Raw genomic sequence first — 72,089 nt, forward strand, 5'->3', positions numbered from 1 at the left:
CTCCTTGCTTCGGAACGGATAGAGCGCGGTGTAGAGAGCGTTTGACTTATTTGTGTGTTTTTTATGGTGTAGGCTAGTGTGTAGAATGGATGGAGATGGAAAGGATTAGGGTTTAAGGGGTATTTATACTCCCTAAGCCCATGGACCTTAGCCCCATCTTCCTCTAAGTCCATGATTTAATTCCATCTATTTTAACCCACCATCCTTTTACCATTGTTATTATATTATTATTATTTTTCTAATAACTTTAATTAATTCTTCCAACGTAAATAATATTTTAATATTATTCCTAGAAATTCAAGATGTTACAGTAGTTAACTTATGTGCCTTGTTACACAGTCAGCCGTGCACAACTAAGGAATGGTATCACGGCTAACTCTGAAAGGAACCGAATTCGGGTGAGTTTCTAACCCCTTTTCTCTATTATATTTTTGGGGTTGTGTGCATACTCTTATGTGTTAATTAATATACTTACCTAAGTGGTAAGTAAATCCCGTATGAATGTTAAATGTATGTGAACGATAAAGAAAAGACAGGTATAAGTATGTATTTATGTAATTGTATTAATGTATGGTCGTATGGTGGTATGGAAAAGTATGACAGGTTGCAGACCCTAATAATGTCTATGAGGGTTAAAGGGTCGCGGACCATAATAATATCTGCGAATGTTAAAGGGTTGCAGACCATAATAATATATGTGAATGTTAAAGGGTTGCAGACCTTAATAATATATGCGGAGGTTACAAGGTTGCAGACCCTAATAATATATGCGAAGGATAAAGGGTTGCAGACCCCAACAATATCTGCGTAGGGAGAAATGCTTTTTAAAACATATGGATAGCTATGTATGTAATGCGCAGGTTAAAAGAATTAAAGTATGAAAGAAAGAATGAATGTATGTATGAAAGAATTGTAACCAGGTTAAGTATGTAATATGTATCTCCAGATACGTGTATATGTAAGTATGTAAATGTAATGTATGTTGTCTGATTAACTAGAAATCACTTAGCGTAGCTGACTTTTAGTATGCACGCGGGCAAATAGAATGAGGTAGCTGGCTTGAGGAGCGCACATGGTTGAAGAATAAAGAAGCTGGCATCTAAAGATTTTAAGTTATATGTTTTGTGATGTTTGAACTTTAAAGACATGTTTAAGTTTTAAATATTTATGTATGAATGATTGACGTTTTAATTATTCCACGAAAAGTTTTAATTCACTTTGATATTTAGAACTGTGTATGAGTAAAACCAACGTCCAATTAGGGAACCGAAATAGGGGCCTTACATCAATATTAAAAAATCTTCACACAAAAGCTTACAAAGTTTTGGATAATAACAATGAAAAAATAACTGCCGACTGAAACCGTCTGTGGCTACGACAAGTTGGTAAAGATGTTAACAAGTTCCACGTTATCCGATGAATTGCTTGAGTGCCTGACACAGACACTAAGACAAGAAAAATCATTTACCTATTCTCTTTTCTCCGCTCACAATCACATTAAAAAAATTATAAGATGGATAGAAACAATTTTTTTAAATATACAAAAAAACCCACTATATTTTTTCTGTCATCCACTTAACACCCTAAACTATTTCCTACACTATAAAACCCTACTCAAAAAATATGGTGAATAGGATGTCAATACTCTAAGACCCCACCTGGTTGCAGAACTTGCCGCTCGAACTGCTTGTCTTGTGGCACTAAGGCAACTATTTTCAAATTGTGACAATGTATATACAATATACTTATTTTAAAACTCGAGTTGTACTAGGGTTGTAAACGAACCGAGTCGATTCGAGCAAGGGTGTGCACAAGCTCGAACTTAATAGAGTTGGCTCGAGCTCGGTCGTTTTATTTATCGAGCTGAAAAATTGAGCCCGAGCTCGGCTCCTTTAAATCTCGAGCCGAGCTCAAGCTCGTCGAGCCTGGCTCCTCTAATTTTTCTTTTTATTTATTATTTTATATTTTATATTTTACAAATTTTGATATATAAAAGACAAAAATTATAATTTTGACATACATATTATATAAAATTTATAAACTAAAGAATTTATAACATTATGTGTTTTATTTTAATTATTCTTTTATAAGGTTTTAGTTATCGAGTGGCATAATATATGTATAACTTTTATGTATTTATTTCTTGGTATGCTATTATTATATATAGATATAAAAATTTATGTTTTAATCTAAACGAGCCGAGATGACGAGTCGAGCCAAGATCGAGCCATGATCCGAACTGACCCTGGCTTGAGCTCGACTCATTCAGAAATCGAGTCGAGTCGAGGCGAGCTCATTTAGAATCGAGTGTTTCGAGCCGAGCTTTTTTCAAGCGAACCACGGGCTTTTTAAACAGCCTGGATGATACATGGAAATGAAAATGGAGGGGGTGCTCGTGCGCCCGCAGACAATTACCCACTTCCACCCCACCACCCTTGACGATAGCATAGTTTAGTATTCTTAATAGTAATAATGTAAAACAGAATAATTATAATTAGATTTCTATGTTTAGAACAAAATTTTGATTTAAATCCAAAACAACTAGACGTAAGGCTTCGTATGCCTTTCCATTTTGACTTTTAAGACGAGCCATGTGACGCCACATCCCAAGGTGACATCATGCTAAAGCCACGTCAATAACCTACCACGTGTCATTATCCCATTTCAAGACTTTATTTTTTTAATCATTAAGACTTGAAAAGGTATGTAGTTCTTTTGTCCGCTTTAACTTCATTTTGAACACCAAACCGAACCTTGGTTTTGCATAGCATCAAATTAAATACTAGCATATGATGGATGTGTTTCCAATTCTTCCGGTAAATTACCGGTTCCGTCCAAACGACGAAGAGCTCATCAACCACTACCTCCGGTTAGAAATCAATGGTAACCATAACCAAGTTAGTTGTATTCATGAAATTGACGTTTGCAAGAAAGAGCCATGGGACATACCCGGTATGTATGTATGCATTCATGTGATTTCTTTTTTCTAATGTAAATTGTTCACGAGAATAGTTAAAAGTTTTTCCATCCTCGTATGGACGAAAACCGCAATTTACTCTTTATAGAATATTAGAAAAGTCTTTATGCATTTGAACTTAATTATTTGATGAATGATGCATGTGTTTGAGCTTAGATTTGTCGGTGATTTAGTCCATTGATAATGAGTGGTTTTACTTCTGCCCAAAAGACTGAAAGAATCAAAACGGTGATCGGCTGAACCGTGCAACTATAGCCGGGTATTGGAAGGAAGGGAATAGAGTGATAGGGAGGAAGAAGACGTTTGTGTTCTACATGGGTCGGGCTCCTAAAGGTGGGAGGACTAATTGGGTGATTCATGAGTACTCGACTACTGAAAAAGAATTAGATGGTACCCATCCTGTACAGGTATATATTGCGGGTTTTAAGTTTGCGAATATTTTCAACTTCCTTTTTAATGAGGATGTGCTTTGTAAGCGCTTAAAGTTTGGTACTTTTAGTTGGGAAGTTTTGAAGTATCATACTAGTAAATAGTTATGTGGTGGCAATTGAGTACTAGGTAGTTTATAGTGGTGTCTATATGCTGGTTTCGGTCGGTTTTTAGTTTAAACTAAATCATCGGTTTTTGAGTTTCTAGAAATCTTTTGGTTTCGGTTTTATTTTGTTTTGCCTTTTAGGTTTGGTTTAGGTTTAACCTTTTTAAGTATGAAATTTTTAGGCCGAAAATAATATTTGCTCAAAATTTGGGCTTAAATTTTGTTGATTTATGATTATTTAATTGTTTATTATACATTTGGGAGTAAGGTATATGGGTTACACTATTTGTTAAAATCTTATAGATTCAATAACCTTTCCCTCTAGATGTAGATGGAGAAGTTTTTGATTTGTATATGCCTTTCTCAAAAGACTAAAATTGCTTTACAATTGCATTATAAGGTAGTTGTAAATCACTAGATATTTATGTAATTTTAAATCACTTCTAATACTGATGACACCCTTTGGGCTTTTCTAATCCATCATCTTTCTAGGTTACTTTGTTAGTTACCATCGAGTATAAAATATGTAATATAAATCAAGGCATTTTTTTAAATGCCATACAAGAATTTGTAATGTGCGCATAAGTAATTTTACGTGACAAAAATCACCTAAGCCGAATACTGGGGTTAATAATTAGAAATGTGGTAATAATTAAGCAAAATGTTTTTAGGGATGATGAAAATTACTTGGGAAATTATGAAAAAAATGATTCCTGTGTGTTGGCTTTCTGTCTATGATTTTGACATTGTGTCACAAGATCTGGAAATGGTATATTTTATAGGTGCGGGTAGGTCATTGTGGTTAATAATTATAAATGTGGTAATGATCAAGCAAAATGTTTTTAGGGATGATGAAAATTACTTGGGAAATTATGAATAAGTAAATGATTCCTGTGTGTTGGCTTTCTGTCTATGATTTTGACAATGTGTCACAAGATCTGGAAATGATTTATTTTATAGGTTCGAGTAGGTCTTGGTCATTTTGTCAAGAGGAGGGGAAAATTGATTGAGTAAATAGAATACGAGAGGGTGTAAAGTTTGGTCATTTTGTCAAGAGAGGCCGAGAGGGTGTAAAGTTTGGTCATTTTGTCATGAGAAGCCGAGAGGGTGTAAAGTTCGATCATTTTTCCACCTGCCTCTTAATGTATTAGAGTATCTATGATAGGAATGATCAACAAGTTTGGTTAAAATCCTACCATTTCGGCCTTACTTAAAACATCTCTTTTCTTTCTTTTGGTTCCAGAGCCCGTTTGTACTTTGTCGTGTATTCAAGAAATATGCCGACAAGGATAAGAATTGTTGTAGTTCATATCCTCCTTCACAGCCTGTTACTCCAGTGTGGATCAATCATTCTTTAAGCAGCAACGCTTGCACGATTGATGATGTCCCAACAGATTTGCATGAAGCTTACCAGTCAAAACATCATATGGTGAGCATTAATCTACACCTTACATCTTGAATTTATTATAAGGACGTTATGTTTCTAATATCTTCTTTTATTATTTTTCATTTTCCGAAGCAAGATATTGATCCTATAGCTGTATCCCGAAATTTCAAGAAAAAATATTTAATATGTTATTTACGTCGGAAGGATTAATTATGACAAACTGAAAAATTTTTCTTACTTTTTTAGACACTCGTCACGACTTGACTCAAATTTTCGGGACGAAAATTCTTTAACGTGGGAATGATGTGACAATCGTCAATTTCAGGTTAACTCCGTTAACTCAACTCCGTCAATTCAAACTTAAGATCATTGAATCTATAACGCACACTTCATTACGTTTAGACTAAACTAGGGTTTAAATGACGCTTAACACTTACTACATGTGTAGTCTTTCGGGAATTGCACCGAAACGCAAACAAGTTGACACAAACGATTGGTGAATAAACGAAAAACGTCAAAACAGTAATTATGTGATAATTATGTGTTAGACTTGTGTGTTATGTGATAACATCGTTATAAACACTAACTCAAGATGTAAACAAGTTAGTTTAAGCTAGATAAGTAATACTTAGAAGTGGAGGGGCCAAAGTGTAACATAGTATTATTATAAATAATAATAATAATAAACCCTAACTTGTTATTTCTCTCCCTACACAAACCGATCAGCCCCTCCCCCCTTGGCTCCTTGGCTGCCGTCGACATACACACACATACATACAACAAATTTCAAGCTTTTGATTCAAGATTAAGGTGCTAGGAAGGTATAATCAACTATCCTATGCATCCTTTATACTTAATCTTGACTTTTATTGTGTTAATTACAAACCCTAGATGCCGATTTTTATATGTTAGTGTGTTCATATGATTTTGTTTGATTTGATGATGTATTGATGATGATTTGATAACTAGAATTGATATTGTTACATGTTAATTGTTGTGTCATTGATTTGAGTTCAAACAAAAACCCTAATCATGTATGTAATGTGTAATTGATGTGCATGGATAGTGTTTATGGAGTCTAGAGTGTTATATGAATGCATGATGGTCCATAGATAGTTAATATGTTGAGTTTGGATGCAAACAGTTTCTGGACAGATTGTGTTATTGATGTTTAAGTGACTGTAACGAAGTGTAAATGTGAAAATTGGTTGAGATTATTGATACTACAGTAAACTAGGTTGAGTCTAGTTTCTAAAGAATATAAATTTGCAATTTTTGGACGTGGAAAAGTTAACTTTTATGATTTTACAAAAACGTTGTGCAAAGCTGAGCTGTTAGACCTGCTGTTAGGTTGTTTTGTAAATGTTATATCTCATGAACTACGAGACCAATTAGGTTGGTTCCACTTCTGGAAGTTGACTCATTGAGTTAGGAACCTAACCCAAGTGGTCTTGCATTTATTGGATTTTTCGTTTAACGGGAATTTCAAATAAAATTCTGTTGCGCATGAATTTGACTGTTATGAGTTTGCTGTAATGATTTGATGATTGTGAGAAACCTATGTGGAATAAAAATATAATAAAATATGTTCTGGAAACCTAAGACATATATGCTTTTGTGATGATTTTTGGTAAATTAATTGAGATGCTATGATCGGTGGAATAGTACAATCTTTCAAGTAGGATTTCTGTCTCGGTGGAACTAGCTGCTGAGTTTTGTGAAAATGCATGAAACATGATACTTGTTATATAGTTGTTATGTTTTGACCAAATTGCCCTTGCGGGGAATAATTGCTAATTGATTGTCATGAGTTGACCAAATTGCCCTCATGGGGAATAATGGCTAGTTAATTGTTATGTGTTGACCAAATTGCCCTTACGGGGAGTAATTGCTAGTGATGTACTTTATGAATACATGACACGTAAATAATTGTTTACACATGTAACGTATCACAAATACATTTGTTAAAGTCACACAATTCACAAACGAAACACGAAACATGTTATGTGCATAGGTATTATGTGCCGGGTCTAGAGACTCGATAATATTCCGACACTTAGAAAAATCTCTTTGTTGTTTTAGAACGCTAGAGAGAGTTTTTCTGTGACGCGCATCTTGGTGAATTATTTTGGGAATACTTTGCAAACAGTGAGTTTCACTTTCCCCTTTTAAACTTTTTAAACGCTTTTCACTTGGGGGAGATAACATACTCCGAAACGCATTTAAGATTTTGTTAATATAGATTATATATCACTTGTAAAGACTAAGTGGCAAACGCAATAACTAAAGTCCTTCATTCACATCGAACCGTTTAATATTGGATAATAGCGAGTCATTGTTGAGTAGTACTACTGGGTTTGACAAACCCCACCCAACGCTAAACTCGACTGGAGGTCGAGTTGGTGTAATCTTGGCTAAACACATACCATGGTCTGGATGACCTGGTGGCAAGGCAAATGATAAACAGTCAGCTTCGGTGTCGAACACTTAGTGATACTTGTTTTATAGGCTAGCTACCTATATAATTGACATAACACTATCTGGTAACGCAAAACGCTTAACGCAAAACGCTGTAACGCAAAACGCTGTAACGCTTACGCAAAACGCTGTAACGCTTTATTTTATATAAACTTGTGAACTCACCAACCTTGTGTTGACACTTTTAGTATGTTATTCTCAAGTAGCCGAGGCGGGCGCGCGGTTTAGGAACATGCATTGCTTGAAACACTTTTAACTATGCAAACTTATTTTTAACTGTTATCATTGGGTTTTAAGTCGTCCTGCGTGACGTAACATTGTTTGCTATGGTTTTACGCTTCCGCATTTAATTACTCGTAAACGTTTTCATGGTTTTGAAACTTTGTTTTATGGTTTGATTATAACTAATGATTCCGATCCTGTTAGTTCACACCCTCTGACGGTAAAACTCCGTTAGTGGATTTTGAGGGTGTGACAGATTGGTATCAGAGCCATTGGTTATAGCGAACTAGAAGCTGCATGCATACTAGACTATAACCGCGACGACCCATTAGTTATAATGATACGCACTGCATAGATTAGTGTAGTCTTTGTTATCTTATCTCTTTACCTCTTTCACTCATACGCGCGCACATACTCGGCTTACCTGTAGGAATGTCGACACCGCCACCCTCATCCTCATCTGATCCGATGACTCATGCTCACGGGAAGGAACCGCAGTTACCTACCGCATCGCCGCCCCGAATAGTCCCGGAACTCGAAGCTCCCGCACCGAAGAGGTATCGCTTATCCGGAGGCATGTACGAAAATGAAGTTAGCTGGGATTGGTACCCTAATATGATCAGACATATGGTCTATCGTGAACAAGTTCCCCCATTACCCCACCCGAACCATCCTGCTTACCCCAACACCCTACCACCCATAACCGAACCTGTAGAGCGTGTGCTCGCAGCTGTTGTTTCTTGTTTGGAGCGTGACGTGGGTTACATGCGCTATACGAGAGCGAACGTTTCTTCGGACTATTAAAAGACGGAACCGAGACTAAGGAGGAGATTGCCCGCATGGCAGCGGCAATGAAGGAAATGCAAGAGGCTAGTGATCAACAGATGAAAATTATGAGAAAGATGCAAGCCGAGATGATAGACTTGCAAGAGCAACTCCAAGTAGCAAGGACCCGAACCGAGATGGCTTTAGAGCGTTGCGATGTGTTACAAATGCAAATTGCTCAGAACGCAGCCGAACCTGAGGCAAAGCCTGAGGCCGAGCCTGAGGCAGAGCCTGAAGAGGAACCTGAAGAAGATCCCGAGGAAGATCCCGAGGAGGAACCCGAAGAAGAACCGGAGGAAGAACCGGCTGAGGAGGAGGCACACTCAGAGGTGTCTTCAGATGATGACATCTAGTGATGATGACACCTAGATGGAGGGGTTGTCTCCATCCGAACTATTATTTTCTATGATTTTAAGGATTGATTGGAAATACTTTGTAACGAATACAATGGTTTTAATCATGAATTTTTATTTAGATTAATATATGGTTGTGATGTGATGTCGTTTCTTATGTCTTTCTTACCTATCTTTTTATTGCATGTATGGTGTGTTGTATATGAAAGAAAAATTCATGTTTAACATTTTATACTGTGATTCTAGGAAATGGCTGGAAGAAACGCTGGACACGGACGTGGTAACATCAACTTGACTGCAGCTGAACTCCAAACTCTGCTGAACGACCATGCAGCGGCCGCTCTAGCCGCACACGTTCAGAATCAAGCTGGAGGTCCAAGTGGAACGTGTACTTTCAAGAATTACCTTGACTGCAAGCCCAGTTCGTTTAAGGGCACTAAGGGAGCTATAGGCTTCCTACGTTGGGCTGAGAAGGCCGAGTCTGCATTTGAGATGTGTAATTGTCCCCCTGCCAGTAGGGTCAAATTCGCTGCTGGAACACTGGAGGATTCTGCCCTCACTTGGTGGAATTCGAACGTGCAGATCCTTGGATTGGAACTGGCTAACGCTATGAACTGGGAGGAGTTCAAGAACATGATGCGAGAGGAGTACTGTCCGAGAGAAGAGATTTCAAAGTTGGAGTCAAAATTTTGGTCGCTGAAGATGGTGGGCTCAGAAATCGAAGCCTACACTACTCGTTCTCACGAGTTAGCGGTGATGTGTCCGCGGATGGTAGATCCGCCGAGTAAGAGGATTGAAATGTATATTGATGGGTTAGCACCGCAAATTCAGGGCATGGTGACGTCTTCCAGACTAGCCACGATTCAACAAGCGATCCGTTTAGCTCACAAACTGACGGATCAAGCTGTGACCCAAGGTGCGTTACCACATAGGGGTTCAACAGCGAAAGCCCGTGACAACCCGAGTAATGACAACAACAGCAACAGCAACCCGAGCAGCGGAAAGAGAAAGTTTGACAACACCAGATCCTCGTCCTCGAACCTCCCACAGCAACAACGCTACCGTAAGCCCGAATTCACTCGGAGCTTTAACAATCAGAGTCACAACAACAACAACAACGGTAGCGGGCAGGGTTCGAGTGGATATGCTGGGAAATATCCAAAGTGCAATAGGTGCAACTATCATCATGTTGGCCCGTGTGACCGTGTCAAGTGTCAGAGATGCGGAAAGATGGGTCACCAGGCGAAGGAATGTAGAGGAGACCTTGCGGCAAAGGGTGCTCCTAAACCACCTATGACGACGAAGGGATGTTTCGAATGTGGGCAGGAAGGTCATTTCAGGAAAGATTGTCCCAAGCTGAAACAGAACGACAACAACGGAAGTAACGGAAGTGGCAGTAGTGGTGGAAGCAATGGCAAAGGAAGAGCTTTTGTAATTGGGTCGGGTCAAGCCCGCAATGATCCGTACGTGGTGACTGGTAAGTTCCCTGTGAACGATTGTTTTGCTTCTGTATTGTTTGACACTGGAGCTGATAGGAGTTTTGTGTCGAAAGCCTTTAGCCAACTCTTAGACTTAACTCCAACTCCATTAGATGCTAAGTTTCCTGTTGAATTAGCTGACGGTAAGACTATAGTAACGACGCATGTACTTGCGGGATGTAAGTTAAAACTGTCAGGTCATGTCTTTGATATCGACCTTATTCCTTTTACGCTTAGTAGTTTCGATGTCGTTGTCGGCATGGACTGGTTATCCGAGAACCGAGCGGAGATTATATGTCACGACAAGATAGTCCACATTACTACCCCTTCCGGCGAGATCATTTCGATCCGAGGTGAGAGAAGCGGCATGACCACCAGCGTCATTACCCTTATGAAGGCGCAGAAGTACCTACGAAAGGGTCATCCGGCAATTTTGGCGCAGATTGTTGAGAAACCCGCGGAGGAGAAGCGAATTGAAGATATACCAGTTGTGCGAGATTTTCCGGAAGTTTTCCCGGAGGATTTGCCCGGACTCCCTCCTGTACGACAAGTCGAATTCCAAATCGAGTTGACCCCCGGTGCAGCACCCATAGCACGAGCCCCGTATCAGCTCGCACCGGCGGAGCTTCAGGAGTTGTCCACTCAGTTGCAAGATTTGTTGGATAAGGGTTTTATCCGACCTAGCTCATCACCATGGGGAGCCCCTGTCTTGTTTGTCCGAAAGAAGGACGGGACTTTCCGCATGTGTATCGACTACCGGGAGTTGAGCAAGGTGATGGTCAAGAACCGTTATCCTTTACCCCGAATTGATGATTTGTTTGACCAGATTCAAGGATCGAGTTACTACTCGATGATTGATCTGCGATCTGGTTATCACCAACTAAGAGTGCGCGAAGAAGATATCTCAAAGACGGCATTCAGAACACTGTTTGGTCACTACGAGTTTTCGGTTATGCCTTTTGGACTAACCAACGCACCAGCCGTATTTATGGATCTCATGAATCGAGTATGCAAGGCGTACCTCGACAAGTTTGTGATTGTTTTCATTGATGATATTCTCGTCTACTCCAAGAACGAAGCTGACCATGAAGAACACTTAAGGGTAATCCTGGAGTTATTGAAGAAGGAACAACTGTATGCTAAACTCTCGAAATGTGAGTTTTGGCTTCGCGAGGTTCATTTTTTTAGGACATGTGATCAACGAGAATGGTATCCATGTCGATCCCGGTAAGGTAGAGGCCATCAAAAACTGGGAAGCACCTAAGACTCCGACTGAGGTGCGGCAATTCCTAGGACTGGCCGGCTACTACCGACGTTTCATCGAGGGATTTTCAAATATTGCTCAACCCCTCACCGCTTTGACTCACAAAGGCACTAAGTACAATTGGGGTGACGCGCAAGAATCTGCTTTTCAACTGTTGAAAACCAAACTCTGTAGCGCCCCTATTCTAGCCCTCCCCGAGGGAACGGAAAATTTTGAGGTACACTGTGACGCATCGATACAAGGTCTCGGTTGTGTGCTGATGCAACTCGAGAAGGTTATAGCTTATGCCTCTCGACAACTACGGGTTCACGAGAAGAACTACACGACCCATGATTTGGAACTCGGAGCTGTGGTGTTTGCCCTTAAGATATGGAGGCATTACTTGTAGGGTACCAAGTTTACCATTTACACCGACCACAAGAGTCTCCAGCATATCTACGATCAGAAGGAGCTGAACATGCGACAGCGTCGTTGGGTCGAGTTTCTTAAGGATTATGATTGTGCCATCAAGTATCACCCTGGCAAGGCCAATGTAGTGGCCGACGCCCTCAGCAGAAAAGAAACAGATAAACCCAGACGAGTGCGAGCATTGCAACTCACGATTCATGCCAACTTACCTGACCAGATTCGCGAGGCGCAACTCGAAGCTTTGAAAGATGATAATCTTCCATCGGAACTCATGCGGGGCATGAACAAGCAACTTGAAACCAGATCGGACGGGGTCCGATATTTTGAGAACCGGATTTGGGTTCCACGGTTCGGAGAGTTGAGAACTCTGGTAATGGACGAGGCACACAAGTCCCGATATTCTATCCACCCTGGCTCAGATAAAATGTACCATGACTTAAAGGCACTTTACTGGTGGCCGAACATGAAAGCCGACATTGCCACCTACGTGAGCAAATGCTTGACTTGCGCCCGAGTCAAAGTAGAATACCAGAAACCATCTGGTCTACTGCAACAACCGGAACTCCCAATGTGGAAATGGGAAGACATCTCAATGGATTTTATTACGGGTTTACCTAAGACACCGACGGGATGCGATACCATCTTGGTGATCGTTGACCGGTTGACTAAGTCTGCACACTTCTTAGCGATTAAGGAATCGGACAAAATGGAAAGACTGACTCGTGTTTACATGAAAGAAGTGGTGTCTAGGCACGGAGTGCCTGTCTCAATCATTTCCGATCGAGATTCTCGTTTCACTTCGCACTTTTGGAAGTCGCTGCAAAGCGCACTAGGCACCCGTCTTGATATGAGCACAGCATACCATCCTCAGACGGATGGGCAAAGTGAACGAACTATTCAGACCCTGGAAGATATGTTGCGTGCATGCGTGTTGGATTTCGGAAAAAGTTGGGAACCTCACTTACCTTTGGTAGAGTTTTCGTATAATAACAGCTACCACGCAAGTATTAAAGCAGCGCCGTTTGAAGCGCTGTACGAACGGAAGTGTCGATCACCACTCTGCTGGGCAGAGGTGGGTGACAGCCAAATCACTGGTCCAGAACTGGTACTCGAAACTTCGGAAAAGACTGTTCAAATCCGAAATCGCATGGCAGCAGCACGAGATCGCCAAAAGAGTTACGCCGACAAGCGCCGAAAACCTCTCGAATTTCAAGTGAACGATCGAGTGTTACTCAAAGTCTCACCTTGGAAAGGTGTGGTTCGCTTTGGTAAGCGAAACAAACTCAACCCACGATATGTTGGTCCCTACCGGATAACTGAGCGCATTGGTCCGGTGGCGTACCGACTGGACCTACCAACGGAACTCAGTGGCGTACACAATGTATTCCACGTATTCAATTTGAAGAAATGCTTATCCGATGAAACCCAAGTGGTCCCTTTGGATGAACTACAACTTGATGAACAGTTACGTTTCATTGAGGAACCAGTCGAGGTTTTGGATTGGGAAACCAAGACGCTCAAGCACAGCAAAATTCTAATCGTTAAGGTTCGTTGGAACTCGAGACGTGGACCGGAGTTCACGTGGGAACGCGAGGATCAAATGATGAAAAAGTATCCTCACCTTTTTGAAGGGCTGACCAAACACAGAAAACCGCGAAACCCGGCAAACCGTCAGAAATCACCGGAGGTATGAATTAAATTTCGGGACGAAATTTCTTTCTACTAGGGGATGATATGACAAACTGAAAAATTTTTCTTACTTTTTTAGACACTCGTCACGACTTGACTCAAATTTTCGGGACGAAAATTCTTTAACATGGGAATGATGTGACAATCGTCAATTTTAGGTTAACTCCGTTAACTCAACTCCGTCAATTCAAACTTAAGATCATTGAATCTATAACGCACACTTCATTACATTTAAACTAGGGTTTAAATGACGCTTAACACTTACTACATGTGTAGTCTTTCGGGAATTGCACCGAAACGCAAACAAGTTGACACAAACGATTGGTGAATAAACGAAAAATGTCAAAACAGTAATTATGTGATAATTATGTGTTAGACTTGTGTGTTATGTGATAACATCGTTATAAACACTAACTCAAGATGTAAACAAGTTAGTTTAAGCTAGATAAGTAATACTTAGAAGTGGAGGGGCCAAAGTGTAACATAGTATTATTATAAATAATAATAATAATTAACTCTAACTTGTTATTTCTCTCCCTACACAAACCGATCAGCCCCTCCCCCCTTGGCTCCTTGGCTGCCGTCGACATACACACACATACATACAACAAATTTCAAGCTTTTGATTCAAGATTAAGGTGCTAGGAAGGTATAATCAACTATCCTATGCATCCTTTATACTTAATCTTGACTTTTATTGGGTTAATTACAAACCCTAGATGCCGATTTTTATATGTTAGTGTGTTCATATGATTTTGTTTGATTTGATGATGTATTGATGATGATTTGATAACTAGAATTGATATTGTTACATGTTAATTGTTGTGTCTTTGATTTGAGTTCAAACAAAAACCCTAATCATGTATGTAATGTGTAATTGATGTGCATGGATAGTGTTTATGGAGTCTAGAGTGTTATATGAATGCATGATGGTCCATAGATAGTTAATATGTTGAGTTTGGATGCAAACAGTTTCTGGACAGATTGTGTTATTGATGTTTAAGTGACTGTAACGAAGTGTAAATGTGAAAATTGGTTGAGATTATTGATACTACAGTAAACTAGGTTGAGTCTAGTTTCTAAAGAATATAAATTTGTAATTTTTGGACGTGGAAAAGTTAACTTTTATGATTTTACAAAAACGTTGTGCAAAGCTGAGCTGTTAGACCTGCTGTTAGGTTGTTTTGTAAATGTTATATCTCATGAACTACGAGACCAATTAGGTTGGTTCCACTTCTGGAAGTTGACTCATTGAGTTAGGAACCTAACCCAAGTGGTCTTGCATTTATTGGATTTTTCGTTTAACGGGAATTTCAAATAAAATTCTGTTGCGCATGAATTTGACTGTTATGAGTTTGCTGTAATGATTTGATGATTGTGAGAAACCTATGTGGAATAAAAATATAATAAAATATGTTCTGGAAACCTAAGACATATATGCTTTTGTGATGATTTTTGGTAAATTAATTGAGATGCTATGATCGGTGGAATAGTACAATCTTTCAAGTAGGATTTCTGTCTCGGTGGAACTAGCTGCTGAGTTTTGTGAAAATGCATGAAACATGATACTTGTTATATAGTTGTTATGTTTTGACCAAATTGCCCTTGCGGGGAATAATTGCTAATTGATTGTCATGAGTTGACCAAATTGCCCTCATGGGGAATAATGGCTAGTTAATTGTTATGTGTTGACCAAATTGCCCTTACGGGGAGTAATTGCTAGTGATGTACTTTATGAATACATGACACGTAAATAATTGTTTACACATGTAACGTATCACAAATACATTTGTTAAAGTCACACAATTCACAAACGAAACACGAAACATGTTATGTGCATAGGTATTATGTGCCGGGTCTAGAGACTCGATAATATTCCGACACTTAGAAAAATCTCTTTGTTGTTTTAGAACGCTAGAGAGAGTTTTTCTGTGACGCGCATCTTGGTGAATTATTTTGGGAATACTTTGCAAACAGTGAGTTTCACTTTCCCCTTTTAAACTTTTTAAACGCTTTTCACTTGGGGGAGATAACATACTCCGAAACGCATTTAAGATTTTGTTAATATAGATTATATATCACTTGTAAAGACTAAGTGGCAAACGCAATAACTAAAGTCCTTCATTCACATCGAACCGATTAATATTGGATAATAGCGAGTCATTGTTGAGTAGTACTACTGGGTTTGACAAACCCCACCCAACGCTAAACTCGACTGGAGGTCGAGTGGGTGTAATCTTGGCTAAACACATACCATGGTCTCGATGACCTGGTGGCAAGGCAAATGATAAACAGTCAGCTTCGGTGTCAAACACTTAGTGATACTTGTTTTATAGGCTAGCTACCTATAGATATATAACTGACATAACACTATCTGGTAACGCAAAACGCTGTAACGCAAAACGCTGTAACGCAAAACGCTGTAACGCAAAACGCTTACATAAAACGCTGAACGCTTTATTTTATATAAACTTGTGAACTCACCAACCTTGTGTTGACACTTTTAGTATGTTATTCTCAGGTAGCCGAGGCGGGCGCGCGGTTTAGGAACATGCATTGCTTGAAACACTTTTAACTATGCAAACTTATTTTTAACTGTTATCATTGGGTTTTAAGACGTCCTGCGTGACGTAACATTGTTTGCTATGGTTTTACGCTTCCGCATTTAATTACTCGTAAACGTTTTCATGGTTTTGAAACTTTGTTTTATGGTTTGATTATAACTAATGATTCCGATCCTGTTAGTTCACACCCTCTGACGGTAAAACTCCGTTAGTGGATTTTGAGGGTGTGACATTAATTGAGTTAGTATAATAATAATAATTATAAGATAATAATAATGATAAAAGATGGTAGGCCATTAAAGATAGAATTAATTATGGACTAAAAAGGAAAGATGGCCTAAGGTCCATGGGCTTAAGGGAGTATAAATACCCCTTAAACCCTAATCCTTTCCATTTCCAACTATCTCTACACCATAGCCTCCCTACACACTCAAAAACACACACACATCTCCTCTCATACGTCCGTCAACTAGAAGATAAGATCCAAGACCAAAACCAAGCTAAATCTTGATAAATCATAACTATACAAGCAAGATACAAGATCCTTGTTGAATATCAAAGCTAACCGTAGCCTAAAAACGCATAAAGGCATTTTCTTTGCATTTAAAGGTATGTTTTTATGAAAGGTTTGCCCTAAAACTTAGCCCTAGAGTAGATCGGGTCTAGATGAACCATAAAGTTACAAACTTGATGTTTAAAATGGACTTAACAAACTCATTATAATATACGGTTCATAAAGAAAACCCTAGATCTCGCCTAAGAACGTTTAACTCATAAAGGCTCAAACTTTATGGGTGAACGGGCTAAGTCTTAGCCAAAAAATGGATATGGGAATGTCTAACGACGTTAAAGAGCCATAATAAGAGATTCAAAGTTTAAAACGTATAATGAAAATTGGATTAAAGGACCAAACCGTAGCCACAGCTCATCCGAATACAATAAAACATGCAATTCGTTCGCATACATGCCCAAATTCAAATACATTGAAGGCTTCGAATACATGCCCAAATTCGAATACATCGAGGGCTTCGAATACAAGGCACAGGTTCGAATACAATGGGTGGTTCGATTGAAATGGAAATTCGAATACATTACGACTCGATTACGTGTCTATATTCGAATACAATCATGAACTCGCTTACATTCTGCATTCGATTACATGTATGACTCAATATGCATTCGATTACATCGTTTAACTCGAATACAATTTGTATTCCAGTATAGCAGCCTATTCGAATACAAAGATATGAAAGGATATACTCGAATACATTTCCCCTGGAGCATGAATGATTCCATTCGAATACATTTAAGGATACATCAAGCATGTTCGAATACCTTGTAAGAACTCGAATACAAAAGATATGTTCGCATACATGGCATACTCGAATACACCAACTATCCGCATATATTATGTATCTGAGTACTTACGTGTCCTTGAATTCCTTATGGTTATAATACAAATTATATTCCTAGTAAATTTTATTCTAATACAAGACCATGCTTATGGATACAATACCATATAAAGCCATTAGAATATACAAGACTTAACCATATTTGATGAGACCCAAATGATGTGATTAGGACAAGTATTGATACATGTAATTGATGTACAGTTAGCCGAGCATAGTTAAAGAGAGGAATAACAATTAACCGAGAACAAAATAGGATCCAGGTGAGTTTCGTGCCCCATTTCCTAGTTATGTTTTTGGGGCTGTGTGCAAACTCAACGTGAAATGTTAATACACTTACCTTAAGTGGTAAGCGTATGCCATAGATGATTTATGTGATAGATATTATATTGAAGTTATGGATGAATGCTTGTCGATGCGTGAACGATCTTCGGATATTGCACGTATCGCCAAAGAAGGTTATTATAGTTGTATGTAGGGTATGTGGAAGCAAGTGTATGAACGGTATGCGGGCTCTACGTCTAATATAGTAGGTTAGGATGGCAAATCCCTCTAACTTCTATTGGAAATATACGTGGGAAGTGATAGTGTAGATAAGGACTCTGGACCTTATTAGTGTTCCTTAAATGGATATTATTAAATAATAAAGTATATGCTCCTTAAATGGATAATAAATGTTGAACCTTCTATGGATAATATATAGGGATAATAGATACTATTCTTTCTATGGATAATATATAGTGTTCCTTCTATGAATAATGTATAGTGTTCATTCTATGGATAATATATAGTGTTCCTTCTATGGATAATATATAGAGTTTCTTCGATGGATAATGTATAGTGTTCCTTCTATGGATAATATATAGATTGTTCCATTTATGGATAATATATATAGATTGTTCCTTCTATGGAGAGTATAGTATGGGCCATAGTAATTTTTTTTTTAATGGATATTACGTAACGTTCCTTTTATGGATATTTATACAAGGTTAAGGTATTAATACGTGTCTTCGGATACGTGAAGTTATGTATGTTAATGTAATGTATGTTGTCTAATTAATTAGAACTCACTAAGCGTAGGTGACTTTTAGTATGCACGCAGGTGAGTAGAATGAAACAGCTGGCTTGAGAGAGTGACACATGGCATGGACTTAAGAGACTGGCATCAAAAGAAGCAGTTTTATGATGTTCGATGTTATATTTAAAGACAAGATTTGAAATGATTTGTAATGAATGATTGATGTTTTTATATTCCACGAAAAGTTTTAATTAACTCTGATTTGTAGAACGATGTTTATGAGTAAATCCGACGTCCAAAGTAGGGCACCAGGACCGGGGCCTTACAAGTTGGTATTAGAGTATAAGTTCGAGAGAACTAAGCATCCTACATGCTTAGACTCGAACAGAGAAAGGGATTTAAGAAAGAAAAGAAAGAAGATGCCAGTTTAAGAAAGTCATGTGTCACTCAAGCAAGCTAAGTAAAGGTAAAGTATGTGATAAATTTCACATGTAAAGTAGAATGACAAATGAATGCTAGCTTAATTCCTAGAGGATGAAGTATGATGTTAGCTTAACTGCTAAATAAAGAATGTATGAATGCTAGCTTAATTGCTAGGGATGGGAGTATATGATGATATGAACTGTTTGATTATCTAACTGTTAGAAGTAGAACTAGCACAAGTGGACTCACAAAGGGAATTATATAGGACACGGAGAGTAACGTGATCAGCTAATCACAGCTGGCTACTGTTATTACCTGTTAGCCTTACTATCCTTGTACTAAATAGTTCCTTGAGTGATGATGTTTGTGTTTCCTTATAGAATACGAATGGTTGGAGCTAGGAAAGTTGTTGGACAAGAAGGTCGTACTGGACGCCGTGGTAGACCACGCATTGTCCAAGAACCCTCTGAGAAATCAATTGTTAACTCTGCTTAAGGACCAAGTGAGACTCTGCGAGGGCCAAGCCAGAATGAAGGGTATCAACTTGACCCTGCTGTTCAAGCTGTCATTGCCCAAGCTGTAGTTGCAGCAGTGAAGAACCTGCAACCAGAAAAGTCTGTAGAAAGTCACGCAAGGACCGCTGAGAGGGCAGGGAATGATGGTAAGAAAGTTGATGATGAGGAAGTCGACTCGAGTGAAGTTCGATATGTGAAGGTTGATGCAAGGAAAAGAGGAAGAGGTGGGTGTAACTACAAATCATTCAAGGGATGTGACCCACTGAAGTTAACTGGCTTGGAAGACGTGAAAGCTACTCTTCAGTGGATAACCGCAATGGACAAGGTTATTCGAATTAGCCAGTGCCGTTCTGATCAAGCTGTGGGTTATGCTACCTAATCCTTTGGTGATGAGGCTATGTTCTAGTGGGAGACACTGGAACAAAGGAAGACCCGAGAAGAGATTAAAGCTTCGAAATGGGATGACCTGAAGGAGTTGGTTATGAAGCAATTCTGTGCAGATGCTGAGGTTGAGAGAGCTGAGATGAATTTTTTGAATCTGAAGGCAGGAAAAATGACACACCGTGAATACACCGTTGAGTTCAACCGCATGTCTAGGTTGGTTCCCGACATGGTTAATGCCGAAGAGAAAAGAATCAAGTGCTACATCAGAGGACTACCACAAGGTGTCCGAACATTGGTTAGGGCCAACAAACCCGAAACATTTTATTCAGTCGTGGAATTGGCTGAGATGGTTTATGATGACCTTGCCGCCAGTGAAGAGGAGAAGATTGAAACGAAGAAAAAGAGCCCGGCCACAACACCAGATGAAGCTAATGACGAGAGTTCCCTTAAGAAGAAGGCAAGGAAGGATGAGTTCCCGGTCTATGGAAAATATGGAAAGAAACACTCAGGAGAGTGCAGGATGGGATTTGGCGTGTGCTTCAGGTGTGGAAAAGCAGTGCATTCCTCCTGGGAGTGTAAGGATTACCATAGGTGTCACAATTGTGGAGGACGTGGACACATAGCAGGGGACTGCAGGAAGTAGAAAGAAGGACGCGAAGCAGAGAAGAATGCTTGACGTTTAACAGTTTCCTCCGTATGCTTAGAAAAGACCACTCAAGAAGGCTAGTTGCTAGTCATAAGTTTTAAATCTATGTGTAACTTATTAATGACTTGATGTGTGTTGTATTATATTGAAGTTTAGACTGGTGTCTATTAATTATGATATGAATTGTTTTGAATGCATGTTGGTTAAGATGAATAGTCGTGTTGCGATAAAGCGTTGTCTTAGGCGTTAGTATTAATATAATGTAAAACAAAGCCCCTTGGAAGGACGAAACGAGACTTGGTACATCAAGGGCCTCATGGATAAAGTACCTTAATAGCTTAAACACATGAACACCACTCGGTGAATGCAAAGTCAGGAGTAAGAAGTATACCCCAAAAAGCAAAGACGATTCAACAGAGTGCGTGAGCAATGAATACATAGGTTTCGGGGACGAAACCTCTTTTAAGGAGGGTAGACTTGTAACATCCCGAAATTTCAAGAAAAATTATTTAATATGTTATTTACGTCGGAAGGATTAATTGAGTTAGTAGAATAATAGTAATAAGGTAATAATAATGATAAAACATGGTAGGCCTTTAAAGATGGAATTAATTATGGACTAAAAAGGAAAGATGAGATTAAAGGATGGGCTAAGTCTTAGCTAAAAAATGGATATGGGAAGGTCTAAAGACGTTAAAGAGCCATAATAAGAGATTCAAAGTTAAAAACTTATAATGAAAATGGGATTAAAGGACCAAAACCGTAGCCACAGCCCATCCGAATACAATAAAACATGCAGGTCATTCGCATACATGCCCAAATTCAAATACATTGAAGGCTTCGAATACATGCCCAAATTCGAATACATCGAGGGCTTCTAATACAAGGAACATGTTCAAATAAAATGGGTGGTTCGATTGCAATGGACAAATTCAAATACATTACGACTCGATTACATGTCCATATCCAAATACAATCGTGAACTCCCTTTCATTGTGCCATTCGATTACATGTATGACTCAATATGCATTCGATTACATCGTGTAACTCGAATACAATTTGTATTCGAGTGTAGCAGCCTATTCTAATACAAGATATGAAAGGGTATACTCATATACATTTCCCCTTAAGCATGAATGATTCTATTCGAATACATTTAAGGATACAACAAGCATGTTCGAATACATTGTAAGAACTCGAATACAAAGACATGTTCGCATACATGGCATACTCGAATACACCAATTATCCACATATATTGTGTATCTGAGTAATTATGTGTCCTTGAATTCCCTATGGTTAGAACACAAATTATATTCCAAGTAAATTGTATTCTAATACATGACCATGCTTATGGATACAATACCATATAAAGCCATTAGATTAGACCAGACTTAGCCATATTTGATGAGACCCAAATGATGTGATTAGGGCAAGTATTGATACATGTAACTGATGTACAGTTAGCCGAGCATAGTTAAAGAGAGGAATAGCAATTAACCGAGAACAAAACAGGATCCAGGTGAGTTTCTAGCCCGATTTCCTTGTTATATTTTCGGGGCTGTATGCATACTCAATGTGAAATGTTAATACACTTACCTTAAGTGGTAAGTGTAATGACTCGGATTTTTATATTATTATTTAAATAATCGTTAACCGACCCGTTTATACGTTCGGGAAGTTTTGTCAATAAAATTATCGCGTTTATCGAGTAAACTAATTATTATAATATTATTTTTATTTACTTATTTAAAATATATATCTCTTTCATATGACAAAAACTACCCTAAACTAAACTATTATCCAAGTTTGTTTCCACTTCCTTAACCAAACCCGTTAACCCATTCCTCTTAAACCCGTATTTACGTTAATCAAGACCCGAATTAAGTTTTCTTTATCCTTAATCTTCTCATTATAACTAATATTGTTCTTACAAAATCGTTTATATGTTTCAAACAAGCTAAACCGACTCTATAAATTTGGAAATCAAGATAAAAATATTCGAATTTATATAATAAAAATACCGTCATTAACAAATTTAGGGATACACAATCACAGTGTATAATATCACAATTAAACCTATCTACACCATCTTGAAGACCCGGCGATCCTAAAACCAAAAACAATTTTACCCAATATATCGTCCAGCCCTCTATCGAAGACCTTTTCATGCCGTCAAGATGTAATGGCCGTTCACAGTCAATTCCTACTCATATCTGGTAATTAAATATTGCATTTTGGTCATTTGTAACCCTTAATCAGTAACCCTATGCTTAATCGAATAATTAATAACGGATTGAACGAGTTCTTGATTTAGGGTTCATGTGATTTGGGGGTTATTTAGGGCTATTATATTTAATCTATTTTTCTCATTACTTAAACAACAGATCTCTTAGCTCAGCTGGTTTGTTGGGTGTTTGTTAAACACATGGGAGCCGTCCAGGCGCGGGTTTGAACCCTGGCCAACGCGTTTTTGTTTTTAAATGTTATTTTTTTTTAATTAATTAAATCCTTATCAATATAAATGCCAAATAAACTTTATTTTTGCGAATCCGACACGTCTAGCTTTTCATAGCTTGTTATGAGAAATTTTATGAATCATTAGTGGTTGTGTGTGTGTATATATATATATATATAAATTGTTTTCTTTTAAATAAAAAGGTATAAAACTAATAAACACGTTAAGTATGTATTTATCAACGTTCATAAACTAACTTTCGTTAGGAACTTAAAATACATATTCGCATAAATATTATTATTATTATTTTACTTATTTAATGATTTTCTTATATATATATTGATCATATATTAAATATTTAAATATTGGATTGTATTTATTCAAGTTTTACAAGTGTACCTCATATTTTATTAAAGTATTTTATTGTAATTATCTATCTAATTATATATGTATCCCAATATTGTTATAAGTATATTTTATACTAAATCTATATATTTTGACTTATTTCATTAGTATATTTGGTTCAAGTATGAACAATGGTATTTTTTTTTATAAAAATAATCTTTTTATAAATATACGATGAACAATAATATTAATCTTAGCAATAATAATACATATAAAAATAAATCTTTCAATCAGTAATAATCTAATCACAATCATATCTCAAATCTTGTCGAAATCTCAAATCTATTATACGCGTTATCTCATTTGTTAATAACTCATAATGTTAAATCATTTATAACTAATTTATATTATCCTATTTAACTAGAAATTATTGTCGGTGTATCCCGAAGGGTTCATCTGTCTCACATTATCATATTTATTTTCTTCATCTGATCAGGTGAGTACCACATTCCCCTATTTTACTCGTTTTTTCACCTTTTAGGGACATATGCGTAAATTGTATTTCTCATATATACTTATACTCAAAACTACAACTATTGTCTTATGTGTTAACAACTTATACCTTACTTGTTTATGTACTTACTTGCTTTATATGCTTCCGCATTCGGAGAGGTCCAACATAATCTCAGTCTAGTATGATCATACGCCAGTCGTTATAGCCTTTGTGCTTCTCGACATCTCAGTTATACTTGCTCATTTGGTAATTTGTTATTCTCATATGACTTGTTGCAATTACTTATTTTTATATATACTATATGCACATTTAAACTGGTGTGTTGCTCACTCAACCTTGTGTTGACAAAACTATTTTATTTTCTACGCATATGCAGGTTATCGGTTTGATGTGAAATAACTGAAGTACAAGATCACTTAAGGATTTTATGCTAGAAGAAAATTAACGAACAAATATTATTTGTGACTTTTTATTATTGATGAACTTTTGTTTTGTTTGGATATTGTATGAATATTTGTATTTATTTGAATTTATTAAATAGATATTGAAATTTTCCATATTGCATGATAGTAACCTTTGAAAAGCTGTGAGCAATCGGTTACACCCCGACATTTCCGCCGTAGGTTGGGGTGTGACAGTAAGTGTATGCCATAGATGATTTATGTGATAGATAAGTTATGGATGAATGCTTGTCGGTGCGTGAATGATCTTCGGATATTGCACGTATCGCCAAGGAAGGTTATTATAGTTGTATGTATGGTATGTGGAAGCAAGTGTATGAACGGTATGCGGGCTCTACTCTGATATAGTAAGTTAGGATGGCAAATCCCTCTAACTTCTATTGGACATAGACGTGGGAAGTGATAGTGTAGATCAGGACTGTGGACCTTATTAGTGTTCCTTAAATGGATATTATTAAATAATAAAGTATATGCTCCTTAAATGGATAATAAATGTTGAACCTTCTATGGATAATATATATAGGGATAATAGATATTATTTCTTCTATGGATAATATATAGTGTTCCTTCTATGGATAATGTATAGTGTTCTATGGATAATATATAGTGTTCCTTCTATGGATAATATATATAGTTCCTTCTATGGATAATGCGAGTCATTCCTTCTATGGATAAGTATAGTGTTCCTTCTATGGATAATATATGTAGAGTGTTCCTTCTATGGAGAGTATATAGTATGGGCAATAGTAATTGTTCTTTTAATGGATATTACGTAACGTTCCTTTTATGGATATTTATACAAGGTTAAGGTATTAATAAGTGTCTTCGGATACGTGAAGGAATGTATTTGAATGTAATGTATGTTGTCTAATTAATTAGAACTCACTAAGCGTAGGTGACTTCTAGGATGCACGTAGGTGAGTAGAATGAAACAGCTGGCTTGAGAGAGGGACACATGGCATGGACTTAAGAGACTGGCATCGGAAGAAGAAATGTTATGATGGTCTATGTTATATTTAAAGACAATATTTGAAATGATTTTAATGAACGATTGATGTTTTTATATCCCGCGAAAAGTTTTAATTAACTCTGATTTATAGAACTATCATCATCATCATCATCATCATCGTACTCAGTATATCCCACCAATAGCAATGCTATGGTAGGGTCTGAGGAGGGTAAGATGTAGACAGCCTTACCTCTATCCCATAGGGATAGAGAGGCTGCTTCCGGTGAGACTCCCGGCTCGATAGTAGTTTTGCATCAAGCCTTGGACATAAGGCACATAGCACTCACTCATCGGGACACCGGCTGATTGGTGCATGTGCCCTGGTCTTTCGGCTATCAACGCCACCACATGATGCCTGATTAACCTTCCGCCACTTTTAACGTTATTTTCATGAGATTAGTAAAATAATGTCAAAATTAGTGCAATTTTACTTTTACCCACCCGAGGGTTCACATATATATACATTATATGCGCGCACCGCAAGCAGGGCGTAATTTATAGAACTATGTTTATGACTAAATCCGACGTCCAAAGTAGGGCACCGGGACCAAGGCCTTACAATAGCAAACCAACCAGAGTCAAAAATCTTCTCACCTCTTCATTCTCAAATGACTCAGAGTTCGATATACTTAATCCAAAAATCAACAAGGAATATCCATACGAGACAAACTGGGAGTTCTTGGACCATGTTTTAATCGAACCAGATTACTTACCTTTTGAAGCTACTAGTCATATAGAAAGTCAAACTTTTATGAACCTGGATCAAGTTAATGATATTAAATCTAGCGACGACCACAATGATTCATTAACGGGAATCAAAATTAAGAACACGTCAACTTCAGAAGCTTCCTAGTTTCCCATTTCAAGGAACTGCATCTAGAAAATTTCCTGTGAACGTGATACTAAGATCAATTCAAATGAACCATTTGAGCTACAACAAAGAAACATCTTTAGTGGCTGATGAAGACACTGGTCTCATATTAAGAGAGCCTACTACTCAAGGAACCGCAAACAGAAGAATTCATCTTCAGTGGAAATTATATGTTTTTCTTTTGTTTTTTGTTTTCTATTCAAAAATGTGTTCAAGTTTTACTTGTACTAAGAGAGCCTACTACTCAAGGAACCGCAAACAGAAGAATTCGTCTTCAGAGGAAATTACAGGTTTTTTCTTTTGTTTTTTGTTTTCTATTCTAAAATGTGTTCAAATTTTACTTGTATTACAACATCTGACTTGAAATTTGAAATTGTTACGGATATCCAAAATGTTCATATGTGGTTAAGGGAAAGGAACCATCTTTTTTAAGTAGAGCGAAGACAGCGTTAACTTCGGTTTCAGTTGTGCTTGTTGTTACGGGAGCGTGTGCAATTGTTGCTTTGTGGGAAGGTATAAAGAAATGAAGTTGTAGGGTGTTAACTGTGCCACCAGTTTTGCAGGTTTTACTTGTGAGTATTAGGCTTGTAACAAACTAAATTTTCATTGAACCATTTGTGAACCGTTTGTCATGAAGTTCGTTTGTCTAATGAAATAACGAGCATGAATAAAAAAAAACTTAGTTCATTTAGTTAGACAAATGATAATGAACGCATATTTTTCATTTATGTTTGTGAAAGTTTGCTCATTTAAATTTGTTTATCAAGGATGAATTAATATAACCCATCAAAATGTAAACACACAATATTTAATATTGAAGAACTCACAATACTATATAAGAGGAAATATAACTCAAAAACCTTTTGACACTAAACTCATGTTTCTTTAATGAACCCTAACTCGGTTATATCTCCTGTGTATCTCTAGATGAACCTTAACTCGGTTTCATCTATAATGTCTAACCATAACTCGTTTTATATAGTCTAACAAACTTGCTATTCAAGACATTAGCAAATATAATAAAACCCTAATTGCAACCCTATAAAATCACTAAATATTAATGAATCCCATAGGCTCAATAGGTCCAACTCGGGTCACATACACGTGACGAGCCTATTAAGATGGAAATTACGTCCAACAATCACCCCCTCCCCTTATTTCCGACTTTAAATGAGTGGTCTTTGATTTAAACTTGCATCCAGCAAATATAATAAAACCCTAATTGCAACCCTATAAAATCACTAAATATTAATGAATCCCATAGGCTCAATAGGTCCAACTCGGGTCACATACACGTGACGAGCCTATTAAGATGGAAATTACGTCCAACAATCACCCCCCTCCCCTTATTTCCGACTTTAAATGAGTGATCTTTGATTTAAACTTGCATCCTTTGACTTGTGTGACTTGACCTATGATCTTTACCATCTCGGCTTTCACCCTCTTGGTGCTCATCATCTTGGTCTTCATCATATTGGTCTTAACGTCCAAGAACTCCTCTTGATCCATAGATGTGTTCTTTCGGCTCTCCTGAACTCGACTGCTTCCGTGACCCTATTCCCGACCATTCACTCGGTTGTATAAACTCGCATATCCACTTATCTGTCTATTATTCCGGCCATCTAATCAAGCGAACAATAATCTTCCTTGATCTTCTTTTGTTCCCAAATCAAAACATGAGCACATCTTTCAAATCAAAATTCTTGTTAAAACATAACTAGTTTAACTCGTATACAAACAAAATCTGGATCGAACCTACTCGTTCAATCCCAAATAAGAAAAACCTGGTTTAATCAACTTGTTTAACCAAAATAAATAAATAAAACTAAAACCAACTTGTTTTCCTTAAGAGTATCGAGACAACCCAAACAAAAATAACTTGTTTGCTTTCTTAAATTCTTTGCAAAAGCAACTTGTATTTCTTTTCCTGTGATTCACGAATTAGCCAACAAAAATTTGTATTTGGGATTGAGTTTGAAAAATACTTATTGGCTTTTTGATGTTTTCAAAAAGCTAATAAGCCAAAATGTGTTTGGCAATCACAAAAATCCTTTTTATTTTAGTTTTTTGAAAGGGTTAAAAAACAGTTTTCTAAAAGCCTTAAATCCAGACTTTTCAAAATGACTTTTTAAAAAAGCCAATAAACATTTTTCAAACTCAATCCCAAAGATGCCCTTAGAAACCTACTTTTGACTTTTCTAAACCAACCAACCAATCAATATATTCAAGAACTCCTCTTCTTGTTAAATCGCAAAACAAGAACTTGAAAAAAAACTACGAATACCCTTTCTGAAACTTGCAAAGGATCCCGATCAACCTGGTCAGTCGCCACCGACCCTTGTTTCGGTGGCCGACCCTTGCCTTGATTATTCTATCACAACCCGTTTGAACTTAGTTGTAATTATGATCACGACTTAACCGATCCCTCATTATTGATCACTACTTTGATCAACGTCTTGAGCCTTCGTTCTCCTCCTTATCGATCACGGCTTTGATCGATAAACACCAAGAGCGTAACCGCTCAGATATTAAATCAAGGACAAATTGATATAACTCATCAAAGCGTAAACACACAATAGATAATATTGAATAACTCTCAATATTATATAAGAGGAAATATAACTCAAAAACCCTTATGACACATACCTCGTGTTTCTCTAGATGAACCCTAACTCGGTTGCATCTCACACTCTAAAATGTCTAACCATAGCCCGGTTTATATATACTCAGGGGCGGAGCTACAGCAACACTACGGGGGTCTGCCGTCCCCTGTGAAATTTTTTTTTCTAATGTTATATATACGATAAATTCTGATCCGAACCCTGTCAGATTTTGACACCGACCCCTGTTAAATATTGAAGGAAAGAAAAAGGAAAATGATGAAGAGAAAAGTCCGATTAAAATACCCGCAACTATTCTATTTTCCGGTTAATGTTTTAAGGAAGAAGATAAGGAATACTTAAAAGAGATATGGGTTTCTGTGCATTTTTTCTCTTTTAATATTATATTAATGTAGGATTGAAACTGTTACGAGGATTTGACTATCTTTTTTATTTTCTTTTCAATTTACTATTTAAATTTAATTTTCAAAAAAAATAAGTATAAAGCATTGAGTTTCTTGTATTTTTATTTTGCGTGAAAATGTTATATAAATAGTTTCTATATACAAAAATTTATATATACTTATTGTTAACTTAATATATTTTATTGTATACACGAATTGGTGCGTTTTTGCTCCTCGTCGCTGCCATTAGGAATGAGATTTGTACCGTCGCGGTACCGAGAATCCCGATCCCGAAAATCACAATTTCTTGGTACCGGTACCGAAATTTTCGGTTCGCTATCGATTCGGTACCGGTATTTAAGGTAATTAATATTTAGGAAATACCGGTACGGTTCCGATACCGAAACTCAAAACTTTGGTACCGATTCGGTACCGAGGACGACGGTACCAAATCGGTACCGTTACCGAATTTGTTCATCCATAACGGCCATGTCGCTTTGGTGCGCCTATTGACACAATTTCATTAGGTATTTATAATTCAGTTTTGAGTTTGGCCCGACCCGACCCGACCCGACTCGAATTGGCCGAAAAAAATAATAATGTATAGTAATAGACAATCGATTCTCAAATTCCGACCCCTGTAAAATAAAATCCTAGATCCGCCACTGTATATACTAAGATAACTTGCTAGTCAAAACATTACCGAACATCATAAAACCTTAATTGCAACCCCCATAAACTAATTACATATTAATGAATCCCACGGGCTCAATAGGTTCAACCCGGTCATCTACACGTGACGAGCCTATTAAGATGGAAATTACGTCCAACAGTTTAGGTTTGTTCATTCGTTCCCGTTTTTTTAAGTTCATTCGTTTATGTTCTATAATGTATCTATTTAAATTTTTAGGTCCATTACAATTTAGTAAATTTTAACTTTTAAGGTCCAAAATATTGGTGTTTACATTGACTTTTAATTGGTTTTAGCTAGTTATGTTCGTTCATTTATGTTCACCTATGTTCATTCGATTGAGCACTTAATACATGCATGAAAGAAGAATCAACTTGCTTGTCTTTAAGTAAATATCAAAGTCTTCAATTCGATTGAGCACAGAATATTTATTAGTTGGGCTTGATGGAACAATATAATAAAATATAGCTAGCTAGGCTTATAAGTTGCCGTTGGTTAATCCATACGTCTACTGAAGTGGGGAACTAAGACCCTCTTGTGAAGATAACGAGCATATTGGTTGGGACAATGTTTTCCTGAAAGAAGGCCTCTGGTTGAGATGTTTCAGTGTTCTCTTCGCATACAGCTTCCGATATATGGGTGTTGCTCTTTCTTTAAACTTTAGTATGCTGAAGAATAGCAATCGGTACGAGATGAGAATGGCTACAACAACAGATAAGTCCCACCACTTAGAGTGTTCAACTGAAATTCCAAGCATGGTGTTTAGGATGAATTCACCGGATAGTTTTGCGTCCCCTTCAAATGGACCGTCAAATTCCATTCCAATCATGTCATTCTTCAATGCTCCCTGTCAGAATGTCAAAAAAAAAATGTTATGTTGCTAATATCATTGTATTGTGAATGTTCTAAAGACTTTGTTGGCTTGCATTCTTGGAACTCAAATATAAGTTAACTGGAACAATGATGTATCAACAATGTATAATAGGTAGTCAGTAGCAACTATATATTATTGTACTGGTTGATAGGAACTATAGTGAAGGTAGCTACTATAGTGGTCGGTAGCAAGTGGATATATATTGGTAGGAACTAATGCTGATAAGAGTTATGCTGACACAATCTGTTACTCTATAATGTTTTAGGGGACGAAAGAATAAATTATCTTTTCTTTGAACTTTTGTTAGAAACATTAGTCTCAGTTAGAGATCTAGCAAGTTCACAAGCGATGAGGAGAGGATATTTTTCATATCGTTAATAAAAAAAAACGTTGGTGGTATTTTGATTCATTTCAAATTTTCGATTCTCAATCTTACTTTCTTTGGTGTTAAAGTGAATCGATTGAGATTCAATTTTAACAGACTTAATGTAATTATTCAAAGCCGAAGTGTATACAAATTACATGCATGTAGTAACTTTAAAAGTATTCTTAAAGTGTTACCTGTAGCGCCCATGACAAAGAATTGATGTACGAAACTGGATACCGCCAAAACAACTTGGGTAGATCCGGGGGGAGACAGAAGAATCCTGCAGTCATCATCATAATACCCTGCATGAAAAAGAAAATGTTACTAAAAATGCATATCTTTAGTGCAGAATTCAATATTAGTTAGTGTTTATTCTTACAATGAAACCAGAACCAGTAATTATTCCCATCATGAAGTTGGGAACAAGTGAAGCAATAACCATCATGCAGCTTTCTACCACAGCAATGGAGAACAGAAGATCAAGACAGGCATAGGCGATATGGGAGAAACCCGATTGAAATTTCACCATGTTATATGTTACAATGGCAGTAACAAACGCCATCGTTGTCAAGAATGGGATAGAAGAGATGAAGTTTGAAAGCATAAACACGGCTACCCCATAATGTCTGTTAAGCCTCTCTCTGTGGAAGATCTGGTTGTGGCATAACAAATTTTCAAGTTTTTAAGAATAATTGAGATACCGCTAAATGTAACAAACACCCCCCCCCCCCCTTCTCACCAACTTAGGTGTGGGGACGACGTCCTCTCACAATGGGGTATGTCGTTCAGTAAGGGAGAGGGGTGTTCGTATAGACACGCAATAAAAACAAAGCTCAAATCTCATTAATAAGAAATGGGTTGAAATTGTCATGAAGAGGTGCAATGCATACTTTCATTTCTTCGATGAACGAGGGGAAGCCTCCAATGGACATGAAAATCATAAAACCCGAGATGAATCCTGCGCAGGCTCCACGTGCCACTGTCGCATGGTAGCTTGTGCCGATATTGAAAAATACAGTACCTACACAGAGTGAAACGGCAAGGTAGACCACTATCCTCAGCCAGTAGTATCCAATATCTCTAGACATGTTAATGAAAGATCTTGCGGTTAATGTTGCCAGTTGCTTCCACAAAGTTGCTTGGCTCCCACTTTGTGCTTCGACGGTAAGCCCTTCCTACCAATCAAAACCACTTCTTGATTTATTACATCATCTTTAGATATGAAATATTGACTAATGACAAGCTAGAGTGATTGAGTTTTAGAACCATGTAAGTAATGGGTTTGTGTGTATCCATTTTAAACAGAAGTGCATAGTATTGTTTGGAGAAAGTGCTAGTTAGAGGATTTCCTAGTTTAGTCTTATTGGAATATAGCATTTGACACATCATATTAGCTAATATTTTCGTTTTTTTCCCACAAGGAGCAAGTTTCCCTAGAGGTCATCCATCCTTGGATTGCCCTTCCTGAGTATGGCTATTTATGGAGCTCTCTTCTCATGCGCATTCACTGCGCCCAAAACGCGTTAGTGATATTCGAGATGGGAGATACGCTCAGCATGCCATGTGAACATGACTGACCGATGTAGGATTCAGGTGTCGCACAAAAATTACTTTCACTACCATATGTTTAAGAATGACACATTACCTAGTAATAATCCTTCTATATATCACTCATGACGAAAGTGAAAATTATAATAGTGTGATTGGTCGTCTTAATAGTATGGATTGTTATTTGCAAGTGAGCCACAGTTTGGATCATATATTAAATTCCAGTTGTCCTTATAAGAATGATAGTTAATTGCAACAAAACATATATAATGGTTTTAACTTTTAAAAGCCAATGTTTATGAGAAAGTCCAGAATCATGAAATCTTTGAACTTACAATTGATGAGATTTCTTGAATTCTTATTCTTGCAGCAGTTGCATACTCAGAGCACTTGTATTTATGAACAAGCATTGCTTTGATCTCTGCTGTTAATGCGTGAGTTATGGAGATGGTTTTCATGTCCTACAATGTATCACACAAACTTCGGTTATGATGCATTTTGTATATTAGAAGCCTGTTAAATATGGCAAGCAAAATTTGGTACCCGAAGTTTTTGAGAACCCTGCAAATTTGCATTCACCTTATCGAAGTCTGAATTTATACAACGAAGAAAGTGATCCGAAGGATTTCTTCTACTCGGACATGGTACCCCCGCATCAGAAAAGAACTAAAATTATCATGACAGAGTATAGTGAAAAGATCACAATGGAAGTTAAACAAGTTATTAATCACTAATCAATTATATGCTTATATTTTCACAATCATATTAATGTTTTAGTTGTTATACCTTCAATGCCATTTTGGCTTCTCCGAAAAAGACTGTTTCACCACCCGATAACAAAAATAGGTCATCAAAAAGTGCAAAGACTTCACTGCTTGGTTGATGGATTGAGGACACAATGGTAAGGTTAGCCTCTCGAGCCATGTTTCTAAGTGCCTGAATGACGAAGAAAGCCGCTGCACTATCAATGCCGCTAGTTGGTTCATCTAGAAACAAGAGAGTTGGTCGAGTCAAAATTTCAAGTGCAATGCTGAGTCTCTTCTTTTCACCACCACTTATTCCTCTAGAATGCCAGTTGCCAATAACATTATGAGCACATTCTTGAAGACCCATCTCCATAATTGTTCGATCAACAATATCATTTACTTGAAGTGCATTTAGGCTTCCTGGTAGCCTTAGTTTTGCTGAGTAGATCAGAGTTTCTCTAACCGTCAGGGTTCCGAGTAGTATGTCCTTTTGGGTCACATAAGCCTTGGTCATTGAAAATATATATATTAGAAAACCATGTCGACATGATGAAGAAAAAATTATGCGTAAATAAAACAAAAGTGCCTAATAAGATCCCTAGATTAAGTGAGGAAGAAACGTACATATATATGTATACTAAAACAAGTTTATTACTAATACTTAATCATTAGTGATAGAAACCTTTTGTGTCACTAGCTAGTATCTACTATCTAGTATATATATGGTAAATGTCAATAAATCCGGTGACATAATTCCTTTGTCCAGATGAAGAGCCCCAAGCTATTTGCACATGTGTCAACCTTCTATTAATTTTTTTCAATAGGATCGGTTTTGCTATTCAAAGGGGATAGCGGCGCAGCTTGTTGCCCGCTTACATGTCTCTCTATTGTAATTGGATCCTTTATTTGTCTTTTAAAATTCAATAATATAGTTTCAATAAAAAAAAATCACGTAGGAAATCATAATAAGGAAATTAGTTCCTTATGATCGGTGTTCGTGATTCGTATGTATATATGCGGGTACTCACAACAGCACCGTAGTCAAGCTGCTTTCGCCTTCCATTGAGAAGAACACTCCCGGTCATGATAACGTTTCTGGCTAGTCTTCCTGCATGCGTGTATGAACTAAATATAAATTGCAACAAAATAATATAAAACAAAAAACAAGCCGACCACTTTAATCTATAGATTTATGGCCAAAGGCTGAAGACATCTACAAATAAAAATATATTAGCTATACATTGTCAAATTACAACGCACAAGCAAATTTTGAAGTCTTATATCTATTTCTACATATTCTACACACAGAATATTGCCCTTGAAAAATAAATGATCACATAGTTGTTGGATACCCGGTACGTATTGCCTTTCGGGTTTGTGAGTTTCTCAACTGTGATTGTAAATTTTGAATTCTAATTATCCAAAACACAATCTTAGGCTCACCCGAAATCCAATTTTAGATCGATGACAAATGCTCAACCATTTACATTTATGATAAATCTTATTTTTATTTAGTTCAAGTCTCATACAACTTCAAAATATTATTTATTTTGTTTTATATATGACTTAGAAAATATATTAGTATCTTCGATTTTAGAGCCGCCTAAATAAGCATGACATTAGTTTTGGGTAATCGGGTAAGTGCCACTCGGCTCACAATATTATATGTATTATCATTAGATCGAGTATACAGTACAATATAGATATAGTGTATTTACAAGTGAATATACAATAATTTTAATAATCACTAATTACATGTTCATCGGGTATGTATATTTTATTCATTGGTGGATGTCTACCGGCCCATGTATACATGTTAATCGCAAGTTTAAAAAATATCCTAAATTATTGTATAATAAATAAATCATTAAAGACATTAATAGTAGTTACAAAACCATCCTTAAATGTTGCAATACATTCCGTTGATGCTTACACAATGTTAAGCATCATATCCAAAGCATGTACCAAATATCGACTTAAATTGTTATAATTACCAAACAGACATGAGTGATAAAAAAACACCTTTATAAGTAAGATAATTAAGATATCACTAAAGTATTTTAAAATTCATATATATATAGTAAATTTACCACTAATTCCATAAAATTGCGTGTTTATTAACGGTTTACCTCACTTGTATCGAAAGTTTGAGTTTGTAAAGGTACAGTTATATGATAGTAATCAAGATTTTGAAACGCGTTACCTTCATATCTTTTATATTTTTTTGTGAGCCTTGATTATTATTCAGTCATTTTTTTCTAAACTGACTTAAAATTAACAAATATGAAATGATTATTATTTAGGTTAATGAAAGTTTTTTCTTCACTGATTTCTTGTACTCGAGTTAATTGAAATATATATATATTTATTTATTAGTAACCAATAATATGTGTGTCATTTAGCTTATTTAACTTTTAAATTTATAAAAGTTTAAAAAATAACTAAACGATTCTTTAATAATGATTATTAAAAACAGAATATGATATATTTTGGGTCTGAATTGAAGTATATTGTTATTTTTTAAATAAAAAGTAGTTAAAATTTGCTTCTAAGATCAAAATAACATAAAATTGACAAATAGCCGGTGTCTTAAAGGAAATGTAAAGAGCATTCACTATGTCGACCTACTTTCACATTTTTTTGAGGGCTCAACTTACCATCTCACACCAAAACAATGCAAAGATATTTAACATCAGATAAATAATAAAAAAATAAACACACAACATCACAATACAACTAAAGGAATGCCATTGATTAAGGTAAATCGATAGTAATTATTTTCGTCATGTAAGAAATCAGTGACGGCTCGAATGTAAAAATTTAAGTTGAAGTTTGAGAACCTCAAATTTATTTAGGTTAGTGCATTTGATTCACACTATATTCTTCTTTTGATTACAACTAACTTAGCTCTTAAAGGAATTATGTGATTATGTGTGAATAGTAAACAATGTGTCACCATTCATATTCCCACATATTATAATTGACAGAAAAGGTTTACGAATAGAACCCGACTATAAAAAGAGTTGGAATTCTACAAAATGTCAAGTTAGACTGACAAGTAATCTAACGATTTTAATTAAAAGATATAATTTTAAATACATGTTTATATAGTCAACTATCTAACGGATGGGTTATTTTACAAATGTCAATAAAAATTAAAAGTGTACGAATTCATAATTAACTGAAATGTATCAATTAAGGACAAAAGATAAAATAGTATAAAAGTAATAGTACGTATTTTCTCTCTCCAAATACAAGTCATACGTCAATTCACCCATCATTTTAAAACTTTTATAACTTTTTCATATCATATACCTTTTTTACAAAAAAAAAATCACCATAATAACAAGCGATTTTTATCTTTAATATGAGTATGATTTTGTTAAATAAAAAATAAAACAAAAATTACATCATCGTGTCTTATTTTGTCATATTATTTGTCATTGTGTCTTTCAAATCATCATTGTGGTTTTTTTAAATATTAATAATATCGTTGTGTAATAATATTAAGTATAATGATGACAACAAATTATTCGATACATAAAACACAATGATGAATGCATATTACACAATAACTTAAAACATAAAACACAATGAAGAATACATATCACACAATGACCTGAAAACGTAGAACACAATGGAAATTACATATTACACATTGACATGAACGTAATATGCTTTTTCTCAAATTAAGTGAATGTCACATGTCAATCCCGAAAAAAGAAAATGAACGTGTTACACAATTACTAAAACAAAATGATAAGTAGAAAGATAAATGATAAGCATAGAGACACAATGACGAACAAGCATACACAGTGACGTGATCTTTGTTTTAATTGTTATAAATATGAGTACCAACTGAAAAACACAATGACCAAAATCGATAACACAATGTATATAAAAACCCACTTAATAACACAATGAACAACCAATAACACTATATATAAAATCCACTAATTTTATTTATTTTTATATAACAATATGATACTCATATTAAATATAAGAAAACGCTTGTTATTGTGGTGAAATTTTTTTTTTAAAATGTTGTATGAAAAAGTTATTGACGTTTTAAATTAATAAGAGAATTGACATGTGTCTTACATATGAATAAAGAAAATCAACAAAAATGGGTTATTACATTTAAGTCTTTTCCGTTAATTTGTTTTCTTTTAAATTAAACTATGTCATTTAAATATAAAATCAATGAATTAAATAAGGTAAACATTTCTCCTTTTTCTTTTCTATTTTTTTCACATGTCTCCAAATTTATTATATCATGACAATGTGTTTATAGCGGAGTAGTAACGGAAAGACTTAGTGTTCCATATAACTTAGATTTCAATTCCGTCAATGTCATTTAGTTTTAGCGGCATATATGATAGGAGACCAGACGAGTAGGTGGTGTTCACTAATCATTACACTAAACGGGTTTATCTCACCGCACTGTTGTGCCTTCGGCTGAGTGTTCACGGGTATTGGACTTAGGGTTTTTCCTGGATCGAAAGACGAGTGTATCCCGATATGATGAATTAAGTCAGTAACTCATTTAAATGATTTGTTGGTCGTTCTAAAATAAAAATTTATTATATCATACTTTGCACTTTGGTATGTTAAAAAAGTTGAATCCTCATATTTAAAGGATTCATTGACCGATTAAAAAAATAATTAATATTCATTAAAGTTCACGTAAGTGTAAATTCAAGCACAGAATCACTCCAGCAATCTAAACAATGCGGGAAGAATTGCAGTTTTTATGTTTGTCCGACTGAAATAAAACTAAAAATTTATATTAAATCTTTTTGAGATTTGATAATAACATATAATGGACTAATATAATAAATAATTAGAGTGCATACTAAAACACATATATACATCCAGTCTATTTGGATAATCATACCAGAAACTAGTGTATTAAGTGATGACAATTATTGTTTTAAGTTACCATTTTCAGTCTTCTAAAAGGAAATTATTAATTAAAAAATTAAAATATCTTGTATCCATCAAATGTAATATTTTCATGCAAATATCAAGAAGAGATCGACTTGCCTGCTAAAGAATCAAGAAGGGTGGATTTTCCAGAACCAGAAGGACCCATGATTGCCAAAATCCTTGAAGGCAGAGCAAAACCGGCGACTTCATTTAGTATCCGCCGTGTGTGTTTCTTGGAATCACGGTTCGGAAGAACGACTGTCAAATCTTCCCACATCAAGTAAACATCATCTTCCATTGATTTCTCTTGTCCTTTGCCATCAACCACTATCACCTCATCAATCTCCATCCTTCTCACGGTATATTGATGCACAAATGCTGCTTAGAATGAATGATAAACGCACACATCTATCTATCTATATAATTAAATGAGCATGGAGGGTAAAATGGTCAAAAAGCTTTATTTTACTTTACACGTACGAAACTTTTACTATATTTAATAGATATGAATATGAATTATTAAGCATGAGATGTATAATTTGAAAACTTATTGAGTTTTAATAAATTCATTTTTAACCATACATTTAATTAAATATGTTAGATTATGTGATTGAGATTAAATATGAAGTTAAGTGTCACTTTAGTACCTGTGGTTTGGGCAGCTACGCAACTTTAGTACCTAAACTTTATTTTGTGCAACTAGCTACCCCAGCTTCAAAAAATTTGCCATTTTAGTACTTTTTTCTAACCCCCTTAATTTTGTCTCGTTAAGTTAGGGGTAAACTTGTAATTTCAATCATTCGGATTATTTTATTAATTCATTTAATAGTTAAGTGCCATTTTAGTACATGTGGTTTGGCCAACTACACAACTTAACGAGAAAAAATTACAAGTTTACCCTTGACTTAACGAGAAAAAATTAACGGGGTTAGCCAAAAATACTAAAATGGCAAGTTTTTTGAAACTCAGGTAGCCAGTTGCACAAAATAAAGTTTAGGTACTAAAGTTGCGTAGTTGGCTATACCACAGGTACTAAAATGGCACTTAACTCTTAAATCTGATTAACAAATTAAGTACGAGTGTTCTCTTGATTTAACCCGGGTTTGAACCTAATTCACTTTTTAATTAGGTTTATTTGTGGTTGTTCTTTGCTTTGGTAATCTATATCATTCATATTCTCTTGATTTAACCCGGGTTTGAACCTAATTCACTTTTAAATTAGGTTTAATTGTGGCTTTTTGGTGGATGATTAGGTTAAATTTTCTTAGGTTCTTTGATTTGGTAATTTATACAAGAAAATTGATGTTATAGATTTGGTCTGTATTCACTTTTAAATTCGGTTTAATTGTGGCTTATTGCTGAATAATTAGGTTAAATTTTGTTAGCTTATTTGATTTGGTAATTTATACAATCCAAGCACACACCAGCAGGTCCAACTTCACCTGATGAAACACGGGTATCGGTTATGTTTCATATATCTAAAGTAAACCAACACGTTTTGACCAGTTAAAATGTACAGTTTTGACATTAACCCGTGGCGAAAGTCAACCAGACACAGTTTGACCAGTAAAAACCAGACACATTTTGACCAGTAAAAATATTTTTTAATCTGAACACGCTACTAAAGTCAACCTAATCCGTTTTGGCCAGTAAAGTGTGTACGTTGACCAGGCTCATAACTCAGTAGGCCCGTTTAGATAACAACATGTTCTAAGTTGGACCCGTGTGTCTGGTTGACTTTAGCTACGGGTTAACGCCAAAACATGTGCTTTATTTACTGGTCAAAACGTGTTCTTGACTTCAGACTTATCGAACGTAACCGCTACCCGGGTTTCATCTGCTTAAGTCAGACCCGTTGGATCCAGTATAAAACTTAATGAACCGAAAGTCGGCTAACCGAAATTAACTAAACTGAACCATTAATATTTTCATATATTTCTTGCTTATATGCCTCCGTTTCATGTAATTCTAAGCAAAAGTTAGCTCAAGTTTGGTTTGGGTTATTAACCGAACCGAAAACCGACTGGTTATTAAACTGAAAACTGACTAGTTATTAAAATCGATTAATTGATGATTTCGGTTTCGGCTAATAACCGAACTGAACTGAACCGTGCACGCCTCAAGTTCGTACATTAAGAAAATGGGTATGTTCTTGTTCGTTCATTTAAAACTTAAACGAACATTTCATGAACATAAGTGAACAAACAAAACGCGTGTTCATGTTCGTTCGTTTAATTAAATGAACAAACTTTCCGCTGAACGGTTTCCTAAACGTTTGGTTCATTTACAGGCCTAGCGCTAAGAATTAGAAAATGAGATTTGTTTTCATATTCGCAGATCTTCCGATCATTAAGGATGCAATGGAGACTGCTAATGTATTAAACAGCAAACGGAAGGTAAAACTTGTGAAACATACGTTACTTTTATAATCTGTTATTTAAAACCTTTAATATCAACTAATTTATTGTTCTTTTTGTGGCATAGGCAAGAGGAGTTGGTGTACATAATTATCTATGACATTCTTTTTGGACAGGTAGCATAATCTTTTGTTTTTGTTTTTCAGCATTTGCGGTTGACAAGGTAGAATATGTACCCAAATAATTCATTTCTGTAAATTGATTATTTTGATTTCAATGCTTGATATGATGCATCTCTAACAGGGGACGCAAAAAGGTATCTCTTGCTCAGGAAAAGTCCGTTACAGTCTGCTCTTGCGAAGATTTTAGTGAAAAAGGGAGCAAAACGCATAGAGGATTTGATGGCTCAGTATCAGATTTATGGTCTGTGTTCTAAGTTCTTTAGTTTTGCTTACTTGTTTTATATTCTTCGATGTTCATGACATGGGAATTTGGATTTATCACGCTGCAGATGTTAAGAAGCCTCGCTATGTTCGTGTTAATACTCTGAAACTGGATGTTGAAACTGCTATGTTTGAGTTAGGAAAAGAGAATGAGGTAACCTATTTAAATATACAAATATTACGATCATCATTATTTTATTTTCAACTTATTTTGCTTGCTTACATCTTTTGCTTAATATTCTTAAAGGTTCTGAAGGATGACTTGATTCCCGATTTACGGGTGCTCCCACCAGGTACTGATTTGAGCAATCATCCGTTGGTCACAGATGGGAGTGTATTTATGCAAGTAACATTTCCCAGGTTCTTTTTGCTTATAGCTTTTGATTTATGATTACATAAATTTATTGATATAATTTACGGTGCTTAGGGTAAGGCAAGCTCCATGGTAGCAGCTGCCCTTGGGCCCAAACCAGGATGGGAGGTTTGTATTATTTGGATTATATTTATGTATATTAACTAACTGTTAGAAATTCTTCTCTAATTTTAATAATCTGCAAATCTTTAATGTAATTTCTTGTTAAAGGTTATTGATGCATGTGCTGCACCTGGCTGGAAACAAAACAGTACATCTTGCTGCTCTTATGAAAGGAGAGGGAAAAATTGTATTAGTACTTCTTTTGCTTAGTTATTTATTGCTTTTAAATTTGCTCAGCTGTTTATTTAGGATATAAGCAAGCTACTTATGAAAGAATGCTTTTTTTTCCCCAATTATAATTAGTAATCGGGCACTTTTAAGTTATCTATACTTGACTTCCACTATGTTGTCTCTACTAATTGAAACGGGTTAAACGAGCCAAAGTCGATTATACACGTACTTAACTGACTCACACCCATTTTGGTATGTTCTATTTTCATCTTAATTAAAGTTTGTCCATAAAACGAGTTGTACTTGCCCGAACCTGACATGCCCCGATAACCAACATCACCCGAGCTGCCCATCGATCCAAAAGATTTATAGAGCAGGGTATGTGTAAATATTTATCTTTTCACATGCATATGCATCCAATAATATCATGATTCTTTGAATATGATCACTCTCAGTTTATTGTAGTTAAATAAGAACAAAAAGCGCACACGTTACACACAAAACCACAACATAAAAGTAAACAGCGAAAATAAAAAATAACAGAATTTGGGGGTGTTTGGGTAGGGTCTAAACAAAAAGCACACGGGTCACCAACTATGAGTATTGCTCTTTGTTTTATTGTAATAATGTAATTGATGAGTTACATTTTGTTTGTTATCAAAAAAGGCAAACTTGTAATGTCAAGCTTGATAGAACTCGCATCAACAATTTCTAGAATAAAAAGTAATGAACGTGAAACACTATGTGGCCCTCCGTGGTTAAAGGTATGTTTTACAAATTTAGCAATGACAATGACGCCATGTTATCGTCACCAGGTTTGGAAAAGCTTGGTCCAAGTTTTTATGAATTTCTAGGCCAAAAACTACTATTAACTTAGTCGAGAGAGTTTTTCAAAAGTCGAATAAAGGCAGCCTAAACCGTTACTATTAACTTGTCCTTTTAAGTTGAAACGGGCCAAGATCTGGTGTATTAAAATGAAACAGGGCAGAACATAGTGAATTAAAATGGAAGGAGTCAAAAGTATAATTAACTGGTATTTTAACAATTTCATATATGGTTTATCAAAGTGAAACGGTTCAACATATGAACGGGTAAAATTACAGGGAAACGAAATTAAATAGCTCAAAATAAATTTGTTAAAATGAAACGAGCCAAAATATGCCGTCTTAAGCTGAAACGGGCCAAACTCGGATGAATTAAACAGGTCAAAACATAGTGAATTAAATCCCGACTGACCTATTATCAACGGTCGCAACAGCTGAGCTCGTGCGACTCCTGAGCATCTTTTTATATAATCAAAACTCACGTTAAAATCCCGACTGACTTATTATCAACAGTCGCAACAGCTGAGTTTATACATGAACCATATCTGTACTAATGATACTGGATTTGTGATCACATTATGATACTTAAATTTAATTTACAAAATACACAAGTATGATCTGGTTCAACTTATCACTCTTGGTATGCTTCCTCTAAACAACCCCTTTTGACCTTCAATCAGGCATATGCTTACAAAAGTTTCTTTTTTTAGATTCATCTTCTTTGTTATGGTTAAGACTTTCAATTATTTATACATCTTTTAGTTCAACTACAACCTATAACATGTTCTTTAAACAAATGTTTAATTAAAACAACATTTGATATGTTAATCAAACGCAATCAAACAAAAAAAAAATACAAATACATGTATAATGCTTTTTTTAACAATTTATTTTGCGCTAATATTGTTGTCTAAAATTATTGGTATCATAAACTATACGGAAACCAAATTTTACTATCGTAAACTACATGGAACAAAAATTTACTAGCGAAAATGTCGGTAACACAACGAGCCCCACACTAACTGAATCACAATTGTGTCCCCGCTGCAACGCGCGGGCACTCTTACTAGTATATTACATATATGTAAAAAAATTCAAATCGCTTGAGAGTACACACGAGAGGCTATCTGATAACAAATATGTAAAAATGAGCTATGATTTATTACAAATGAGTCACTTCTCAAGCGGGTCAAAATGAGTTAAGGTTCTATATATAATTACCTATAAAATTTGTAATGTTTACCAGCTTAATTTTATTACATCGAGTGAAGAAGTCGAGTAAAAAAATATCTAAGTGTAAGCTTTTAATAGTGATTTTCTCGATTTCTTCAGCTGCATATCGTTCTTTTACAAATTATTGTAATAATAAAATAAAAAATGATTTACAAAAATTTGAGGAAAAAACATAAAATATAAAATACAGGCATAAAAAGTAATTTGACATCAAGAATTGTTCAATAAGTATACTAATTAACTTGGCCATTGCCTTTTTTGGAGTTTAGTGGTTAAATCAGTTTCAAAAGTTAAAGCTGAACAAACCTAGTGTAAAACTTGATAACTTAACCACCATATAACCGAAACCACATGTTTCAAATTTATCAAAACCATAAGCTTCGGTTCTAATTTTAATTATGTCAAAGCTGACCCAACCCAACCCGTGCACACTTGTTCATAATTAAAGTATTCCAATAATATTATTATAAAATATTTAAGTAGATAACTAATTTACCAGTTAGTGTCTTCGATACGTGGTGTTTTTCAGAATGAGCGCTCCTTCAAACAACTCATAACTCATGGGACCTCGGCTTTAACCAGTGCAGAAGCAGACCACTTGTCTGTCACTCTATCCAAAATATTATAAAAATGTATGTATTATTAAAAATAAGTTGGAAACAACTAACAGTTATAAAATAAATAGAATTTGTTAAAGAATTGACCCTTTGTTATTAAAAGCTTTTAGTCTACCACATTGTGAATTAGGTTCCTATCGGCCCCCGTCCCAAGACCGCTCATCTGTTAATGGTAGAGTACCAAAGGCTGATTCGGCACCTGAATAAGTGTATATCGTTTGTAGTTTAATTAGTTACATTTCGGTTTTGAGAAGTTAATAATATCGAGTTAAAAACTTTTTTGCACAGTAGCTAATGTGACTACGAATTACAATTGCTAAATATATAGATTTACATATTTAGCACGAAAATTCAATATAATGTTCAAACGGGAAAAATAAAGAAACTTATCGAAAGTTCATTAATTTAGCATTAAGATTTATAGTATTAAAAATTTAAAACTAAGTTCTCAAAGTACTTTTACTGTACTTGAACTTTTACTTTTAAAAGTCGAACCAAAACCAAAATTTCCTAATTTTTAAACATTCCAAATCCGCCCTTTTTTCTCAAACTGACACGAGATAAAAAAAATTCAAAAAAACAAAAAAAAACAACTTGCAACCTAACTGACTTTGGACTTAGATAAAAGTTCAACATCACACTAGTCTTTGATTTGCAGCCAAATGAACCTAACCCATAACTGGCTTTTATATTAGTTTTAATAAATCGTTTAGGTACAACACAAAATTTTTTAAATGACTTTAAACTGATTTTAGCTCAATTATGTCCATTCAACTATGTTCAGTTATGTTCGATCGTTAAGTTCATGAACCATTCGTTTATACTCTTAATGAATGAACACAAAAAAAATCCCTGATCTTTATATTGTACTGTTCGTTTGAATCGTTTGTTCAGTTAAAGTTAAACGAACAGGCATGAACATACTCCGTTTGTGTTAGTTTGGTTCGGTTCGTTTACAAGCCAAGCATAGCGATTAGTCAACAATTTTAGATTTTACTTGATGTAAATAACTACCTCCATTGCGATAAAATATACACATTATGGCTGGAAAGTCAAACAACCAAGTGTTCAACTTTATAAACGTTAAGAACATATCAACCCTAACTGCACTAACCTGAGGTTGGCAGCCCATATCTTCCCAGTTCATCCAAATCTTCGTTTTCATCACATTAGATTTTTTTTTTATTTTTTTTTTGAAAGAAACCTCTTTTGAGCAATGAACACCTAAATCTATTACCTGCATAAGCTTCATGTAATACACATAATATCATACCATACCATACCATAAAACAACAATCAAATTCCAAAAGCAAACATAACTGGTATATAAACAATAATAATAATAATAATCAAACCAAGATAAATCCCGATTTTAAAGTCTAATAAGAACCCTAATTAAAATATAAAAAAACTACAATGATAACAAACTGTAAATGGGTCACATAAACGAATCTACCTACTCATAAAATTACCTAAATTAGCGAGTCAATCAGCAAGGCTCTTCTTATACAGTACGGTGAAACCAAGCTACAATTATGCAAAAAAGAAGCGAAAAACAAAATTAGAGTAATTTAATCAACTGCAAGAACCAATTAGTATGAAAAGCAATGGAAACCCCTAAATTCGAAATTGAAACTCCAAAACAAATGAACAAAATAAAGATTGCCTATCAAATTTGACATTAGATAAGCAGATTCTCATCGAATCTGATTAGCATTGATTCCGATTTTAATTCTAATGGTATTATATGCCAATCGTTTGGAAAGGAGATCAATGAATTCCTCAAAAAGAGAGGGGGATAGAGAGAGATGAAATATGTGATTCAAAATTTGAATTTTGAGATCTGAACCTAGGATATATCAAAAGGAAACTTTGAGAGGAAGATAAGGGGGTGTTTCGGAGAATAGAATTGTAGAGAAATGGAATAGAGAAATGGAATTGCAGAGAAAGAGAATTGGTCTGGAGAATGAGAATTGACTGTTCTGTTTGGTAGTACAGAGATTTCAGTAGAGAAATATAGCTGAGAATCATTTCTCTTGTTTGGTACATAGGAAATAAACAGAGAATTATATCAACTTTATCATTAGCACAAGTATTTTTTTCATAACAAATATTTATTAAAAAATAAAAAACATATAAAAAGATGCATAAATTCCAACCAAATATTTAGTAATGAAACGAACTTCCTGCCGAACAAATGACTGAACGTTCAGTTCATTTGCAGGCCTATTTCAAATATTTGATCATACAAAAATATTTAAAATTACCCGAACAAACTTGACTTCTTTCTCATAATATTGCATAGGATTCCGCATGTAAATCATTAATTCATCCAAAAGATCCCAAACATCTCCACCTAACACTACATCCTTATACATTGATTTTGTTTCATCAACTTCTCTAACTGGCTGCAGTTGTAAAATGAATTTAACATAAAAATTAAAAAAAAATGGCCATGAAATATGTATATATCTAACAAGAAAGTAAGTTTTATATGAAGATTATAACGTTACCATGATAAAGTTTTCGGCATAAGCCATGTCAAAAAGCTGATTATACTTCTTGTAGAGGAATCTTTTTGAAGTAATGTGTAAAAGCATTAGCGATTCCCTTAAAAACCACAAAACCAAGATTCCGGGAAGTAATGCAATTATAAACTTTAATAAGTAATAGCTTTGCTTCCTTTGAAGTAAGTCAACTTCAGCTCCTGAATTTGTGATCATTTCAAAAAGGTATGGATCAAGAGGCATATCAACCTATAGAAAACAACCCGAATCAGTCAAAGTCAAAGGAAAAAGTTGCAGAGTTTTTAATATATTAAAAGTATGAAACTTACAACATATTCTAGAGGGAACCCTTCATTCATTGTTACATATAATGTTTTCAGGTCCTCAGTGAACACAACAGCAGCCACCTGTCAAAGCTCTATATTGAGGAAAATGAGGTGTTCAGAAAGAGAAATCTAAGAAAAAGTCACATGTCTGACCTCAGAATGTTCAAGTTTTTCAAGAAAATAAGTGTAAGGCAGTTTAGGGCGGTAACGCCACCATCTTTTTGATATCCAAAGTGCTCTAACGCCTTGTGTGCCTTTGGCTTTCGCCTTTGCATCTTCTTCACGAAAACTTTTTTCAACCTCTTTCATGTCAAATTCAATTGCATATTTAGCACGTGATGAATCTAACTGTTCGGCTAATTGCTCCCTTCTCAGAATATCTTTCCATATTTGCAGGCTTTGTTGCCATGTTCCTTTAGTTTCTTGATTATTATCTAGCAACAGAAAACCATCAGATATTTTTACTAAACATTAGTAGACTTGTAAACAAACCAAACGCTCAATGAACAGTTCGTGAACCATTCGTTTATGTTCGTTTATTTACGTACGAACATGAACACAAAGTTTTGTTCATTTAGTTAAACGAACGAACATGATTACTTGTCCCGTTCGCTCATTTATGTTCATGAACGTTCGTTTACGTTTTTTCATTTAAATTATTTTATGTTCGTTGGTTTATGAATTTTTTAGGTCGTTAACATATTCATTTAAATTTTTAGGCCCATTAAAGTTTACTCTAGTCTAAATAACTTTTTAGACCACAAACATTGTTGTTCACATTCACTTTTAATAGGTTTTAGTTCAGTTATGTTGTTCATCTATGTTCAGTTATGTTTGTTTGTTTAAGTTCCTGAACCGTTCGTTTATACTTTATGCTGTTAACAAACAAACATAGACGAATACGTTCATTTTCTTAACAAACAAACACACACAAGAAAACCCTGTTCATTTATTTGTTCGTGTTCAAACGCTTGTTCGGTTAAAGCTAAACGAATGAACGAACATGAACATGCTCCGTTTGTGTTCATTCGATTCATTTAAAGGCCTAAACATTAGATACAAAAATGGCATTTCTAAAACTAACCTGAAAGCCCTAATTCTTCCTGAAGTTTATTCTTATCCTGTGTCTTCAATTTCACAACTTGAAAGCTCATGTTTTCATTCTCATCCTCACCTTTAAAGCTACAAATTACACAAAACTATAAATTTATGTACGTGTGACTTTTTTCTAACCAAATTGGATGAAGATTGAAGTTAAGTTAAATCGTGTTACTTGATAGGAACTTAAATTGCCGGATGCACACAGCCCTTGTAATCGACCATTTACTCATGTTACAACTTTATGTATCAAGTAAGAATGAAAAGTACCTGGGTCATGGGTAATATACTGAAACCCCATATATAAAATGGCTTTCATCCTTGGTTCAAATAGATATACAGAGAAACTGATACGAAGATGAAGAAATCGTAGTTATAAAGAACATGTTAATGTGACGGAAAAGTGAAGGAGCAGAAGCAAGCAAAATCGTAAAGTAGGGTTTCAAAAATAAAAGATATGTTGTTAAAGAAGAAGGAGAGGATGGAAGAATCATACCTAGCAGATCGATGGAGGAAACCCTGGAATGAGACTGAAAAATGGAACCCTAGAAATCCAATTCTCCGCTTTTTTTAGAGAAACGAAATCAGAGAAATGGAAATGGTTTATTTCCATTTCTCGCCTATTTCTTTCATAAACAAACAAGAGAATTCTTTCCAATTCCATTTCTCACCCCTCAATTCCCTCTACCAAACACCCCCTAAGATTCTTCCTAAAGCTTCTAAGGAAGCTTTGTAGAAGGGGAGGTTAAAGCAAGTTGCTTTTAATTTTGACACATAAGCAAGTCGCCTTAAATTTTGACATATCAGCATATTACATGAGATGGTGACAAGTGCCCAAAGTTTCCTTTATTTATTATATATGTAGATGTAGATTACAATGAATAACAAACGGGAAAAGTTTTCAATTTTTTAAAAAGTTTTTCTGTCTTTTAGTTATTCTTAAAAATTATGTTGTTATTTATTTCTGGTTATCAAAATCGTCGAGATTGGTCAGTTAATTTTTTATTATTTATTTCTTATTTTTCATGTTTTTAAAGAAAAGTGAAACGAAAATATAAAAACTCTATCCGGACAATATTTCGTCAGGATTGGTAGTTAATTTTATTTTATTTATTTCTAATTTAAGATGATTTTAAAGAAAAGGAAAAATAAAATATAAATACTCTATCCTGATAACATGTCGTCGAAAGACGTCTTGAGTCAAAGGTCGGTTTAGTCAAAGTTTGCCCACGTATTATTAAATGACATGTGTATTGACAATCAAGAAATTTGGGATTTTCTTGTCACACCCCAAACCACGGCCTAAGCGTATGACACATATGTTGGTACCACAATTGTAATTAAATCAGAGTTACGTGTTAATAGCGGAAGTTTGAAAACTTGTGGATTTAAAATATAGATATTTACAATCAAAAGACGGGATTTAAAAGTTTTCCGTTTAATATTAAGAGATTACTTGTTTTACAAAACCACCATTCATTTTATAATAAGTTTAAACAAAAAGATCCGAGCCATCGGATATCTTGAGCACTTTGTTATTTCAAGCTCTAACCTTGATCACCTGCAAAATGTTAAGAAAATATGTCAGCAACGAATGCTGGTGAATATGCTGACGCTAAAAATATTTTCTTTACTTGATCACCCCTCGAGACTACGTAAGTCTCTGGCCAACGTGGCTTAGGAACAACCAAGTTAAAACAACACAATTCATAACCTCAGGTCTCTACACTCGGTTCCCTCGGCAAACACTGCAGCGTTCGACTAGTTGAGTGCTTATGCATATACACAAGGTCATACTCCCCGCAGGCGAGCGTAATTGTGACCAGGTGTGATGTGCCCATCACATATGTAAGGATCCAGACAAACGTACACGATAGCCTAAGGCCAGTGTTTATACTCTTGTTTATAAATGTTTTAGAGACACTTAGTCTCATGTAAAGTTTTTCATATACCACGTTGACTCGTTTGAAAACAAGTTTGTAAAATGTAACATCCTAAAATATTCTAATATTTAATAAAGAAAGTCGCGTTTAGTTATCGTGTGTTAATAGTTAATAAATATTAAATGAAGAAAGATCATGGACTTAGATTAATCAAGATGGGATTATGGATGAGATGGGCTTAGGGTGTAACATCCCAAATATTATAATATTATAATATAAATAAAGAAAGTTGCGTCGAGTTGTCGTGTGATAATATTTAATTAATAAATAATATATGAAAGGATCATGGACTTAGATTAATTAAAATAGATTAAGATGATGGATGGGCTTTTGGTCCATGGGCCTTAAGGGTATAAATACTCCCTTAAACCATTCCAAAACCCTAACTCTCATTCCATCCTGTCCATAATCTCTACACACACTCCAAACACACACCTTCCTTACTATTCATAAACGGCCAAGAGAGAGAAGGAGATCCGAGACCAAATCAAGCTAGCTATTACTAGATCTTCTACATATAAGATAGATCCAAGGATTTAAGATCATAACCAAGCCAAACAATACCAAACGAACCTATAAAGGTATGTTCTTGATCTTAAAGTTTATATTTTTATTAACGTGTGGCCTTGAAAACTTAAACGTATGGTAGATCGAGTCTAAAAAAACATAAAGTAGTAAACTTTATGATTATATGGATCTAACAATCTCGTAAACATGAACGACTCGCTTAAGAAACTCTAGATCTAGCCTTACACCTTCTTAACCTAAAGATCCAAGCTTTATAATTTTCCCGAGTCGATTCTTAGCCAAAAAGGAGTCGTGGTGGCGATTACGAGATCGGATAATGTCATGATAAAGGCAAAGGGCTAAAATAGTAATGGTGGTGGACCTAATACCCAAACCCGTGACCACTGTGCACGCATAGGAGCAAGAAGCCATCAAACACAAACAAACTCGCATACGATACCCCTACACATTCGCATACCCTGCCCAATTCAATCCCAATCAGACTCGATTACAATTACTCCCACACAAATAAATCAGTCACAAGCTTAAATCGATTACAATTAGACTCGATTACTTGCAAACTCGATTACTTTGATGTTCGATTACAAATCGAACCTAGTAGCCTTAAAATCGCATACAACTAAACATCGATTACAATGGTAATTACAACACAAATCGATTACAATACACCTCGATTACAACCTGACTTCGATTACAACGAACTCGAACACATTAAACTCGATTACAATCTTGATTCACATACATACATAATCGCTTACAACACACACACATATAACTCGCATACAAATATGAAATCGATTACATACCAAACTCTCTTACACTACAGATGGTCGCTTACATATGTAAAATCTCAGATTCGCTTACAATACGAGCCGATTACATTCGAGTTCGGTCGCAGCATCATCCTCATCGCATACAAAGAACTCGATCACTTGAGTTCAATCGATTACATTGTAATCGATTTTGGGGGATTCGATTTCTTGAATCGGATGTAGGGTAAGGAGAAGAACAGAAATAAAAATAAAAGAATGGAGGAGTAGGGACGATAAGATTGTGAAGATAAGGAGGAGTGGGGCTTGGTTTTGTTATTCAACATAGGCCCAAAGACCTAGCCCAAGCCTGATTACAAACCCATAAACCCAAACGAGCCCAAATAAAGCGATCAGGAGCAGCCCATTAGCAAATAGTTGGATCCGAACCCAAGACCCGAACACCGAATACCCTAAACCCGCTATAGTTTTGTAAATTAAAAAGACATAGTTAAACCCGTTAAAATTTATAAAAGAAAATATAAATAAATAATAAGGGTTTAATAATCATCTCGTTATATCTAGTTAACTACGGTTAACTTGGATAGAAAGTTGGATGGATCTGATTAACATGATTCGTTATCTACTTAACATAGTAAACCCCGTTAGCTCGGTTAAGTTAATTTAACAATCTTCGTTAGATAAGGAGACCCCGCTAGATCATTAAGACTTAAGTAATGAGCTAGCTTATCAATCAAGCTTAGTTAACCTCGTTAACTTATTTAACTTAATTCAATAACTTGGTTAACTATGTTAGTCAGTAATATGATAAATTAACACATATATATGTTAACAGTTAGCCGAGCTCCATTAAAGAAGGGAATACAGTTAAGACAGAACGCAAAAAGAATCCAGGTGAGTTTCTAGACGTGAAGTGTGAATACACTTACCTTAAGTGGTAAGTGTACGCTATAGATGATATATAAGAGAGCTATTATATAATGCTTGTCGGTGCATGAACGATCTTCGGATATTGCACGTATCGTCAAGGAGAATGATTGACAAGCGATTATTAGTGTGTATGAATGCTATTATGTGATTTGCTTATTACGTAAATAATGTACTGATAGGAAGTGTGTGATATACAAGTAGAAGTAGAGTGTGATAGAAGTGGAGTGGGGTTAGTAAGAGTGATAGTGGCATGACGATGGTACGTGGCAGGGTGAGCCTATACGTGCCTTCGTTAATAAAGTGGCATGACGTGAGTGCGTGGTAGGGTAAGCCTATACGTGCCTCCTTTATTAAGTGGCATGATGATAGTACGTGGGAGGAAAAGCCTCTACGTGACTTCGTTATTAAGTGGCACAACGTGAGTGCATGGGAGGGAAAGCCTCTATGTGCTTCCGTAAAACAAGTGGCTAAGACGTAGGGGACATTTAAGTGGTTAAGCGGTAAGGTGAACAGGTTAGACAGTGGAGTATGTGTATTCGGATACGTATTTAATGCATGTAATGGTTGTATGGTAAGTTGCTTGATTAACTAGAACTCACTCAGCGTAGCTGACTGATGACCGTCGTTTGAGTCAATCAAAAACCTAATTATTCTAAATAGTTAGAGCAAGTAGGGTATCGTATCACAAGGAGTATGTGGTTAATGTATTCGTGTAAACAATTTAATATTATGAAGTGAATGATTTTTAGTGCTGATCACACAAGCAATAGTTTAAATTAAGAGAACTAAGCAACGAACGAACAAGCGAGTTGTAAATAGTTAACAAAGCAAATCACACCCGGGAATTCAAGTAAGCAACCAAATAATATCTCATGCAACCTAACAGATTTATTATTAACGATTAACTGAAAACTGATCAACTAGACAAAACCTTAGACGCCAACAATTACTTTACACACGGCACTGGTTATCAAACAGTCCTTGCCAGTGTGACTTAGATAAGGGTAATTACACGTTTTATCGTATTCAATCTAACCAAACAGTTATATAACTAATTATCTAGCAACTGGTAACAGATCGTTCAGACCAACGTAAATCTAAACCGAACGAACACACAGAAATACTAAACATCAATAATCATATATCAATCTTTCAATAACAAAACATAAGTATTCTTAATCACATGAGAAAAACTGTAAATGGCTACAAACTGTACATCCCGGGTGCGATTCTATGAGATTAGCCGAGCCGAGACATCAACAAATCTTCAATATGGATGATATGGATCATATGTAGGGTCTTGACACGAGCTAGAATGATGAAAATTGCCTTCTTGGACTGCTGGAATCGCCTCTTGGTCGTCACAAACGAAGTTAGGGTTTCATATGATGGAAGATATGATATTAACCAAAAAATCCCGTCTGCACACCCGTCGCCGTACGCGATGGGGCCTTCTAAGGCCTATCGCGTACCGCGATTGACCATCATTTTATCTCCCATCACGGTACGCGATGGGGACTTCAGCACACCCATCGCGTACCGCGATGGGTCTCTGACACAGCAACCTTCACTTCTTTTTTCGTTTTGCGTGCTGGACATCCCGGGTCTTCATTCCGTGTCACAACAGTTCCACAATGAGTACTTTAACGCCTTTGACCTGAAATCCAATAATACACGTATGAAGTATCGATAGTTCTAGAATAAACTGTTAAAACTAAATAATAAACGAACTAAAACATAAACAAATTAACCGACCATCACATCCCCACACTTATCTTTTGCTTGCCCTCAAGCAAAACTCTAAAGCAAACATCGACCTCCATCATAGGTATGTAGATTATCGCCATTAATACTAGTAAGGTTTAAGGTCATACCCAGTTTCCCAGATTGACACTGTTTTTAGATTGACATCTCACAAATACGGTTAAATGCTATAATAAAAACAATAAAGCCGCCCAGACAGGTGTACTTTGTTACCGGTTAAGGCACACATGCTCATACCACTCGTAATATCACATCTCTCCTCTCGGTTTAATATATGGACTAGCAAAAGATGTGCCAATATCACTCAGCTCTCAATATCACTCAGAAATACATATTAATCCATCAAGCTGTTTTGGCACAAATGCAAATCAAGAGGTCTTTAAAAGGGTTGTAACGGGACCAGGTGTAACGGTATGGAAGGGAAATATTTAAGTAGCTCAAACGATCCGACCCGGCTTATTACAAAACATCTAAATAAACGAAACTACTGTACAACTAACTGACTGATTATATACATCTAAATAAGCAAACTAACAATATACAGAACATCTAAATAAGCAAACTACAAAGAACTGATTTAACATTTTTTTGGGTACTAAAACGAACTTCAACGAACTATAGAATACATAACTGAATATAAACAGACATCTTTTTGTCTTTTTCTCATTTTTTTGAAGCATAATAACGTGATGCTTTAACAATGAGATAAATACAAATACAAGACAAAAGCAAATACAATTACAGTTACAAATAAACCTAGAAAGCCGGATCGTCTCGTAACATAATGTCGGGGTTAAACAAACGAAAAAATAATTCCAAGAAATGTTTTCTAAGGGACCCAACCCCCCGCCCCTCACATTAACCACACCTCACATGTGTAATAATGAGGCCCTAACCCCCTAGTACCCACACTCGCACTCATCCAGACGAGGCTTAACCTAATTGCCCCTATCACTTTTGCATTTTGCCAACTGTGATCCCGTAAGCCATGAATATCAGTGAAATCACTCAAATGACATGTGTGTACTATATATTATATGTGTATTATATATATTTGGGTCAACGCACACACGTACCGGAGGAATAGGGTTGACTATATAAACATGTGTACCTGTCCCCATGACTCGTTATTCCCGCCTAAACGACCCCATTTTCAACTTCTCATTATAAAAACATTTGTGAGTAAGACTAATGAGACGCTGAAAAACCAACCATGACCAGAAACCTATGACTTGGCATTAATGGCAATAATTAACAGTTTACAACTTTGGTTTCTGAACACTCTTCGAGGTACTATCGGGCTAAAATTTTTCAAATTTCCCCCATCCCCACACTTGAGGTTTACATTGTCCTCAATGTAAGAATACTTAACATTGTCCTCAAAGTTAGAAATGATAGAACGATTAATAAACATTTGAGGGACGGGGTTGAAATTGAGTTTTGACTATTAAGCAATTTTAAAATTTCGGGGCTCATGTGAGGCGGTTCTACTAACAATTATACAATTACACTTTTAACGTTTAAAGCAATAAAAACAAAATAAATTATTAAACTAAAATCACCTGATATCAACGTGACTGGAGAAGGACCAGTCGGCTCGTGAACACTCGTAACACTCGTATACTCTCATCTCATCAAATTACCAAACTGACAATCGAACCTGCAAAATCTCGAGATGTGTAGAAGCAAGCTTCTCACAAGTGTAAGACATAGGTCTTTTAAGAGTTTCGAAAATGAATAATTGTTAATTTTATTAAAACAATTACCGAGCCAAATTAATTCGTTTCACAATAAATTATGTTAAATTAGTTAAAAACGTTAAAAGACCTAACTCACTTTCGTAGGAATCACGATTGCATTTAGCGTATGCAACAAGCCCTGTAAACCTCCCGGTAGCCCGGGAGGACGAGTGGGGTCTCGTGAGGGTTTATAGTGAACTACACCCACAAAGTTCGGTTATAACAAAATATACAGATAAAATCAAACACAGTAACCATCAAAAGATATATGAACATATAAGCCCAACCAGTTACCTAAACATGATTCCCCAAAAAATAATATAATAATATACACACCATGATACTAATAAAAAAAATAAAGTGAAAAAGGGTAACCAAAAACTACTGTGCTGGTGGATCATCAGCTGCCTCGTCCTGCGGGTCTACAGGCTGCTCCCCTGTAGTAGTCAAAGAGTCTGGAAGCGGTACCTGCAAAGCAGTAAATAATAATCGAAAGTAATCATCATAACGGGCCCGCTGTGCCACCTGCTCCTGATGTATCTCCGACTGCCGCTGATAAATCATATCCAATGTGACTGGCTGTTGCGGCTGTGAAAATGATGATGCAGATGCCTGTCTCAACGGATGCTGCTGCTGAGGTCGCTCAATGTGTGGAGTCGGACGACGCTGGCGGCGTGTCATAATACCCCTCTAAAAAGAAACAGTAGCCTTTGATCCCTCAGATGGTAGTTCCTGTGGACCCCGTCGGACCGGGACTAAAGCTACCGGATCATGCTCGTCAATGATCCCGGCCCAACGTGCCTCCTGTAGTCCGAAAACGCCTATATCTGGCCCCCGCGTAAAGTATCTCATTGGATAACGCTCAAATACCCCAAGTCGCTCGATCCTCGTAATATACGTCCCCAAAGGTAAGCGTGCCGAGGATCCCTGAAGTCTGCTACCCCGAGCGAATGACGTGAGCAGGAGCATCGCCACATTGGCCGGGCGCTGGCCAAGAATAGAATATAAACACAACAAATCTAAGTTACTGCACTTCTCGTGGCCCAAATGTCGGCCGACGAGAGTACAAGCAACGATCCTGTGAATGTAGCGATGGACGGGGTCCCGAATAGACGACTCCACAACAGAACTGGAGTGGGCCCCGTCGGCGATCTCCGCCCAATACTGGCCGAGCTGGGCCTCCGTGAGCCAGTGCTCACGAGGGTCCTGAGCTTGTATCGTGTAACCACGTATGCTATGGAGGAAGGCAGGCGCCTGAACCTCGTCGTCCGTATAAAATCCAGTGGCCACGGCGAAGTTTGGGACGGACATCTCGTACAGCTGTCGTCCCAGCGAAAATGATACTGCGCGTGGCTCACTGAACTCCGTGGGCGTGAAGTCAAATGTCGAATAAAACTCACGTGTGAGCTCGACATACGGAATCGAGTCACACGCAAGCGCATCTGCCCACGGAGCAGTCAATAAATCATGTACCTGGTCGTAAATCCCTAACTGATGTAGCAATGTCCAATCAAATGAACGGTGGTGAAGAAGCTGCATCTGTCGGATCCGCTGTAGTCTCGTATACTCGTCTGTAATCACATAAAATCGGAGAACCTGATGCGGAATGCGTGCATCCCCCATAATGTCTACTGGCTCAATGCCCTCTACAATCTGCACCTCGTCACTATCGTAGCGGATGACACGAGGGTCAGCCCTCCGCCTCTTGCGGCGTGTGCGCGAGGACTCTGCTGCATCAGCCATATCTGCAAACTCAAGCAAACAAGTTAGATATGCTAATATGGCGACGAACGTATAGCATTTTGGTCGCGGTCGTTCCATATAATAAAATAATATTAAAATATTAATAAAATATTGAAATAAATATAAATAAAGATGAAAAATTCAGGGACACCCTGTGCGTATTTCTATAAACCAGATTAACTCGCTCGAATGGAGATTGAGTACGGGCGGGTAATCAATTAACAATCAAGTAAACTGTCAAGGTATCCCCGAGACTCGATTAATAAAACACACAAACAAAAAAAAAGACACACTAACAAACTTGACACATACTGACCAGCTGTCTCGAAAAACGTGCAAAGCAAACAACGAATATGTCGATTCGGGTTTTGAAATATTAATAAAATATTTTAAAAATATGTTCACATAAATCATTTAATAACGAACAAACACTATCATTTATTTTATAACAAAATAATGATTATAAATGTAAATACCAAACCCGACTCGTCATATTTGAACAATTCCGATTACTCAACCGAATAACCAACCCGAACAATTGTCTTAACCCACCCGACAACTATAATCCCAGAGTAACAAAAACTAATCTGCCCATAACCCGGTAACTCAACCATTTTCACAAATTCCATATCGATCCTAAAATCCCTCCATCTACTTTAACAAACTAACACACGAACCCAAACTTCTAAACAACCATCCCGTAATTACAACTTAATAAACCGACTTAAAATAATATAATAATAATAACACTTACCTCGATGTCGGTGCGGAAAGTAAAAAAAAACAAATGATAATAATAGCGGAGATGGCGGTGGACAGTTGGTGGGGTGGTGGTTGTGACAGTGGGAGGGTAATGGTGAGTGGTGGTGGGGGTTGCGGTGTTGACTGGATAGAGATGGTGACAGGGGGATGACGGCGAGGTGAGGTGGCAGGTGTATGGTGGTGCAGTTGAATTGGTGGACGAGGGTGGACGGGATGGTGGTGGTAAGTGGGATGTACAGTGGTGGAGGTGAGTGTTGATGGTGAGGGTAGCGGCGGGGTGGCTGTGATGATTCGTTGGAAAAGACAAAGAAAGGAAGAGAAGAAGACGGGAAAGAAAAGGAGAAAGAAAGAAGACGAAGGGCTTTATAAGGGCCGGGTCAAGCGGTTCCCCATGACCCATCGCGTACCGCGATGGGTTCACATGCACTTGGTGCGTATCGCCACCCAGCGATGGGGTGATGTGCCATGCCCATCGCGTACCGCGATGGGTTTAGACATCAGCTTTGAAATTTTTTCAAAAACGCACCTGTTTTGGCATCCCGACCTCACCCTGGACACGTTCAAACTGAAAATACCTTTACATACCTGGATTGACGTGTGCTAAACCCATGCTTACCGAATTTCTCTAATTTGCCATTCTTCAACGAGCTTCCCCACACTTGGTGTTTACTGCACAAAACTCGAGACGACACTAAGTACAAGACTCAATAAGATAAAAACAAAACCGGACAGACACTTACAAACCCCGGGTTGCCTTCCGTAAGCGCTGAATTTAAAGTCTACAGCTCGACAGTGCCTCAAACTCAGTTATCTTCATAAACCGGTGAAGTCCCAATAATATTCACCGATTCCTTGTCCAGCTCGTGTATGTCCTTCATCTCCAAATACGGCTTCAGTTTATAGCCATTTACCACTTGCCTCAAATGATCATCAAAGTCTTCAATCTCGTACTAACCATGATTTCCAACCCTTACAGTCAAATACGGACCCGTCCACTTACTTTTCAACTTACCCGGGAAGAGTTTCATTCTCGTGTTGTACAGCCACACTCGTTGACCAACTTCAAAATTTTTCAACCGGATATTAGCATCATGAACTTTCTTCATTTTCGCCTTGTAAGCGGATGCGCAATCGTACGCCTCGTCTCTCAATTCCTCAATCTCGCACAAAGCTAATTTTCTCGCTTTACCTGAATCATCATAATCCATGTTAACCTGTTTAGTAGCCCAAAACGCTCTTTGTGCAATTTCAACCGGTAAATGGCAATCCTTTCCATACACAAGTCTATAAGGAGTGGTTCCAATTGGCGTTTTATAAGCAGTCCGGTAGGCCAATAAGGCATCGGTAAACTTGGTTGACCAATCCTTTCGGTCCGTCCGAACAGTTTTCTGTAAAATCTGTTTAATTTGCCTATTGGAAACCTCAACTTGTCCACTCGTTTGTGGATGGTAAGGAGTAGCAATCCTATGATCAACACCATATCATTTAAGCAATTTCCCGAATTTAAAATTCTTGAAGTGGGATCCCCCATCACTAATGATGGTTCAGGGGATTCCAAATCTCGAGAAAATATTAGATTGAATATAGTTGCAAACGACAAGATGAACATTCGTCCTAGTGGCTATCGCCTCAACCCATTTAGACACGTAGTCGACGGCCACTAGGATGTATAAATTATCATAAGAGTTTGGGAATGGGCCCATGAAATCGATCCCCCAAACATCAAAAATATCAACAACGAGGATCGGGTTCATAGGCATCTCATCCCTCTTAGAAATACTCCCGAGTTGTTGACACTTTAAACAGTGTGTCGCGAACTCGTGAGCATCCTTAAACAATGAAGTCCAAAAAAACCACTTGTTAAAACTTTTCGAGCGGTTTTCTGGCCACTGAAATGACCACCACACGCAGACGAATGCGCGTGTTCAAAAACTGATCTGACATCCTCCTCGGGTATGCATCGTCTGATCATCTGATCTGCACCAATTTTAAACAAATCCGGATCGTCCCAGATGTACTGTTTAGTTTGGGTCATCAACTATTTCTTCTTTCTCCTTGGCCAATGCTCTGGTAAATCACCTGCACCTTTAAAATTAAAAATATGAGCGAACCAAGGATTTTGCGAAACTGCTAGAATATGCTCGTCTGGGAAGGACTCGTTAATGGGCCCATCAGTGTTCCCATTATCCAACATAATTCGGGACAAGTGATCTACAACAACATTTTCACTTCCTTTCTTGTCCCGAATCTCTTGATCAAATTCCTGTAACAGCAAAACCAATCTGATAAGCCTCGGTTCTGCATCCTTTTTATCCATGAGGTACCTGACAGCAGAATGGTCAGAATATATAATAACTTTACTACTCCAAATATAAGACCGGAATTTATCTAGAGCATATACTACTGCTAGTAACTCCTCGGTTGTGGTGTAATTTAATTGCGCATCCGAGAGGGTTTTACTTGCATAGTATATAGCAACGGGTTTCTTGTCAACCCGTTGACCCAAAACAGCCCCGACCGCATAATCACTTGCATCACATATTATTTCGAAAGGTAAACTCCAATCGGGTGATTGCAAGATCGGGGCTTCAACTAATTTCAATTTCAGAATGTCAAAGGCCTTAGCACATTTATCATTAAAGTCAAACGGGGCATCCTTAAGCAATAAATTACATAAGGGTTTGGTAATGTCACTAAAAGCCTTAATAAACCGTCTATAAAACCCGGGATGTCCCAGAAATGATCTAATGCCTTTAACATTAGTGGGATGAGGTAAAGTGGAAATAACTTGGACCTTAGCCCGGTCCACCTCGATCCCTCGACTTAAAACAACATGGCCTAATACAATTCCCTCTTGGACCAAGAAATGGCTCTTTTCCTATCTAAGAACCAAGTTCGTTTCGACACATCTTTTCAAATCTCTTTCGAGTTGGTTTAAACATGACTCGAAAGATGTGCCGAAAATCAAAAATCATCCATGAAAATTTCCAAAGACTCCCCCACCATATCTGAAAAGATACTCATCATGCACTTCTGAAAGGTGGCAGGGGCGTTACATAACCCGAATGGCATTCGCCTAAACGCGAATGAGCCATACGGGCACGTAAACGTGGTCTTTTCCTGATCTTCAGGATGAATAGATATCTAGTAGTAACCGGAATACCCGTCTAAAAAGCAATAAAATTTTTGACCAGATAGCTTTTCGACAATTTGATCGATAAACGGAAGCGGAAAGTGATCTTTTGATGTTGCCGCGTTCAGTTTACGATAATCAATACAAATGCGCCACCTGGTTACCGGCCGGGTGGCGACCTCGTTACCTGAGTCGTCCTTGACGACTTGGATGCCCGCCTTTTTCGGTACTGTCTGTGTCGGGCTCACCCACGTGCTGTCTGATATGGCAAAGATAATGCCAGCATCTAACCGCTTCAGCACTTCCTTCTTCACAACTTTCCTCATGTTCGGGTTCAACCTCCGCTGAGCATCGTGCGCAGGTTTGACAGTCGGATCTGTTAAAATTTTGTGCATCACAATTGAGGGACTGAGTCCCTTCAAATCCGCTATCGTCCACCCGATTGCTTCTTTATTCGCAACCAGCACCTCCATCAAAGCATTTTCCTGTTCAACAGATAAGTTAGAAGCTATAATAACAGGCAATGTATTATTCTTACCAAGAAAAGCATATTTTAAATGCTTTGGGAGCTCTTTCAGCTCGACTTTCGGTGCTTCCAGCATTGACGGTTTCAACCCAGTATCAATCTTCTCGGGAAGCGGTTCCACCTGAACTGACCATGGTGGACGGTCTCCTCGCACAGTTGGATGGTTTCAACCCAGGATTAATTGATTATTTCGATTGACTAACTGTTTAAGTAGAATCAGCACAAATGGACTCATAAAAGGAAGTGTGTAGGACACGGAAAGTAACGTGATTAGCTAATCACAGCTGGCCACTGTTATTACCTGTTAGTCTTACTATCCTTGTACTAAATAGTTCCTTGAGTGATGATGTTTGTGTTTTCCCTTTTAGAATACGATGGCTGGAGCTGGAGACATTGCTGGAGCTGGAGGTCGCACTGGACGACGCGGCAGGCCTCGTCGTGTCCAGCAACCTTCGGTTGAGACAGCTTCCAACACCGAAGCTGAAGGAAGCGCAGCTGGAAGAAACCTGGAAAACAACGAAGGAGTCCAACTGGATCCCGTGATTCAAGCAGCTATTGTTCAAGCCGTAGCTACAGCTGTGAAGAATATAACTCCTGGAGGGTCTGCTGGAAGCCGGGAAAGAACTGTTGAAGGGGCAGGTGGTAATGGTAGGAAAGATGATGAGAGGGAAAAGGGTGATTCAAGTGAGGTAAGGTCTGTGAAAGTTGATGATAGGAAGAGGGGCCGAGGCGGTTGCAACTATAAGTCCTTCAAAGGTTGTGACCCGCCTAAGCTAACTGGTTTAGGAGACGTAATCGCTAGTCTTCAGTGGATAACCGCCATGGATAAAATTATCCGAATTAGCGAGTGTCGTCCTGACCAAGCTGTCGGTTATGCCACCCAATCGTTTGAAGATGAGGCTATGTATTGGTGGAAGAGTGTGGAGCAGAGGAAGACCCGTGAAGAGATCAAAGCGATGAAGTGGGAGGATATGAAGGAATTAGTGATGAAGAAGTTCTGTGCTGACGCCGAGGTTGAGAGGGCGGAGATGAAGTTCCTAAACTTGAAAGCTGGGACAATGTCACATCGTGAGTACACCACCGAGTTCAATCGAATGTCTAGGTTGGTGCTCGATATGGTCAACACTGAGGCTAAGAGAATCAAGTGTTACGTGAGGGGATTACCACAGAGAGTCCACATGTTAGTCAGGACAAGTAAACCTGCTACTTTCGATTCTGCTGTCTAACTCGCAGAGATGGTCTATGCAGACCTGGCTGCGGATGATGTAGTGGTGGGAGACGAGAAAAAAGAGAAGAAATGGGTCGCTCCTGCTAAACGACCCGGTACCCAGATGTGGACTAAGAACAAGCAGCCGAGAGTTTGGGAGAACAGGTAGTGCAAGACTTGTGGCAAGGCACACAGTGGTGAGTGTATGTGGGGAAAGGGTTCGGATACATGTCATAAGTGTGAAAAGATGCATGCTGGAGAGTGTAGGGTTGGGTCGAATGTTTGCTACCAGTGTGGGAAGGCAGGTCATTATGCTCATGAGTGCAGTTCTAAGCCTGCATGCTAGAAGTGTGGTAAGACAGGTCACTTTGCTAGAGAATGCACCGAGGGTGAAGCTGGAGGTAGTGGAAGGAAGGATGCCGATCAAGCTAGGCCAAGAACTAGAGCCTACATGCTGACCCAAGAACAAGCCAAGCATATCCGGATGTCGTCACAGGTACGTTTCTAGTGAACGGTGTTTCCGCTTCTGTATTATTTGATTCGGGCGCAAACAAAAGTTTCGTAGCCACACCGTTTAGTAAACTAGCAAAAATGAAAAGTTGCCGAGTGTTTGAAACCTTCATAGTAGAAACCGTTAGTGACACCTCGGTGAAAATAACGAAAATGGTTAAGGATTGTAAGATAGAATTAGAGGGACATGAGTTCCCTGTTACTTTGTATGTCATGACCTTAGGAGGGTTCGATGTATTCTTGGGAATGGATTGGTTATCTGAATACGAAGCTCAGATAGTATGTAAGAGTAGAATAATAAAGCTAAAGTCCTTGGATGGTAGTGTCGTGACGGTTTATGGCGATAAGGAAAGTTCAGGTTTTAACGTCATTTCAATGATAAAAGTCGAAGGTTTGTTAAGGCGCGGGTGCGGTGCCTACCTGGCGTATGTTGTCAACGCTACGGCCGAGACGAAAGAAATGAAAGATGTTCCTATTGTGCGCGATTACCCAGAAGTATTCCCTGAGGATCTTCCATGGTTGCCACCGGAACGTGAGATAGAATTCCAGATAGATTTAATACCAGGAGCCCAGCCCGTCGCGAAAGCGCCTTACCGTCTAGCGCCATATGAGATGAAAGAATTGATGTCCCAACTGCAAGAACTCCTCGACAAAGGTTTCATAAGACCAAGTGTTTCTCCTTGGGGCGCGCCAGTGTTGTTCGTGAAGAAGAAGAAAGATGGAAGTATGAGAATGTGCATAGACTATCGCGAGTTGAACAAGCTTACGGTAAAGAATAGATATCCTTTGCCAAGGATTGACGATCTGTTTGACCAACTGCAAGGGTCAAGCTGGTTCTCACGAATAGATCTCAGATCAGGCTATCATCAGTTGAAGGTGAAAGAGGCAGACATCCCTAAAACAGCGTTTCGGACGCGGTATGGACACTACGAGTTCCTCGTAATGTCATTCGGTCTAACGAATGCTCCCGCAACATTTATGAACATGATGAATAGGGTGTGTCGACCGATGTTGGATAAGTCAGTTATCGTCTTCATTGATGATATATTGATTTATTCAAAGAGCGAGTCTGACCATGCTGAGCATCTGAGAGAGGTATTGGAGACTCTGAAAAAAGAGAAGTTGTATGCTAAGTTTTCGAAGTGCGTGTTCTGGTTAAGAGAAGTGCAATTTTTAGGTCACGTGATTAATCCGGAAGGGATTACCGTGGACCCAGCTAAGATTGAAGCGATAACAAATTGGAAGACCTCACAGAATCCGACTGATATACGAAGCTTCCTAGGGTTAGCTGGCTACTATAGGAGATTCATTGAAGGTTTCTCCAAGATAGCCGCACCACTGACCGGTATGACCCGAAAGTCGATAGTATTCAGTTGGGGAAAGTTTCAAGAAGAAGCCTTTGAGGAATTAAAGAAGAGACTCACGCAAGCTCCAATCCTTGCTCTACCCGATGGTGACGAGGATTTAGTTGTTTGTGCCGATGCCTCGCATCAAGGGCTAGGTTGTGTGTTGATGCAGAGAGGAAAGGTGATAGCTTAAGCGTCTAGACAGTTGAAAGTCCACGAGAGTACTTATCCGACGCATGATTTAGAGTTAGCAGCTGTAGTGCATGCTCTTAAGATATGGAGGCATTATCTGTACGGTACTATGTGTACTATTTATACAGATCATAAGAGTTTAAAGTACTTCTTCGAGCAGAAAGAATTGAACATGAGGCAGAGAAGATGGTTGGAGTTGATTAAGGATTATGACTGCGACATTAAGTACTATCCCGGTAAAGCTAATGTGGTCGCTGACGCGTTATGTCGTAAGAATGAGGAAGTCCTTGCAACTGTGATGAACAAATTGATTATGAATTCAACCCTTTTCGAAGAAATCATCAGGGCGCAGTCAGAGGTGCTAGTAGACGAGAAGTTGGTAAAGAAAGAAAGAGTTTACGGTCAACAAGACGAGCTAATGGAAAACACTCATGGTGTTAAGACTAGGTTTGACCGTATGTGGATCCCACGCCATGGAGATCTCAGAGGTCGAATCTTAGATGAAGCTCATAAGTCAAGATATTCGATTCATCCAGGAGCTACAAAGATGTATCAAGATTTGAAAAGAGATTACTGGTGGCCTGGAATGAAGAATGATGTAGTGGATTATGTTAGTAAGTGCTTAACTTGCTTACAAGTCAAAGCCGAACATCAGAAGCCTTATGGGAAGATGCAACCGCTAGAGATACCGGAGTGGAAATGGGAGCACATCACCATGGATTTCATACTAAGCTACCTCGTACAGCTAAGCATCATGATACTATCTGGGTGATTGTGGACCGTTTGACCAAGAGTGCTCACTTTCTGCCCATACGAGAGGCCATCTCGTCAGAAACGTTAGCAAGCTTGTTCATTAAAGAAGTTGTAACCAAACATGGAGTACCGCTATCAATCGTGTCTGATAGAGATACACGGTTTACTTCGAGGTTCTGGAAGAAGTTCCATGAAGCTATGGGAACGAGGTTGAACATCAGTACGGCGTTTCATCCTCAAACCGATGGACAGTCTGAAAGGACGATCCAAACCCTTGAGGATATGCTGCATGCTTGTGTTTTAGATTTTGGTGGAAGTTGGGATGATCATATGCACCTGGCAGAGTTCTCCTATGACAACAGTTACCATTCAAGTATTGGTATGCCACCGTTTGAGATGCTTTATGGTAGACGATGTAGAACCCCGGTGTGTTGGGGTGAGATTGGTCAGAAAGAAATGGGAAGCCTAGAAGTGATTCAAGAAACGTCTCCAAAGTTCGATCAGATCAAAGCAAGAATGAAGGCCGCTCAAGACAGACAAAAGTCTTATGCAGATAAGCGGCGACGACCAATTGAGTTTAACGTTGGCGACAATGTGAAGCTTAAGGTCTCGCCTTGGAAAGGAATTATCCGTTTTAGAAAGAGGGGGAAGTTGAGTCCGAGGTACATTGGACCGTTTAAAATTTTAGATCGTGTGGGGAAAGTAGCTTATAAGCTGGATTTACCCGATGAGTTAGAAGGAATTCATTCAACCTTCCATGTTTCTCATCTGAGGAAGTGTCTAGCTGATGACACGTCTCACGTGCCATTGATGGACATTGAGGTTGATGAACAATTGAACTACATCGAGCAACCGATAGAGATCGTTGATCGCAAGGAGAAGCAGCTTCGTCACAAGGTTATACCTCTGGTAAAAGTGATATGGAAACATCGCAAAGGATCGGATGCTACTTGGGAAGCTGAGGATGAGATGCGCAAGTTCTACCCTAGTATGTTTATGTAATAGCTAGGTTTTGGGGACGAAACCTCTTTAAGGAGGGAAGACTAGTAACATCTTAAATTTTATAATATTAAATAAAGAAAGATTTCATTGAATGGTCGGGCAATTAATAATATTGGCTAATATTAAACAAGAAATGATCATGGACTTGGATTTAATTGAGATAGATTAAGGGTAATGGGCCTTAAGTCCATGGGCTTTAAGGAGTATAAATACTCCCTTAAAGCATCCTTAAACCCTAAATCTTCATTCTTCCATCCAAATCCCTACACATTCAAAAACACACACACACCCCTACACCATAAACCTTCGGCCGAGAGTGAAGGTGAGATCCGAGCCACACAAGAATCGATTCTGGATATATTCTCGTGACACAAGATAGATTCGAGGCCTAAATTTCATAACCAAGCTATACCGTAACCTTCAAACGCGTTAAAGGTATGTTCTCCATGTTAAAGTTTACGTTTTCATGAACGGTTAGTCTTGAGACTTAAACCTATAGTAGATTGGGCCTAAACTAGTATTAAAGTGGCAAACTTGATGTTAAAATGAACCTAACGAATCTGTGATTATGAGCGGCCCGTTAAAGAAAACCTTATTGAACGTTTTAAGCCTAAAGGTCCAAACTTTACGTGTTTTCGGGTCAAACCTTATCCAAAAACGACCATAGGAATGATCGCGGGTTAGTCAAATACCATACCCATGGATTTCTCGGTAAAACGATAAGGATTTTGGGGATTAAAGATGAACAGCGGCGGCTGCTGACAACTTCTCCTACAAGCGAACTTCGCCTGCAAGCAAGTTCGCCTAGCTGATAACTTCGCCTAAGGCCAAGTTCGCCTAGCTGATAACTTCGCCTAAGACCAAGTTCGCCTAACTGATAAGTTCGCCTAGCTGATAACTTCGCCTAAGTCCAAGTTCGCCTAACTGATAACTTCGCCTGGTGATAAGTTCGCCCATGATAACTTTGCCAGGCATATGTTCGCCTAGGGTTAACTTCGCCGATCACTAACTTCGCCTATGCTTAAGTTCGCTTAATGTTAAGTTCGCTTATTGTTAAGTTCGCTTAATGATAAGTTCGCTGGACCCCAGCTACACAGCTCGACCCCAGCTAGGGGCTCTGCCCCTTGGACCCTGCTAGGGGCTGCCGCCCCTAGACCCCACTGCCAGGGGCGCTGCCCCCGGACCCCCGTTCGTTGTGGGTTATATAAATATAGAAATACAATGTGAGTAGTAGTAGTTAATTGATACGTGTAAATATTATACAGTTAGCCGTGCACAGCTCAAGAAGGGAATAACGATTAAAGGAGAGCGTAACAGGATTCAGGTGAGTTTGTAGCCCCACTTCTGTGTTATGTTTTCGGGGCTGTGTGCATACTCTATATGTTAGTTAATACACTTAACCTAAGTGATAAGTGTATCCCTTATATGAATGATGTGAAATGTATGAATGATTGCTTGTTAGTACGTGAACGATCTTCGGATATTGCACGTACTGTCAGGTTGTAACGCTATGTATAAGGTAAGTATGATATGTATGCTTATGTGTATGAATGTGATAAAGTTAATAAAAGAAGGAAATGATGGTTGTATGGTTGTATGGTTACGAAGAGGGTACCGGGCCCTAATAATACTCGAGGTATGATGTATGGTTGTATGGTAACGAAGAGGGAATCGAACCCTACTAATATTCGAGAACTAGGGAACCGAACCCTACTAATATTCGAGGAAAGAGGGTACCGAGCCCTAATAATACTCGAGGAAAGAGGGTACCGAGCCCTAATAATACTCGAGGAAGGAGGGTACCGAGCCCTAATAATACTTGAGGAAGGAGGGTACCGAGCCCTAATAATACTCGAGGAATGTAGGGCGTAATGCTCTTTATAACGTAAGATATGAAAGCAAGTTAATACAAAAGAAAGTATGAAAGTATGAAAGTATGAATGAAAGAATATAAGTTTGTGTGTATTGTATAATGTATAATTAACTAGAACTCACTCAGCGTAGCTGACTTTTAGTATGCACGCAGGTGAGTAGGATGAGGCACCTCGCTTGAGGAGACACGTGGCACTGAATAAGAGGCTGGCATCGGAAGACTCAAGACGTTTAAGTTTAACGTTTTGTTTATTTTGAAAGACAAGATGTTGTTTTAAGACAAGATGTGTTTTATTATGAAATGTTTTATGAAAGCTTTTATATTCCGCGATTGTTTTAATTAACTCTGATATTAGAACTGCGTTTATGAGTAAATCCAACACGAAAGTAGGGCTACCGGTAACGGGGCCTTACAACAATTCTTTTAAATACTTAGCATAGGCTGGAATTTGTTTTATGACATCTAAAAGAGGAATGTTAATTTTGACTTGTTTAAACGTTTCCCACATTTCTTCTTGTTGCAGGCCTCGTTTTGATGCCATCTTCGACTTTGATGACGCCAACAAAGCATCGGGATATGGAACAGTTTTCACCTTTTCCTTATCCTTGGAGTTGTTGGTGTCATCATTCGGAACCGATTTATTATTTTAGTTTCACTTTTGTTAGGTTTATTTAATTCAATCGGTTCTGGCTCGTTATCACTGACGAGATTTTCAACAATCTCTTCCACCACCCCATCAACCAAAGGTGGTGGACCCCCAACCTTGTTATCATATTTCTAACAATTACGTAAAATACTTACCTGGTTGACGTGCTTTTTCGAACTGGAACTGTGATGATTCGGGTTGACTGTGGTGTCACTAGGAAGTTGGCCCGCATTCTTTTATAATTTCGCCATGTCTGAAGCGAGCTGACCAATTTGCTTCATCATTTCCTTCGATGATTTATCCCGTAATTCGAACTGTTGTTTCATCTCGGCCTTCTGATTAGTCATGGCGTTCAATAATGCATCCAACTTCGAGTGTACTGACTCGTACGAATTACCCAATGACCGTTTCTGCTGATCCTGATTACCCGAAATATTTTCCCCACGGTTACCGTCTCTGTTATACCCCCGATTCTAATTACTCGAGCCCTGCTGATAACCGCTCTGGCGGTAATTACCCTGCGATCTGTTCTAACTCGATCCCTGAAAGTTCGGGTTCAACTGAGAAGACGCGTTACCATAACGAAAATTCGGGTGGTTCCTCAGGCCCGGGTGATATGTGTTAGAATTGAGCCCTTGGCCTTTGGAATCCTCGTAAGCATAATTAACTTCCTCGGTGTCATCCTCCTCATCATCATCATAATACTCGGGGCAATAATCTGCCTTATGCCCGAGTTTACCACAGTCTTCACAAACCGGGAATTTCACTCCAACTTTCTTGACTTCTTTCTTCTTACCCATTCTGTACCCAGCCAGTTCACGTTCTAATTCAGCGATTCTTTCAGACTCACTCGTGACTGACTTAACCGATCTGGACGAATTACCCCGTCTTCTTCTTTCAGCCGCTACTTTTGCCTTGGAATCTTCACACATGAACTCTAAATATTCCCAATCATCTTCCTCTGACTGATTCAACAACTGACTATTACACGAGGCCTTAAGGTGCTTTCGGTCCTCGTACGTCAAACCATCAACAAAGCACTTTACCAGTTCCCACAGTTCGATATTGTGATGTGGGCATTTTCTGATCATATCCTTATACCTGGTAAAAGCTTCGTGGAATAACTCACCCGGTAACTGTGAAGAGTGACGAATGTCTGAACGGGCCTCGGTAGTCTTCGACGGCGAATAAAACTCGTTTAGGAAGACTTGTCGCATCTCGGCCCTGTTTCTGGTACTGTGTGTTGGTAACGAGTTAAACCACAGTTTCGCTTTGTCTTTTAATGAGAACTGGAATAACCGCAACCGGACTTCATCCTGATCGAACGTACCATCACCAATAGACCCGCAAACAGCCGAAAAATCGATCAAGTGCGAATACGGGTCTTCTGAAGCCATCCCGTTGAAATGAGGAACGATGTTGATGTAGGATGGCCGGGACTTAAAAGTATGACTAACTGAAAATTTTTCTTACTTTTTCATACACTCATCACTACTTAACTCAAAAATTCGGGACGAAAATTCTTTAACATGGGAATGATGTGACAATCGTCAATTTCAGGTTACCGTCAATTCAAACTTAAAGATCACTGAATCTATAACGCACATCTCATTACATTTAAACTAGGGTTTAAATGACGCTTAACACTTACTACATGTGTAGTCTTTCGAGAATTGCACCGAAACGCAAACGAGTTGACGCAAACGATTAGTGAATAAACGAAAAAACGTCAAAACAATAATTATGTGATAATTATGTGTTAGACTTATGTGTTATGTGATAACATGTTATATAACGTTAACTCAATGTGCTAGAATTAGTTAATTAAGCTAGTAAAGTAACATTTGAAAGTTAAAGGACCAAAGTGTATTATATTATTATTATTAATATAAACCTAAAACCCTAACTCTCCTCTTCCTTTCTCTCCCAAACCGACGGCAGCCTCTAGACCCCCCCCCCCTTGCGATCGGCGTCATACACACACATACAATCAAGATTGTTCAAGTTTGATTGAAGATTAAGGTGCTAGGAAGGTATAAACAACTATCCTATGCATCCTCTATGTTTAATTTCGGTTTTAATGGGTTAATTATAAACCCTAGGTCTGATTTTCATATGTGATGGTGTTCATGTGTCTTGTTTTGATTGAAAGATGTATTGATTGTTGAATTGATAGCTAGTATTGGTGCTATTGCATGTTAATTGTTGTGTCTTTGATTTTGAGATCGAATAAAACCCAAACCATGTATGTATGGTGTAATTGATATGCATGGATAGTGG

General features: G+C 37.3%; 3 protein-coding genes across 3 annotated transcripts; 1 reads left to right on the forward strand and 2 right to left on the reverse strand.

The window, feature by feature from the left end:
- Positions 1–30,423: 30,423 nt before the first annotated feature.
- Positions 30,424–38,740, reverse strand: LOC143594834 (ABC transporter G family member 12-like). The gene is made up of 9 exons (XM_077074047.1): positions 38,505–38,740; positions 34,491–34,566; positions 33,503–33,967; positions 33,260–33,382; positions 33,052–33,177; positions 32,059–32,343; positions 31,548–31,820; positions 31,363–31,470; positions 30,424–30,774 (listed from the first exon to the last, which is right to left on the reverse strand). The coding sequence occupies exons 1-9, from the start codon at positions 38,738–38,740 to the stop codon at positions 30,436–30,438; spliced, it is 2,031 nt and encodes a 676-aa protein (XP_076930162.1). The 3' UTR covers positions 30,424–30,435.
- A 2,118-nt stretch (positions 38,741–40,858) lies between these two features.
- On the forward strand, positions 40,859–41,876 carry LOC143594955 (25S rRNA (cytosine-C(5))-methyltransferase NSUN5-like). The gene is made up of 5 exons (XM_077074131.1): positions 40,859–41,171; positions 41,260–41,345; positions 41,439–41,537; positions 41,619–41,672; positions 41,775–41,876. Exons 1-5 carry the CDS (start codon positions 41,150–41,152, stop codon positions 41,874–41,876), a joined length of 363 nt encoding a protein of 120 aa, XP_076930246.1. The 5' UTR covers positions 40,859–41,149.
- A 4,120-nt stretch (positions 41,877–45,996) lies between these two features.
- On the reverse strand, positions 45,997–48,498 carry LOC143594965 (ATP-dependent zinc metalloprotease FTSH 12, chloroplastic-like). The gene is made up of 6 exons (XM_077074138.1): positions 48,429–48,498; positions 47,498–47,778; positions 47,348–47,425; positions 47,025–47,267; positions 46,779–46,919; positions 45,997–46,038 (listed from the first exon to the last, which is right to left on the reverse strand). Exons 1-6 carry the CDS (start codon positions 48,496–48,498, stop codon positions 45,997–45,999), a joined length of 855 nt encoding a protein of 284 aa, XP_076930253.1.
- Between the last annotated feature and the right edge of the window lie 23,591 nt (positions 48,499–72,089).

This window comes from Bidens hawaiensis, unplaced genomic scaffold (genome assembly GCF_021521415.1).
Source record: "Bidens hawaiensis isolate Kalapana, Puna unplaced genomic scaffold, B.hawaiensis_p1.1 tig00001717_1, whole genome shotgun sequence".
Lineage (NCBI taxonomy): Eukaryota > Viridiplantae > Streptophyta > Magnoliopsida > Asterales > Asteraceae > Bidens > Bidens hawaiensis.

What these genes read in the sequence shown, in the direction of transcription:
- LOC143594965 (XM_077074138.1), bottom strand. Translation starts at nt 48,498, where the DNA reads ATGAGCTTTCAAGTTGTGAAATTGAAGACACAGGATAAGAATAAACTT. An exon ending in AAAAACTTGAACATTCTGAG is followed by an intron (nt 47,426 to 47,497) that starts GTCAGACATGTG and finishes GAGCTTTGACAG; the next exon opens with GTGGCTGCTGTTGTGTTCAC. An exon ending in AAGAAGTCAAGTTTGTTCGG is followed by an intron (nt 46,039 to 46,778) that starts GTAATTTTAAAT and finishes GCATAATTGTAG; the next exon opens with CTTGGTTTCACCGTACTGTA.
- LOC143594955 (XM_077074131.1), top strand. Translation starts at nt 41,150, where the DNA reads ATGGCTCAGTATCAGATTTATG. An exon ending in ATGGGAGTGTATTTATGCAA is followed by an intron (nt 41,538 to 41,618) that starts GTAACATTTCCC and finishes TACGGTGCTTAG; the next exon opens with GGTAAGGCAAGCTCCATGGT. An exon ending in GGCCCAAACCAGGATGGGAG is followed by an intron (nt 41,673 to 41,774) that starts GTTTGTATTATT and finishes TTCTTGTTAAAG; the next exon opens with GTTATTGATGCATGTGCTGC.
- LOC143594834 (XM_077074047.1), bottom strand. Translation starts at nt 38,740, where the DNA reads ATGGAGATTGATGAGGTGATAGTGGTTGATGGCAAAGGACAAGAGAAA. An exon ending in AAGCCAAAATGGCATTGAAG is followed by an intron (nt 33,383 to 33,502) that starts GTATAACAACTA and finishes TGATAATTTTAG; the next exon opens with TTCTTTTCTGATGCGGGGGT. An exon ending in TTCAAGAAATCTCATCAATT is followed by an intron (nt 32,344 to 33,051) that starts GTAAGTTCAAAG and finishes TTTGATTGGTAG; the next exon opens with GAAGGGCTTACCGTCGAAGC.